This window comes from Schistocerca nitens, chromosome 11 (genome assembly GCF_023898315.1).
Source record: "Schistocerca nitens isolate TAMUIC-IGC-003100 chromosome 11, iqSchNite1.1, whole genome shotgun sequence".
NCBI lineage: Eukaryota > Metazoa > Arthropoda > Insecta > Orthoptera > Acrididae > Schistocerca > Schistocerca nitens.
In genome coordinates, this window is record NC_064624.1 from 184,853,221 (window position 1) to 184,904,627 (window position 51,407).

The 51,407-nt window shown below is 43.5% G+C and overlaps 1 non-coding gene across 1 annotated transcript; it reads left to right on the forward strand.

Annotated features, from left to right (window-relative positions):
• The first annotated feature begins 21,506 nt into the window (after positions 1 to 21,506).
• Trnat-cgu (transfer RNA threonine (anticodon CGU)) lies at positions 21,507 to 21,581 on the forward strand. The gene has a single exon. It is a non-coding gene; the product is annotated as a tRNA-Thr (tRNA).
• The last annotated feature ends 29,826 nt before the right edge of the window (positions 21,582 to 51,407 follow it).

Genomic DNA, 51,407 nt, shown 5'->3' on the forward strand with positions numbered 1-51,407 from the left:
TAAAGCGGTTGCGTGATAAAGCATGACACTGACGCGTGTCGTCATTACGATAGTTAAAAATTAGTTGCGTGTTTCATAGTGAGTGATACGACTGGGTAATTATGTACAGCGTATTGTACACTCACGGACTAAGTTTTCTTTGAAAATTAATGAATTTTTGCATTTCATAATGTACAGGGTGTTTCAAAAATGACCGGTATATTTGAAATGGCAATAAAAACTAAACGAGCAGCGATAGAAATACACCGTTTGTTGCAATATGCTTGGGACAACAGTACATTTTCAGGCGGACAAACTTTCGAAATTACAGTAGTTACAATTTTCATCAACAGATGGCGCTGCAAGTGATGTGAAAGATATAGAAGACAACGCAGTCTGTGGGTGCGCCATTCTGTACGTCGTTTTTCTGCTGTAAGCGTGTGCTGTTCACAACGTGCAAGTGTGCTTTAGACAACATGGTTTATTCCTTAGAACAGAGGATTTTTCTGGTGTTGGAATTCCACCGCCTAGAACACAGTGTTGTTGCAACAAGACGAAGTTTTCAACGGAGCTTTAATGTAACCAAAGGACCGAAAAGCGATACAATAAAGGATCTGTTTGAAAAATTTCAACGGACTGGGAACGTGACGGATGAACGTGCTGGAAAGGTAGGGCGACTGCGTACGGCAACCGCAGAGGGCAACGCGCAGCTAGTGCAGCAGGTGATCCGACAGCGGCCTCGGGTTTCCGTTCGCCGTGTTGCAGCTGCGGTCCAAATGACGCCAACGTCCACGTATCGTCTCATGCGCCAGAGTTTACACCTCTATCCGTACAAAATTCAAACGCGGCAACCCCTCAGCGCCGCTACCATTCCTGCACGAGAGACATTCGCTAACGATATTGTGCACAGGCTTGATGATGGCGATATGCATGTGGGCAGCATTTGGTTTACTGACGAAGCTTATTTTTACCTGGACGGCTTCGTCAATAAACAGAACTGGCGCATATGGGGAACTGAAAAGCCCCATGTTGCAGTCCCATCGTCCCTGCATCCTCAAAAAGTACTGGTCTGGGCCGCCATGTCTTCCAAAGGAATCATTGGCCCATTTTTCAGATCTGAAACGATTACTGCATCACGCTATCTGGACATTCTTCGTGAATTTGTGGCGGTGCAAACAGCCTTAGACGACACTGCGAACACCTCGTGGTTTATGCAAGATGGTGCCCGGCCACATCGCACGGCCGACGTCTTTAATTTCCTAAATGAATCTTTCGATGATCGTGTGATTGCTTTTGGCTATCCGAAACATACAGGAGGCGGCGTGGATTGGCCTCCCTATTCGCCAGACATGAACCCCTGTGACTTCTTTCTGTGGGGACACTTGAAAGACCAGGTGTACCGCCAGAATCCAGAAACAATTGAACAGCTGAAGCAGTACATCTCATCTGCATGTGAAGCCATTCCGCCAGACACGTTGTCAAAGGTTTCGGGTAATTTCATTCAGAGACTACGCCATATTATTGCTACGCATGGTGGATATGTGGAAAATATCGTACTATAGAGTTTCCCAGACCGCAGCGCCATCTGTTGTTGAAAATTGTAACTACTGTAATTTCGAAAGTTTGTCCGCCTGAAAATGTACTGTTGTCCCAAGCATATTGCAACAAACGGTGTATTTCTATCGCTGCTCGTTTAGTTTTTATTGCCGTTTCAAATATACCGGTCATTTTTGAAACACCCTGTATATACCCTGTATTTTAAAGTTGTATCCTACGGCTTAATAAAGTACAGTACACTATATCCCCTATGTTTTCAAAAAAGAAAATAAATCAATAAAATAAAATTCAGACACTCGATAATCCAGCTAATCCGGCACCCATATGTGCCAGGAACGGCAGGATTAGAGTGTGTCTATTGTACACTACTGGCCATTAAAATTGATGCACCAAGAAGAAATGCAGATGATAAACGGGTGTTCATTGGACAAATATATAATACTAGAAATGACATGTCGTTACATTTTCACGCAATTTGGGTGCATAGATCCTGAGAAATCAGTACTCAGAACAACCACCTCTGGCCGTAATAACGGCCTTGATACGCCTGGGCATTGAGTCAAACAGAGCTTGGATGGCCTGTACAGGTACAGCTGCCCATGCAGCTTCAACATAATACCACAGTTCATCAAGAGTAGTGATTGGCGTATTGTGACGAGCCAGTTGCTCGGCCACCATTGACCAGACGCTTTCAATTGGTGAGAGATCTGGAGAATGTGCTGGCCAGGGCAGCAGTCGAACATTTTCTGTATCCAGAAAGGCCCGTACAGGACCTGCAACATGCGGTAGTGCATTATCCTGCTGAAATGTAGGGTTTCACAGGGATCGAATGAAGGGTAGAGCCACGGGTCGTGACACATCTGAAATGTAACGTCCACTGTTCAAAGTGCCGTCAATGCGAACAAGAGGTGACCGAGACGTGTAACCAATGGCACCCCATACCACCACGCCGGGTGATACGCCAGTATAGCGATGACGAATACACGCTTCCAACGTGCGTTCACCACGATGTCGCCAAACACGGATGCGACCGTCATGATGCTGTAAACATCCGAAAAAATGACATTTTGCCATTCGTGCACCGAGGTTCGTCGTCGAGTACACCATCGCAGGCGCTCCTGTCTGTGATGCAGCGTCAAGGGTAACCGCAGCCACGGTCTCCGAGCCGATAGTCCGCGCTGTTGCAAACGTCGTCGAACTGTTCGTGCAGATGGTTGTTGTCTCGCAAACGTCCCCATCTGTTGACTCAGGGATCGAGACGTGGCTGCACGATCAGTTACAGCCGTGCGGATAAGATGTCATCTCGACTGCTAGTGATACGAGGCCGTTGGGATCCAGCACGGCGTTCCGTATTACCCTCCTGAACACACCGATTCCATATTCTGCTAACAGTCATTGGGTCTCGAGCAACGCGAGCAGCAATGTCGCGATACGATAAACCGCAATCGCGATAGGCTACAATCCGACCTTTATCAAAGTCGGAAATGTGATGGCAGGCATTTCTCCTCCTTACACGAGGCATCACAACAACTTTTCACCAGGCAACGCCGGTCAGGTGCTGTTTGTGTATGAGATATCGGTTGGAAACTTAAGAATCACTTAAGAGACAATCTGAGCATCCGTCTTAGACAGTTTTCTGACGATGGTATCATTTACAGTATTCACAAGCTGCGACATCGTCGCGAAAATACAGTGACCCGTATATGGAATAAGTTTCCTTTAATTTACGTCTGTATCACAAACTTTTTGTTATCAGATTACCGGTTTCGGTCTTTAATAACCATCGTCATATCTGCAGCAAAAATGGAATTAACATAAATACACTCGCAAATTGTATACAGCTTAAGAACAATACACAGACCATAATGGAAAGTAATACATTTGTGCGCTCTGTTATACACTCCTGGAAATGGAAAAAAGAACACATTGACACCGGTGTGTCAGACCCACCATACTTGCTCCGGACACTGCGAGAGGGCTGTACAAGCAATGATCACACGCACGGCACAGCGGACACACCAGGAACCGCGGTGTTGGCCGTCGAATGGCGCTAGCTGCGCAGCATTTGTGCACCGCCGCCGTCAGTGTCAGCCAGTTTGCCGTGGCATACGGAGCTCCATCGCAGTCTTTAAGACTGGTAGCATGCCGCGACAGCGTGGACGTGAACCGTATGTGCACTTGACGGACTTTGAGCGAGGGCGTATAGTGGGCATGCGGGAGGCCGGGTGGACGTACCGCCGAATTGCTCAACACGTGGGGCGTGAGGTCTCCACAGTACATCGATGTTGTCGCCAGTGGTCGGCGGAAGGTGCACGTGCCCGTCGACCTGGGACCGGACCGCAGCGACGCACGGATGCACGCCAAGACCGTAGGATCCTACGCAGTGCCGTAGGGGACCGCACCGCCACTTCCCAGCAAATTAGGGACACTGTTGCTCCTGGGGTATCGGCGAGGACCATTCGCAACCGTCTCCGTGAAGCTGGGCTACGGTCCCGCACACCGTTAGGCCGTCTTCCGCTCACGCCCCAACATTGTGCAGCCCGCCTCCAGTGGTGTCGCGACAGGCGTGAATGGAGGGACGAATGGAGACGTGTCGTCTTCAGCGATGAGAGTCGCTTCTGCCTCGGTGCCAATGATGGTCGTATGCGTGTTTGGTGCCGTGCAGGTGAGCGCCACAATCAGGACTGCATACGACCGAGGCACACAGGGCCAACACCCGGCATCACGGTGTGGGGAGCGATCTCCTACACTGGCCGTACACCACTGGTGATCGTCGAGGGGACACTGAATAGTGCACGGTACATCCAAACCGTCATCGAACCCATCGTTCTACCATTCCTAGACCGGCAAGGGAACTTGCTGTTCCAACAGGACAATGCACGTCCGCATGTATCCCGTGCCACCCAACGTGCTCTAGAAGGTGTAAGTCAACTACCCTGGCCAGCAAGATCTCCGGATCTGTCCCCCATTGAGCATGTTTGGGACTGGATGAAGCGTCGTCTCACGCGGTCTGCACGTCCAGCACGAACGCTGGTCCAACTGAGGCGCCAGGTGGAAATGGCATGGCAAGCCGTTCCACAGGACTACATCCAGCATCTCTACGATCGTCTCCATGGGAGAATAGCAGCCTGCATTGCTGCGAAAGGTGGATATACACTGTACTAGTGCCGACATTGTGCTTGCTCTGTTGCCTGTGTCTATGTGCCTGTGGTTCTGTCAGTGTGATCATGTGATGTATCTGACCCCAGGAATGTGTCAATAAAGTTTCCCCTTCCTGGGACAATGAATTTACGGTGTTCTTATTTCAATTTCCAGGAGTGTATTTAGTGTGTTCGTAAGTTCCACTAGTATTGAGTGCATCACATATTTACTTCGTTTTCATACGTTTTACGCATGACTCTAGTACGTTCTCGTTCCTTCTCTATTCATGTCGTAGACTGCATTAATCAGATAATGTGGATCATCCACTGTTACGGAATTCTATCGTTCTCTTCTTGCAACGGAGTGCCGCATGGTACGAGGGGCCCTCTGCCGGTCAAGTTCCTCCAGTCACTTCCCGCCTGTGCGGAATTCTGGGGTTAGCGCACAGGAGGATGATTATTTGCAGCACTATGTTTTCTTTCAAATTCTGAAGGTGGGAGGGGTAAAATACAGGGAGCGTACAGAAACCAGATGGCAGTTATAAGAGTCGAGGGGCATGAAAGGAAAGCAGTGGTTGGGAAAGGAGTGAGACAGGGTTGTAGCCTCCCCCCGATGTTATTCAATCTGTATATTGAGCAAGTAGTAAAGGAAAGAAAAGAAAAATTCGGAGTAGGTATTAAAATTCATGGAGAAGAAGTAAAAACTTTGAGGTTCGCCGATGACATTGTAATTCTGTCAGAGACAGCAAAGGACTTGGAAGAGCAGTTGAACGTAATGGACAGTGTCTTGAAAGGAGGATATAAGATGAACATCAACAAAAGCAAAACGAGGATAATGGAATGTAGTCAAATTAAATCGGGTGATGCTGAGGGAATTAGATTAGGAAATGAGACACTAAAAGTAGTAAAGGAGTTTTGCTATTTAGGGAGTAAAATAACTGACGATGGTCGGAGAGGATATAAAATGTAGACTGGCAATGGCAAGGAAATCGTTTCTGAAGAAGAGAAATTTGTTAATGTCGAGTATAGATTTAAGTGTCAGGAAGTCGTTTCTGGAAGTATTTGTATGGAGTGTAGCCATGTATGGAAGTGAAACATGGACGATAACTAGTTTGGACAAGAAGAGAATAGAACCTTTCGAAATGTGGTGCTACAGAAGAATGCTGAAGATAAGGTGGGTAGATCACGTAACTAATGAGGAGGTATTGAATAGGATTGGGGAGAAGGGGAGTTTGTGGCACAACTTGACTAGAAGAAGGGATCGGTTGGTAGGACATGTTTTGAGGCATCAAGGGATCACAAATTTAGCATTGGAGGGCAGCGTGGAGGGTAAAAATCGTAGAGGGAGACCAAGAGATGAATACACTAAGCAGATTCAGAAGGATGTAGGTTGCAGTAGGTACTGGGAGATGAAGAAGCTTGTACAGGATAGAGCAGCATGGAGAGCTGCATCAAACCAGTCACAGGACTGAAGACCACAACAACAACAACATGTTTTCTTTCATTTGTGGCTCCTTTAGCGATTTGTTTCATGGTTGTTTAATATTACCCGGTGCACTATCAACGGTGTTTAATATTTATGTCATTATCTACATTTGGCACTAGAGCACATGTCAACCACTGTTTGTTAACTCTTCCTCTTCTTAACAATATTACTTTGCCGTGTTCTTCTTTTTATTGCTTTTTATTACTGTAATGCCTTTTATACTTTATAAGCTTATTACAGACTTCAACTATTGTATTCCCCTTTATTTTCTCTGTTTCAATTAATTATTGAAAACTAGTGTATGCCGACATTAGCGACATCTGGTGAACTTACAACACAAACCTCTTGTGGCTACTGTACAGCAGCTTGTTTTAAAAAGTAGTCCTACTGACAACATGACTCGTGCACGTGATGTTATCTATATGTATTTGACGATGCTGGTGCTGATTCCGCATTTAACATTTGACGATGCCACTATGGCTCCAGTACATTAGGACTTTGTTATGCCGCTTCATATTTAAAGCGCACAAATGCAAATTTTGCCAGTACTACTTTTCATTATGGTCTGTGTATTGCTCTTCAGCTGTATACAGTTTGCGAGTGTATTTGTGTTTTCCCATTTTTGCTGCAGATCTGACAATGGTCATTAAAGACCGAAACCGGTAATCTGTTAACAAAAAGTTTGTGACCATGCACGTAAATTAAAGGAAATTTACAGTCTTGTAAAGTCATAAAAAGCTTACAACCAATAACAAACTGATTTAGGCAAGATATCTTTATGGTTCGAAAAGTGGCAGTTGATTCTATGTAATGAATAGTATAAAGTCATCCATGTGAGTCCTAAAATGGAATCCGTTAAATTTCGATCAGATGATAAATCACACAAATCTAAAGTATGTCAGTTCAACAACAGGGATTACAGTTACAAGTAACATAAATTGGAACCAACACATAGGCACCTTCAGATTGTTATCTTTTCACCTCCCTGAAGGCACACCCTAGTGGAATTAAATTTTCAACCGATGAGGAGGTGCAGAAAGAGGTCCCAAATTGGAGCAAGGAGTGTCCTCCCAGGAGGGCAGAAACAAGTTCCTGTCACAATTCACCACAAGCACCGAAGAGAGTAGCGATTATGTGGAAAAATATTCAACAAGTGAATCAACTACACTTTTTAAAAAAATATATAAAAGTCTAGTACACTTACATTGTGAGTATGCTTCATAGAAAATTAGTACATGTGATAGCCGATTGTCACAAAATTCTAACAAGATATATGCACAATAAAATGTATCCTCTGCATCGCATTTTGCAGTTATTCGCTCTGTCTACGGTTCCTTTTGCTTCGTTTCCTGTTTTTCCCTTTGTTCATTTTCCCTTTCTTTTGGTTCCCTTTCTTGTCTATCACGCTGTTTTTGTGATTTATAAGCTTCCCTTTCCAGAGTCTCCTGTTCTCTTTCTTGAGGAAAAATTCTTATCATTTCAAGCATCGAAAATTCTCCCGCTTGCTGTGACGATACGTCACGCGCACTATCGTCGTCTGCCGCTCTCCCCATTCGCGAATCGGGTCTGCCTGTTCCCGTCCGCGAACGTAGTGGGTATGACTTGACAGTTGTGTCATCACCGTCATCGACACTGCTTGTCGGCTTGCATCTGTCACCTGCCATGTTTATTTTCAAGTTTGTGACGTAACTGCTCAGAGAAATCTTTCTCTGCACGCCGATCGTCAACTGTCAGATGTGCACGCTACGACGCTTTCTGATAGTCAAATGTCACACCGCGGTGGCTGACAATTGTATAGCTATACCGGGTAGAAGACAAGATGGCACCTAGCTTTGAAAATAAGTGACAATCACCTACTAGACACTGAATCCAACTATTTTCGCATCCATCTTGTGTTCTTAACCGTAGTAACAATGGAGATGCTAATAATGGTAACAAATAAACTTTGCACGAAGAGATGATCAGAAATGAATTCTAACTACGTAGATAAGGAATTCTGCAAGGAAATTAGTTTTTATATATACACTACTGGCCATTAAAATTGTTACACCACGAAGATAACGTGCTACAGACGCGAAATTTAACCAACAGGAAGAAGATGATGTTATATGCAAATGATTAGCTTTTCAGAGCATTCGCACAAGGTTGGCGCCGGTGGCGACACCTACAACGTGCTGACACGAAGAAAGTTTCCAACCGATCTCTCATACACAAACAGCAGTTGACCGGCGTTGCCTGGTGAAACGTTGTTGTGATGCCTAGTCTAAGGAGAAAGAATGCGTACCATCACGTTTCCGATTTTGTTAGAGGTCGGATTCTAGCCTATCGCAATTGCGGTTTATCGTATCGCGACATTGCTGCTCGCATTGGTCGAGATCCAATGACTGTTAGCAGAATATGGAATCGGTGGGTTCCGGAGGGTAATACGGAACGCCGTGCTGGATCCCAACGGCCTCGTATCACTAGCAGTCGAGATGACAGGCATCTTATCCGCATGGCTGTAACGGATCGTGCAGCCACGTCTCGATCCTTGAGTCGACGGATGGGGACGTTTGCAACACAACAACCATCTGCACGAATAGTTCGACGACGTTTGCAGCAGCACGGACTATCAGCTCGGAGGCCGTCGCTGCGGTTACCCTTGACGCTGATCACAGACAGGAGCGCCTGCGATGGTGTACTGCACGACGAACCTGGGTGCACGAATGGAAAAACGTGATTTTTTCGGACGAATCCAGGTTGTGTTTACAGCATCGTGATGGTCGCATCCGTGTTTGGCGACATCGCGGTGAACGCACATTGTAAGCGTGTATTCGTCATCGCCATACTGGCGTATCACCCGGCGTGATGGTATGTGGTGCCATTGATTACACGTGTCCGTCACCTCTCGTTCGCACTGACGGCACTTTGAACAGTGGATGTTACATTTCAGATGTGTTACGACCCGTGGCTCTACCCTTAATTCGATCCTTGCGAAACCCTACATTTCAACAGGATAATGCACGACCGCATGTTGCAGGTCCTGTACGGGCCTTTCTGGATACAGAAAATGTTCGACTGCTGCCCTGGTCAGCACATTCTCCAGATCTCTCACGAATTGAAAACGTCTGGTCAATGGCGACCGAGCAACTGGCTTGTCACAATACGCCAGTCAGTACAGTCGATGAACTATGGTGTAGTGTTGAAGCTGCTTGGGCAGCTGTACCTGTACAAGCCATCCGAGCTCTGTTTGACTCAATGCCCAGGCGTATCAAGGCCGTTATTACGGCCGGAGGTGGTTGTTCTGGGTACTGGTTTCTCAGAATATATGCACCCAAATTGCATGAAAATGTAATCACATGTCAGTTCTAGTAAAATATATTTGTCAAATGAATACCCGTTTATCATCTGCATTTCTTTTTGGTGTAGCAATTTTAATGGACAGTAGTGTATATACAAGATGCGAGATTTTATGTGTAATGTAAACCGTACTTACATCCGTCATTTTGCTCACTGCTGTTATTTTTCGAAATTTTTAATACTTCCACGGTTTTGTTCAGTACTTCATTTGTGGCATTCCGATGTCCACCGGATGATGTCATGATACAGTAACAGAACAGATTAATTTTTTTTATCAAGACCGTGTTCGGGAGCCACATCTAGTATGATAAAAAAAAATGAAATTAAATATTGAAATATTTCAATTTTTTCATTTTTAATCTAATACTTACGTAGGTGTTGTGTTTCATACTAGAATGTCGCGTTCCAAGTTTGGCACAGCTTTCCCACAGGAAACACGAATGAGGTAAAAGACGTCCGTCTTCTGCTTGGCTCCTGATCGTTGTCAGAAGGAGGCTAGTCTTTGATTACGCAGAGGTTTCTATTGTTTGGAAAAGAGCAGCCCGGATTCCTTTACATAATCACTATGAATTTTATAATTACCTAATGGACCTTTAACAATGAACAATAAAAACTGCATTTGCAAATGAAATCATTAATAAATGGGGCGGCTATGAGTTGTATAGAAAGACAAAGGAACGGCCTTCTGTCTACGAAGAGGATGCCGCGGTATTCTCTGCTGTAGTAAAGGCTGATTGACATTTATTAAATTAATGTGAGATGGAGGTAAAAAAAAAGGAAAAAAATAGAATAAGAATTCTGGCAAACACTAAATATATTCAAATATTTCTCACAAGCAATTAGGGCTTATTTATAAACAGTATAAGCTATACAGGGTGAGTCACCTAACATTACCGCTGGATATATTTCGTAAACCACATCAAATACTGACGAACCGATTCCACAGGCCGAACGTGAGGAGAGGGGCTAGTGTAACTGGTTAATACAAACCATAAAAAAATATACGGAAGTATGTTTTTTTAACACAAACCTACGTTTTTTTAAATGGAACCCCGTTAGTTTTGTTAGCACATCTGAACATATAAACAAATACGTAATCAGTGCCGTTTGTTGCATTCTAAAATGTTAATTACATCCGGAGATATTGTAACCTAAAGTTGACGCTTGAGTACCACTCCTCCGCTGTTCGATCGTGTGTATCGGAGAGCACCGAATTACGTAGGGATCCAAAGGGAACGGTGATGGACCTTAGGTACAGAAGAGACTGGAACAGCACATGACGTCCACTTGCTAACACCTTTTTATTGGTCTTTTTCATTGACACACATGTAACATGTACATTACCATGAGGGGTGACGTACACGTTCGACGGGCGTTTCATAGGACGTGGAGGATGCATAAATTGGCCAGCCCGTTCTCCTGATCTTACTTCTTTCTGTGGGGTACGTTAAAGGAGAATGTGTACCGTGATGTGCCTACAACCCCAGAGGATATGAAACAACGTATTGTGGCAGCCTGCGGCGACATTACACAAGATGTACTGCGGCGTGTACGACATTCATTACGCCAGAGATTGCAATTGTGTGCAGCAAATGATGGCCACCACATTGAACATCTATTGGCCTGACATGTCGGGACACACTCTATTCCACCCCGTAACTGAAAACGGAAACCACGTGTACCTCACCCCTCATGGTAATGCACATGTGCGTCAGTGGAAAAGACCAATAAAAAGGTGTTAGCATGTGGACGTAATGTGCTGTTCCAGTCTCTTCTGTACCTAAGGTCCATCACCGTTCCCTTTGGATCCCTACGTAATTCATAAAAGCGCAACGACACTTCAGGACAAAGATCCACCAACTGCTAACTCAATTCGGCGATGGTATGCGCAGTTTAATGCTTCTGGATGCCTCTGTAAGGGAAAATCAATGGGTCGGCCTGCAGTGAGCGAAGAAACGGTTGAACGCGTGCGGGCAAGTTTCACGCGTAGCCCGCCGAAGTCGACGAATAAAGCAAGCAGGGAGCTAAACGTACCACAGCCGACGGTTTGGAAAATCTTACGGAAAAGGCTAAAGCAGAAGCCTTACCGTTTACAGTTGCTACAAGCCCTGACACCCGATGACGCTTTGAATTTTCGGCGTGGTTGCAACAGCTCACGGAAGAGAATCCGTTCAGTGCGAAACTCGTTTTCAGTGATGAAGCAACATTTTTTCTTAATGGTGAAGTGAACAGACAGAATGTGCGAATCTGGGCGGTAGAGAATCCTCACGCATTCGTGCAGCAAATTCGCAATTCACCAAAAGTTAACGTGTTTTGTGCAATCTCACGGTTTAAAGTTTACGGCCCCTTTTTCTTCTGCAAAAAAAAAAACGTTACAGGACACGTGTATCTGGACATGCTGGAAAATTGGCTCGTGCCACAACTGGAGACCGACAGCGCCGACTTCATCTTTCAACAGGATGGTGCTCCACCACACTTCCATCGTGATGTTCGGCATTTCTTAAACAGGAGATTGGAAAACCGATGGATCGGTCGTGGTGGAGATCACGATCAGCAATTCGTGTCATGGCCTCCACGCTCTCCCGACCTAACCCCATGCGATTTCTTTCTGTGGTGTTATGTGAAAGATTCAGTGTCTAAACCTCCTCTACCAAGAAACGTGCCAGAACTGCGAGCTCGCATCAACGATGCTTTCGAACTCATTGATGGGGACATGCTGTGCCGAGTTTGGGAGGAACTTGATTATCGGCTTGATGTCTGCCGAATCACTAAAGGGGCACATATGGAACATTTGTGAATGCCTAAAAAAACTTTTTGAGTTTTTGTATATGTGTGCAAAGCATTGTGAAAATATCTCAAATAATAAAGTTATTGTAGAGCTGTGAAATCGCTTCAATCATTTGTAATAACCCTGTAAAGGCGGGCTGATATCTACGAACCGCCTGCATGCTTTCATGCATAACTATCCCGGCAGCAATATCATATTTCAGCAGTATAATTGTCCTTGTCTCAGAACCGGGGTTTGAGGAACATTATAGTGCACTCAGGTTGATGTCTCAGCGACCAAATTCGCCTGATGTACACTATGTGATGAAAGGTACAGACACCCCCAAAAACATACGTTTTTAATATTAGGTGCATTGTGCTGCCACCTACTGCCAGGTACTCCATATCAGCGTCCTCAGTAATCATTAGACATCGTGAGAGAGCAGAATGGGGCGCTCCGCAGAACTCACTGTCTTTGAACGTGGTCATGTGATTGGGTGTCACTTGTATCATACGTCTGTAAGCGAGATTTCAACACTCATCCCTAGGACCACTGTTTCCGATGTGGTAGTGAAGGGGAAATGTGAAGGTGGACGTACAGGACAAAAGCGTAAAGGCCGACCTCGTCTGTTGATAGACAGAGACCGCCAATTGTTGAAGTGAGTGGTAACGTGTAATAGACCATCACACAGGATTTCCAGACTGCATCTGGATCCACTGCAATTACAGTTAGGCGGGAGGTGAGAAAACATGGATTCCACGGTCGAGCGGCTGCTTGTAAGCCACACATGACGCCAGTAAACGCCAAACGATGCCTCGCTTGGTGTAAGGAGCGTCAACATTGGACTATTGAACAGTGGAAAAACGTTGTGTGGAGTTATGAACCACGGTACACAATGTGGCGGTCCGATGGCAGGGTTTGGGTATGGCGAATGCCCGGTGAACGTCATCTGCCAGCATGTGTAGTGCCAACAGTAAAATTCGAAGGCGGTGGTGTTATGGTGTGGTCGTGTTTTTCATGGAGGGGGCTTGCACCCCTTGTTGTTTTGCGTGGCACTATCACAACATAGGCGTACATTGATATTTCAAGCATCTTCTTGCCTCCCACTGTTGAAGAGCAATTCGGGGATGGCGATTGCATCTTTGAACACAATCGAGCACCTTTTCATAACGCACAGCATGTGGCGGAGTGGTTACAAGACAACAACATCCCTGTAATGGACTGACCTGCACAGAGTCCTGACCTGAATCCTATAGAACACCTTTGCAATGTTTTGGAACGCCGACTTCGTGCCAGGCCTCAGCAAACGACATCAATACCTCTCCTCAGTGCAACAATGGTCGGCCGTTCCCCAATAAACCTTCCAGCACCTGATTGAAGGTATGCCTGCGAGAGTGGAGGCTGTCATCAAGGATAAGGATGGGCCAACAGTGTACTGAATTCCAGCATTACCGATGGGGCGCGCCACGGACATTTTCAGTCAGATGTCAGAATGCTTCTGATCACATAGTATATATCCTGTGGAACCCACCGGAGTCGGTATCGGGCGCCATGTAAAGTGGCGTGCCATTATTTACGCGATGTGTATGACCCATGCGTAGACATCTAATGTTACATACCTGGCCGGCTGTTATGGTCGAGCGGTTCTAGGCGCTTCAGTCCGGAACCACGCGGCTGCTACGGTCGCAGGTCCGAATCCTACCTCAGGCATGGATGTGTGTGAAGTCCTTAGGTTTAAGTAGTTCTAAGTCTAGGGGACTGATGACCTCAAATGTTAAGTACCATAGTTCTTAGAGCCATTTGAACCACTTGACGTACCTCCACAAATGTGCCGTCAAACTGTGCCCTGATACGCAGAATAAGTGAGGTATTTCGTTCTAGAGATGGAGATTGACAAACGAGCTGTTAAGCAGGTGGTCATAATGTTTTCGCTCATCAATGTACATGAAAGTTGTATGTAGTTAGCTGAAATAATTTGAGAAGGTGCTAACGGTGTGTGGTGCTGTCTGCAGGATGCACGTGTGCTGGTGGCAGCTGAGCGTGGCGATGATGGCGCTGCCGGTGATGGTGGGCGTGGTGATCATCCTGATGTTCTTCGCCTGGTGCCCGCTGCTGTGGGCCAATGTGCCCAATACGGAGCAGAGCGACTACTACCACACGCCGCTCCGAATGGTGGGCGTGCTGGCACTCTGGGTGCTGTTTGCCCTCGGCATCTTCTTCCTCTGGTGGCGCTGCAGGCCCAAAATGGTCGCTGACGAGCCCACCAAAGTGGTCGTCGACGAGCCCACCAAAGTGGTCGCCGACGAGCCCACCAAAGTGATCGTCGACGAGCCCACCAAAGTGATCGTCGACGAGCCCACCAAAGTGATCGTCGACGAGGCCACCACACTCCCCGCCATCGAGGCGTGACGTCCCACCCATTTGCCGGTACCTTCGAAGCGCGATGTGTGGCTGTGACATCAATGAGGCCACTTTGTCGCGTTATGGTAGACCACTGAGATGTACATCTCTCCTGGAAAGCGACCTTTATGTTGACGACCCAGCATTATACGGAATAAATCTCCGTATTACTCTGCAAGTTTTCAGCTGACACACACGTTTTTGTCGATACCTGAGGCTCCAGCCGAGATTTGTACTATATGAAGATTTTTTGTCGATGGAGAGCTTCTCTTGCTACAAATAAGAGCAAAGAGCGCAAAAAGATTACAGAGGGAAGTCTTTCCAATTCACCAACTTGTAGGTCATCACATACTCTATTCTAATATGACAAGAAGTACACTCTAAAACAGGAAAAGAGACACGCCACGAAGGAATTATCCGAATGGGAAGGAAATCGATAGAAGTGATGTATGTATGCATAGACGCTAATGATCGGATTTACCGAAGAATTGAGTGATCTATTCATGAGAAAGTGCTTGACAAACTGAGCAAGTCAAGACCTCATTAGACCACCTTTGGCCCACATGCAAGCAGTGATAGGATTTACTCCAGATGAATATCATGCCACATTCTGGCAATTGGGGCGTTTGGTCGTCAGAATCCTGAGATGGTTTGAAGACCCTGCCCATAATGCTCCATTCGTTCTCAGTTTGGGAGAGCTCCAGTGACCTTGTCAATGTAAGGTTTGGTCAGCACGAAGACAAGCACCAGAAAACAGTTTTTGATGTTGCTGAGCAACAGTAAATGAACACACCGCCATTTGACTGTTTTACTGTTTATTTAAGTAAATCCAGGATTCGGCCTTTTGTACGATTTTCAAGCTGGCCGACATGCAAGCAGTGATAAGATTTAATCCAGATGAATATCATGCCAGATTCTGTCCAATTTGGGGCGTTTGGTCGTCAACATCCTGAGATGGTTTGAGGACCCTGCCCATAATGCTCCATACGTTATCAGTTTGGGAGGGATCCGGTGACCTTGGTGGTCAATGTAGGGTGTGGCCAGGATGAAGACAAGCACTAGAGTACAGTTTTTGATGTTGCCGAGTAACAGTAAAGAATCACACCGTGAACATCAAACGGGCCGGCTTGGAGCAGGAGAGGCACCACAGGACATTCCTATTTCCACTATCTATGCTTTTACAAATAAATTCATAAAATTTTGAAACTTCCTGGCAGATTGAAACTGTGTCCGAGACTTGAACTCGGGACCGAGTTCGAGTCTCGGTCCAGCACACACTTTTAATCTGCCAGAAAGTTTCATATCAGCGTACACTCCGTTGCAGAGTGAAAATATCATTCATAAAACTTTGTCAACATGACCAGGAAGTGAAATGTGTGGTCTTATAGGACAACTATCCAAGGATTTCCACCCAATAATATCCAGACTCTGTACGCAATTTATTAAATTGCCAATACTAAACTCTTTTAAATAACAACAAATTCATATAACTTATAGAACTTAAGAAATGGACAAAAGAATGAGCTTTAAAAACAATAAGGGCGGCTTGCCACCATAAAATCAAAGAACCTTTTACAATACTGCTTTTAGAGTTTACCCAAGAGACAAAATCCAATAATAAGTTAACTTCGCAATACAACTTAACATCATTTACAAAAACCTTTAAGAATGAGAATGACACTTGGCACCATAAAATCGGAAAACATTAAGAGCAGTAATAAACCAATAATAATAATAATAATAATTGCAACTTGGCACCATAAAATAAGAGAAATTTCTTCTGCAAGAACAAATTACAATGGTGTTTCAAATGATTTTACTCCACAGACCAAAATCCAATAATAAGTTAACTTGACATTACAATTTAAAATCATTTATATAAAAAAAACTTTGAAAAATATAATGGCACTTGGTACCATAAAATCAAAGAAGCGCAACACACAACCAATAAATATAATAAGAAAATAATGCCAGAATGAGATTTTCACTCTGCAGCGGAGTGTGCGCTGGTATGAAACTTCCTGGCAGATTAAAACTGTGTGCCGGACCGAGACTCGAACTCGGGACCTTCGCCTTTCGCGGGCAAGTGTTCTGCAAGGTTCGCAGGAGAGCTTCTGTAAAGTTTGGAAGATAGGAGACGAGGTACTGGCAGAAGTAAAGCTGTGAGGACAGGGCGTGAGTCGCGCCTGGACAGCTCAGATGGTAGAGCACTTGCCTGCGAAAGGCAAAGGTCCCGAGTTCGAGTCTCGGTCCGGCACACAGTTTTAATCTGCCAGGAAGTTTCAACAAAATAATGATTTGATACAACCAAAGGGCGAGGGCAACTCCCAACGCAATGACTGACGAGCGAGCTCTCGACACATCGGAGCCTTCCCATTAGAAACAGTCCCCGATATAAACCGCTGAGAGCTCCCCGACACGCCTCCCACAACTGCCCATCACTTACGCACCTTGGTTGTGTTCTGTAACACACGACAGATAATATCAACAAAAGATGAAATTCAAAAATCAAATAACAATATAACATCCCGGCAGCACATTGTAACCATGGCGCCGTTGACTCGGGCGCTCTTAATAAGAGCCGGAAGCCACCAACAACAAATCTTAATAAACAATTCTCGCTTCTTAAAACAAAACAATAAAAGCCAAGCACACATGAATAGTGAAACGACAGTCTTAGAAGTGCCTTAACGACACCAAACGCGACTATTCCACCAAGTTAATAATAACACAGTGAGATAAAAATACAGAACATACCACTAAATCCTGTTACAGAAACCAAATTGGCGAGATCGTGTTGTTCAGGTCCCAGAAGACCACATATACCAAGCAGCAGTAATTCACTATACATTGTTGTTGTTGTGGTATTCAGTCCTGAGACTGGTTTGATGCAGCTCTCCGTGCTACTCTATCCTGTGCAAGCTTCTTCATCTCCCAGAACCTACTGCAACCTACATCCTTCTGAATCTGCTTAGTGTATTCATCTCTTGGTCTTCCTCTACGATATTTACCCTCCACGCTGCCCTCCAATACTAAATTGGTGATCCCTCGATGTCTCAGAACATGTCCTACCAACCGATCCCTTCTTCTAGTCAAGTTGTGCCACAAACTCCTCTTCTCCCCAATTCTATTCAATACCTCCTCATTAGTTATGTGATCTACCCATCTAATTTTCAGCATTCTTCTGTAGCACCACATTTCGGAAGCTTCTATTCTCTTCTTGTCTAAACTATTTATCGTCCACGTTTCACTTCCATACATGGCTACACTCAATACAGATACTTTCAGAAACGACTTCCTGACAATTAAATCTATACTCGATGTTAACAAATTTCTCTTCTTCAGAAACGGTTTCCTTGCCATTGCCACTCTACATTTTATATCATCTCTACTTCGACCATCATCAGTTATTTTGCTCCCCAAATAGCTAAACTCCTTTACTACTTTAAGTGTCACATTTCCTAATCTAATTCCCTTAGCATCACCCGACTTAATTCGACTACATTCCATTATCCTCGTTTTGCTTTTGTTGATGTTCATCTTATATCCTCCTTTGAAGACACTGTCCTTTCCGTTCAACTGCTCTTCCAAGTCCTTTGCTGTCTCTGACAGAATTACAATGTCATCGGCGAACCTCAAAGTTTTTATTTCTTCTCCATGGATTTTAATACCTACTCCGAACTTTTCTTTTGTTTCCTATGCATATACTGCTTTACGTAACAGATCAAATGCCGAATATACCACACATGAACGCAACTCTGGGCAGGTAACAGGCACCACCTACGTGAATTCCTTCAAAAAGGAACAAACAGGCACCACCAAAGGTAACGCTGAGCAGACCGGGTGGGCAACGACCCACTCAGCGGGGTAACCAAAAGATACTCCAGTTGAGCAAATAAATTAGTACCAACAAATATCGTAACCTGCCACACACACACACACACACACACACACACACACACACACACAGCAAAAACTTCCAACAATGGAGTCGCAACAACGCCCCTCATCAGTTCAGAAACCGCTGCTGGAGCTTCCAGCGGAACATCTGACGAGCCAACCGAGCCCACACCCTAACCTGGCAGGACTCCAAAATTCAGCAACTACAATGAAATGAACACCGTTAGCTGCTTACAGGCCTTGACATACGTCAACGGGGACAGATGAAAATGTGTGCCCCGACCGGGACTCGAACCCGGGATCTCCTGCTTACATGGCAGACGCTCTGCCCATCTGAGCCAAAGAGGACACAGAAGATAGCGCGACTGCAGGAATTTATCTCTGGCGCGCCTCCCGCGAAACCCACGTTCTCAACGTATTGTCCCGCACTACATTCGTAGTAGCCCCGCCCATTATACTCATTACTCGCGGCGCGTTGCCGATTCCCGTAAGAGTTCGGGCACTGTTTGTGCATTCGCACAGAAGAAGAAGATGGTCAAGTGGCCGGTGAGCCTTATATATATATATATATATATATATATATATATATATATATATGAAGATGGTATCTGTTCTTTCGGACATGTCTTAGAATGTGTATAGTTAAGGCTCACTATATATATATATATATATATATATATATATATATATAGAGAGAGAGAGAGAGAGAGATGGTATCTGTTCTTTCGGACATGTCTTAGTATATATATAGTTAAGGCTCTCTCTCTCTCTCTCTCTCTCTCTCTATATATATATATATATATATATATATATATGAAGATGGTATCTGTTCTTTCGGATATGTCTTAGTATATATATACTTAAGACTCTCTCTCTCTCTCTCTCTCTCTCTCTCTATATATATATATATATATATATATATATATATATATATATATATGAAGATGGTATCTGTTCTTTCAGATATGTCTTAGTATATATATACTTAAGACTCACTATATATATATATATATATATATATATATATATATATATATATATGAAGATGGTATCTGTTCTTTCGGATATGTCTTAGTATATATACACTTAAGACTCACTATATATATATATATATATATATATATATATATATATATATATATATATGAAGATTGTATCTGTTCTTTCGGATATGTCTTAGTATATATATATACTTAAGACTCACTATATATATATATATATATATATATATATATATATGAAGATGGTATCTGTTCTTTTGGATATGTCTTAGTATATATATATACTTAAGACTCACTATATATATATATATATATATATATATATATATATATATATGGTATCTGTTCTTTCGGATATGTCTTAGTATATATATAGTTAAGGCTCACTCTGTCTCTATCTCTCTCTCTCTCTCTCTCTCTCTCTATATATATATATATATATATATATATATATATGAAGATGGTATCTGTTCTTTCGGACATGTCTTAGTATATATATAGTTAAGGCTCATTCTCTCTCTCTATATATATACACAGATGGTATCTGTTCTTTCGGATACGTCTTAGTATATATATAGTTAAGGCTCATTCTCTCTCTCTATATATATACACAGATGGTATCTGTTCTTTCGGATACGTCTTAGTATATATATAGTTAAGGCTCATTCTCTCTCTCTATATATATACACAGATGGTATCTGTTCTTTCGGATACGTCTTAGTATATATATAGTTAAGGCTCATTCTCTCTCTCTATATATATACACAGATGGTATCTGTTCTTTCGGATACGTCTTAGTATATATATAGTTAAGGCTCATTCTCTCTCTCTATATATATACACAGATGGTATCTGTTCTTTCGGATACGTCTTAGTATATATATAGTTAAGGCTCATTCTCTCTCTCTATATATATACACAGATGGTATCTGTTCTTTCGGATACGTCTTAGTATATATATAGTTAAGGCTCATTCTCTCTCTCTATATATATACACAGATGGTATCTGTTCTTTCGGATACGTCTTAGTATATATATAGTTAAGGCTCATTCTCTCTCTCTATATATATACACAGATGGTATCTGTTCTTTCGGATACGTCTTAGTATATATATAGTTAAGGCTCATTCTCTCTCTCTATATATATACACAGATGGTATCTGTTCTTTCGGATACGTCTTAGTATATATATAGTTAAGGCTCATTCTCTCTCTCTATATATATACACAGATGGTATCTGTTCTTTCGGATACGTCTTAGTATATATATAGTTAAGGCTCATTCTCTCTCTCTATATATATACACAGATGGTATCTGTTCTTTCGGATACGTCTTAGTATATATATAGTTAAGGCTCATTCTCTCTCTCTATATATATACACAGATGGTATCTGTTCTTTCGGATACGTCTTAGTATATATATAGTTAAGGCTCATTCTCTCTCTCTATATATATACACAGATGGTATCTGTTCTTTCGGATACGTCTTAGTATATATATAGTTAAGGCTCATTCTCTCTCTCTATATATATACACAGATGGTATCTGTTCTTTCGGATACGTCTTAGTATATATATAGTTAAGGCTCATTCTCTCTCTCTATATATATACACAGATGGTATCTGTTCTTTCGGATACGTCTTAGTATATATATAGTTAAGGCTCATTCTCTCTCTCTATATATATACACAGATGGTATCTGTTCTTTCGGATACGTCTTAGTATATATATAGTTAAGGCTCACCGGCCACTAGACCATCTTCTTCTTCTGTGCGAATGCACAGTGCCCGAAGTCTTACGGGAATCGGCAACGCGCCGCGAGTAATGAGTATAATGGGCGGGGGCACTATGAATATAGTGCGGGACAATACGTTGAGAATGTGGGTTTCGCGGGAGGCGCGCCAGAGATAAATTCCTGCAGTCGCGCTATCCTCTGTGTGCTCGGTGGCTCAGATGGACAGAGCGTCTGCCACGTAAGCAGGAGATCCCGGGTTCGAGTCCCGGTCGGGGCACACATTTTCATCTGTCCCCGTTGACGTATGTCAACGCCTGTAAGCAGCTAAGGGTGTTCATTTCATCGTAATTTCATTCCGTCGAGCTGCATCGTCACCGATGGTACCTGTTCTTTCGGACATGTCCGAAAGAACAGATACCATCTTAGTATGCCAGCAACTAGTTGTCTCCGGGCCAGAGTATCACAGGATCCCACCGGACATCCACATCCGACAGGCAGGCAGAACAAGTACGCCGACTCCAATTAATCACCACCGCATGGCCAGCACAGCGGCGAGTCGCCTCCGCCCCAGACCACTCTGCTCATATTGCGAGGCACAACAACCTTAGCGCTAGTCACTACCCGGTCGGGCAGAGCGAACTTCACGTTCAGTGCAGTACACGGAAACCGACTACCCTCTCGCTTTCCGCCGGCCACCGCAAATACACGCCAGCGACGTAACAGCAAATCACCACCGGAGCGCCACCCACACCAGAACAGCGAACTATAATCGATTATAGCGCGCGCTCTGACCAAGATCACAGGACAGCGGCGCGCGCCATATCAAGACAAGCACTAGAGAACAGTTTTTGATGTTGCCGAGCAACACTAAAGGACCACACTGCGAACATCAGACGGACCGACTTGGAGCAGGAGAGGCACCACAGGACATTCCTATTTCCACTGTCTATGCTTTTACAAATAAATTCATTAAACTTTGTCAGCATGACCAGGAAATATTCAGGAGTCACACTCATATCAGTGGAAGTTCAGAATCACAACAAAATATTTTTTTTTTTAAAAATTAGAAGTTTCATCAGTTTTTCACTTACTGTTTCCTGCATTTGCTGCTATAGGTACATTACTCTTGATAAGTAAGAGAGATTCTTCAATGACTTTTTGAGCCTCCAACCAGCTTGGGATTTTGACAATGTGTCGCACCATTTGGACAGAAACTCTCCAAAGCCGAATAACTGTGTGTGTAAAGGTCAATGTGCTGTTGACTTCCTCCATTTTTTGAGCTCTTTCTCTTGAATAAATCATCCACTGTTTCTGGGTTCAAATGGTTCTGAGCACTATGCGCCTAGAACTTAGAACTAATTAAACCTAACTAACCCAAGCACATCACACACAAGCATGCCCGAGGCAGGATTCGAACCTGCGACCGTAGCGGTCGCTCGGTTCCAGCCTGTAGCGCCTGGAACCGTACGGCCACTCCGGCCGGCCGCTGTTTCTGAAATGTTAACTATCAGTTTGTTTGCCTGTACACGTACATCAATCGACGGTTTCCCCACTCATTCGGATTTTCTCTTAGAGTGTAAATTCTAAAACTGACATTTATATTTTTCTAGAACTGGAGCTTGACGGAAACCTGTGGCTTGCATGCAGTGCCATTACAGTTTTTGTTTTATAGTTTTATAAAATACAAATTGTCGCATAACTGCATAATACAGGTACAACAAGGAAATGTTTCTCAGCCCGTTGCCACTATGGTCAAAGAGAGAAAGATGGTGGCCATTGTCTTTTGAAGTGTGGTATGTGACTGAATTTCTCTCATTGACGTTCATTTTCTGATAGGCAGTGAGAAGTGGTTTTTACTTTCAGTAACACTGAAATAAAACTATTTTGTACCTCATTCTCAGTAAGTTACAAATAACATTTTCAAAAATCACTGTACACATTCCACTTCAGCGTTCAATAAAATGTTTAAAACAAGTGTAAGCTGATTTATTTAGATTCTGTAAGAGCTACCTATGAAATGTTAATTATTTGTAGATTGAGCAAGAAAGAAACACTAATGTAGAAAGCCATTGGTACATGAATTGCACAACGAAAATACCGCTTTCTACGACAAGTGAAATTTCCAAAACAAACCTCGAAAAGATGCAGGATGTAACACAATATATTTTTAGATATTAAGACTGGGAAATAAGTTAATGAACCGTGTTTAGGAGAGGTTAGAAGAAGACGAAAATTAGTGTGGTTCACCATGAGCGAGTTAGTTCTGAATTACGGTTTAGGACGATTTCATCTGTTGCAGAAAGGAGTTGCAGAGAGTTTACTGCGATCCAAGGTTCAGTGCTGATATCGCGTACACAACGCATAAAAGGTTTCCGACGTGATTATGGCCGCACCACGCGAATTGGCATACTCTGAACACGGAATGGCGTTTGTAGACAGACGCAAGTAACATTCCGGTTGGGAAATTGTTAGGGAAGTGTAACCTTCCCACAGAAATTTGAAAGACATAAATAATAAATGAGAGCCAAGTGTAACCTCCCTGCAAAAATGAAAGATAATTCAATGACAATGATAACTCAATTAGACCCAAATGTCGGTCTTTGGCCCTGTGCAAAAAATCAGAATTAATTTCTTACCTCACTTAAACTGCATGTCAAAATTCTGCTCTTATTCTTCGCCATAGCTTGGAGGAAATGCATCGCAATAATTTTTTTTTGAATTTAACAGAAAATTTTCTTTAAGGAAATGCAAGGGAATCAAATGTTTTTTTTTGTTAAAAATTGCTTTGAAATCAAAATTATTGTTGGGGCTCTTGTTGAAAATTAATTACAATAAATATACATTACATTATCTGATGTGCGCAATGCAGCTTCGTTACCTTATTAAACAATATACCTCATTCAGCATCTTGACCAGAGACCCATGTCGACGGCCGCGGACTCCTCACACACAACTGTACTAGACCACTACAGCCGACAGACTGCCGCTCGCAACTGAACTCGGCTACTACTACCGACAGACTGCTGCTCGCTACTGAACTCTCTCGTAACTCAACTGCAACTGAACTCTCGCGCGGTCAAGCGCAGACTAGGGACGACAAATAGCTCTCTGGTCAGAGACTCTGCAATGCCTCACCATCGCTGCCAAACTTTTGCCCCCCCCCCCCCCCCCCCGCCCAGTGGAGGGTTATGAAACACGTATGTTGTGTGGCGGCGATGGCGAGGCATTGCAGAGTCTCTGACCAGAGAGCTATTTGTCGTCCCTAGTCTGCGCTTGACCGCGCGAGAGTTCAGTTGCAGTTGAGTTACGAGAGAGTTCAGTAGCGAGCAGCAGTCTGTCGGTAGTAGTAGCCGAGTTCAGTTGCGAGCGGCAGTCTGTCGGTAGTAGTAGCCGAGTTCATTTGCGAGCGGCAGTCTGTCGGCTGTAGTGGTCTAGTACAGTTGTGTGTGAGGAGTCCGCGGCCGTCGACATGGGTCTCTGGTCAAGATGCTGAATGAGGTATATTGTTTAGTGAGGTAACGAAGCTGCATTGCGCACGTCAGATAATGTAATGTATATTTATTGTAATTAATTTTCAACAAGAGCCCCAATAATAATTTTGATTTCAAAGCAATTTTTAACAAAAAATAAATCATTTGATTCCCTTGCATTTCCTTAAAGAAAATTTTCAGTTAAATTAAAAAAAAATTAATGCGATGCATTTCCTCCAAGCTATGGCGAAGAATAAGAGCAGAATTTTGACATGCAGTTTAAGTGAGGTAAGAAATTAATTCTGATTTTTTGCACAGGGCCAAAGACCGACATTTGGGTCTAATTGAGTTATCATTGTCATTGAATTATCTTTCATTTTTGCAGGGAGGTTACACTTGGCTCCCATTTATTATTTATGTCTTTCAAATTTCTGTGGGAAGGTTACAGAAGTCTTAATTTTCCGAAACTCACAGTGTTAAAAGCGTGCTGAGAATATCAGATTTCAGGCGTTACCTCCCACCACAGAAAACGCAGTGACCGATAGCATTCACTTAACGACCAGGACAAGCAACTCTACATGAAATAACCAGAAAACTAAAATCTGGGACGTGCGACGCACGTATTACACTCATGCTCATAAATTAAGGATAATGCTGATTGGGTACATGGTGAAACAACGCTCTAGTGAGCAGTTTCCGGGTTTAAATCACCTCGGGGTATGACCATGGGGTGCATTTGACCTGCGGTCGTCGCACGGTGGCGCTGGCAGCAGAGGTGTGTTGGTGCATGTCAGAGTACGGTGCAGCGAGTAAGTGTGCAGGCGTTTTCACACGTGCTAATTGTGACTCACAGGACACATATTGATGACGTTATGAGGGGTAGAATACCAGGGAGACTGGAGGCTGGTCAAACACAGCAGGTCGTAGCTCGGGCCCTCCATGTGCCACAAAGTGTGATCTCGAGATTACGGCAACGATTCCAGCAGACAGGAAACGTGTCCAGGCGCTACAGTACTGGACGTCCACAGTGTACAACACCACAAGAAGACCGATATCTCACCATCAGTGCCCGCAGACGGCCACGGAGTACTGCAGGTAGCCTCGCTCGGGACCTTACCGCAGCCACTGGAACAGTTGTCTCCAGACACACAGTCTACAGACGACTGAACAGACACGGTTTATTCGCCCGGAGACATGCAAGGTGCATTCCACTGACCCCTGGTCACAGGAGTGCCCATAAAGCCTGGTGTCAAGAACACAGTACGTGGTCATTGAACAGTGGTCCCAAGTTATGTTCACGGACGAATCCAGGTATAGTCTGAACAGTGATTCTCGCCGGGTTTTTATCTGGCGTGAACCAGGAACCAGATACCAACCCCTTAATGTTCACTGAGTGGGGTGGCGCAGTGGTTAGCACACTGGACTCGCATTCGGGAGGACGACGGTTCAATCACGCGTCCGGCCATCCTTATTTAGGTTTTCCGTGATTTCCCTAAATCGCTCCAGGCAAATGCCGGGATGGTTCCTTTGAAAGGGCACGGCCGACTTCCGTACCCATCCTTCCCTAATCCGACGAGACCAATGACGTCGCTGTCTGGTCTCCTTCCCCACAAAAACAAACAACAAACCTTAATGTTCTTGAAAGGACCTGTATGGAGGTCGTGGTTTGATGGTATGGGGTGGGATTGTGATTGGTGCACGTACAGCCGAGCACGTCTTTGACAGAGGAACTGTAACAGGTCAGGTGTATCGGGACGTCATTTTGGACCAGTACGTCCGCCATTTCAGGGGTGCAGTGGGTCCCACCTTCCTCCTGATGGATCATAACGCACGGCCCCACCGAGCTGCCATCGTGGAGGAGTTCCTTGAAACAGAAGATATCAGGCGAATGGAGTGGCCTGTTCTTCTGACCCAAACCCTATCGAGCACATCTGGGATGCTCTCGGCCGACGTATCGCTGCACGTCTTCGAACCCCTACGACACTTCGGGAGCTCCGACAGGCATTGGTGCAAGAATGGGAGGCTATACCCCAGCAGCTGCTCGACCACCTGATCCAGAGTATGCCAACCCGTTGTGCGGCCTGTGTACGTGTGCACGGTGATCATATTCCATACTGATGTCGGACTACATGCGCAGGAAGGAGTGGCGTTTTGTAGCACACGTGTTTCGGGAGGTTTCCTCAACTTGTCAGCAATACCGTGGACTTCCAGGTCTGTGTCGTGTGTGTTCCCTGTGTACCTATGCTGTTAGCGCCAGTTTTGTTTACTGCCACGTTGTGTGGCACCACATTCTGCAGTTATCCTTAATTTATGAGCTTGAGTGTATTTAGGACAATGCAGCAAAATTTGGCGTAAATGGGTTTGTGGCAGCAGACAAGTGACGCGAGTGGCTTTAATAACAGCACGACATCGCCTGCAGAGCCTCTGCTGTGCTCGTGTCCGTATTGGATGGACCCTACACGACTGGATAACCGTGGCCCGGTCAGCTGACTCCCGATTTCTGTTGGTAAGAGCTGACAGCAGGGTTTGACTGCGGTGCAGATCTCACAAAGCCATGGATCCAAGTTGTTACGAAGCTACCGTGCAAGGTGGTGGTAGCTCCATAACATGGACTGGACCGTGTGCTCTGCAGGTTCGGCTACTTGGAGGCCACTCGCGGCCACTCATAGATTTCATCTACATCTACATCTACATTTATACTCCGCAAGCCACCCAGCGGTGTGTGGCGGAGGGCACTTTACGTGCCACTGTCATTACCTCCCTTTCCTGTTCCAGTCGCGTATGGTTCGCGGGAAGAACGACTGCCGCAAAGCCTCCGTGCGCGCTCTAATCTCTCTAATTTTACATTGGTGATCTGCTCGGGAGGTATAAGTAGGGGGAAGCAATATATTCGATACCTCATCCAGAAACGCACCCTCTCGAAACCTGGCGAGCAAGCTACACCGCGATGCAGAGCGCCTCTCTTGCAGAGTCTGCCACTCGAGTTTCCTAAGCATCTCCGTAACGCTATCACGCTTACCAAATAACCCTGTGACGAAACGCGCCGCTCTTCTTTGGATCTTCTCTATCTCCTCGGTCAACCCGATCTGGTACGGATCCCACACTGATGAGCAATACTCAAGTATAGGTCGAACGAGTGTTTTGTAAGCCACCTCCTCTGTTGATGGACTACATTTTCTAAGCACTCTCCCAATGAATCTCAACCTGGTACCCGCCTTACCAACAATTAATTTTATATGATCATTCCACTTCAAATCGTTCCGCACGCATACTCCCAGATATTTTACAGAAGTAACTGCTACCAGTGTTTGTTCCGCTATCATATAATCGTACAATAAAGGATCCTTCTTTCTATGTATTCGCAATACATTACATTTGTCTATGTTAAGGGACAGTTGCCACTCCCTGCACCAAGTGCCTATCCGCTGCAGATCTTCCTGCATTTCGCTACAATTTTCTAATGCTGCAACTTCTCTGTATACTACAGCATCATCCGCGAAAAGCCGCATGGAACTTCCGACACTATCTACTAGGTCATTTATATATATTGTGAAAAGCAATGGTCCCATAACACTCCCCTGTGGCACGCCAGATGTTACTTTAACGTCTGTAGACGTCTCTCCATTGATAACAACATGCTGTGTTCTGTTTGCTAAAAACTCTTCAATCCAGCCACACAGCTGGTCTGATATTCCGTAAGCTCTTACTTTGTTTATCAGGCGACAGTGCGGAACTTTATCGAACGCCTTCCGGAAGTCAAGAAAAATAGCGTCTACCTGGGAGCCGGTATCTAATATTTTCTGGGTCTCATGAACAAATAACGCGAGTTGGGTCTCACACGATCGCTGTTTCCGGAATCCATGTTGATTCCTACATAGTAGATTCTGGGTTTCCAAAAACGACATGATACTCGAGCAAAAAACATGTTCTAAAATTCTACAACAGATCGACGTCAGAGATATAGGTATATAGTTTTTCGCATCTGCTCGACGACCCTTCTTGAAGACTGGGACTACCTGTGCTCTTTTCCAATCATTTGGAACCCTCCGTTCCTCTAGAGACTTGCGGTACACGGCTGTTAGAAGGGGGGCAAGTTCTTTCGCGTACTCTGTGTAGAATCGAATTGGTATCCCGTCAGGTCCAGTGGACTTTCCTCTGTTGAGTGATTCCAGTTGCTTTTCTATTCCTTGGACCCTAGACGACTGGGTAACTGTGGCCCGGTCAGCTGACTCCCGATTTCTGTTGGTAAGAGCTGACAGCAGGGTTCGAATGTGGTGCAGATCTCACAAAGCCATGGATCCAAGTTGTTACGAAGCTACCGTGCAGGCTGGTGGTAGCTCCATAACATGGAATGGACCGTGTGCTCTGCAGGTTCATGTTCCTAAACGACGACGGAATTTTTATGGATCAGAATGTTACAGGTCACTGGCCCACAATTATTCGCAAATGGTTTGAAGAACATTGCAGATAATTCGAGCGAATGATTTGGCCATCCAGATGGCCCGATATGAATCCCGTATAACATTTATGGGACACAATCGAGAAGTGAGTATATTCACGAAATCCTTCACCGGCAACATTTCCGAAATTATACACAGCTGTAGATGCAGGATGGCTCAGTATTTCTGTAGGGATCTTCCAACGACTTGTTGAGTCCAATCAACGTCGAATTGCTGTACTACTTATAACACTGCAATAGCGTATTTACGTAGCTTATACTATGAAATACCAAATCTGGTTTATTACGTATTATGCCCCCAACAGAACAAACTAGTCCTGTCACGGAAAAGCCACGTATAACACTCCTGTCTGCTACTGCTATACCATAACCTCGAAGCTGGAGGCAGTTTGCAAAACAGAATTATTATTATTTTTTTATAGTAATTATGGTATAAAGCAACAGAGCAGTGTTACCCTCTGGGAGGAATTTTGTTAAGTTGACCGTGTTGTACCTAACAGAGGTGGCTTATCGAAAATGAAAGTCAGAATTACGTAAATATTTGAACAGTAACAAACGAAATTTTGTTTATCTGCACTGTTTAATGGATAAAGAAAACGGTCGCCAGCCTAACTAGGCAAGAGAATGACTAACATTCTCGTTGAAGAAAATAGTTATTAGTAATTTTTAACGGATAAACACAATCTATACTTGGCCACAAGTGAGTGCAATGAACTCTGACACGCTCATATGTTTACGGTAAGGGTGAAACAAACAGTTGGAGCAGCACAAACTATTTGCAAAATTATAACAGGTACAGAAAAACACTATCACCTTCAGGGCTTACACAAACTGAGTGGTCTTTATACTGTTAATATGCACACAAGAGATACAAACACTTGGTAATTATGAACATATAATTTCTTACTATGCAGTTTTCCACTTTTACTACCGTGAGACATAACATTAACATTTATGTAAGATACTGACTCACTTTCTGCGATTTACAACAGGCAGTAATGTGATCATTTACTAAGCAAAACTTTATAAGCCTGAGTCTTAAGAACTTTTAATTTGAAGTTGGCAACAACACATTAATAAGCAGTTTTACTAGGAAAATTATTTTCAGCAAGCATTATTAATTTTAACTCACTCTCTAGACACATTAACTTTAGCTTTCTCTTTACTATGTTCAAGAGGCATTAAATAGAAAACTCGGTTTTAACGTACTTTCAGTAAGGACACTCGGAAATCACTTTAGTTCAAACGGAGAGGAACCTAAGAGGTGTTATGATGAGGAGAAAAATCAATGTGTGTCATGGCGGCTGCAGTGTAACACGTGTTAAGTTCGGCTCGCGAAATTTAGTCGAATTCGAAGGTGTTCTCGCAGGTGGTGTTGTCTAGTACAAGTGGAAATCGTGTAAATAACAGTGTTCTGTGCAGTAGTGCTATTTTTCTTCTGTGCTCCGCCAATATCTTCGAGAAAATGGTAAACAGAAGAGTGAACAACAGCGCGTCCAGCAGCGGGGAAGCAGCAGGTGCGGCGGGCCCGCTCTTGGCGGAAGGTGCGGCCGCGGCTCCCGGCATAGCGGAGCTGGTCCGCTCTGAGGTAAACGCTGCGCTTCGCGATAAAAACAATCTCGATCTGATAGCAGGCACTATATCAGATACTGTAACGGCAGCAGTATTGGCCAAAATGCGTGAAACTGTTGAGGCCAATACTGCCGAAATTACAGCACTAAAAAAGTCTGTGTCTGAATACGAGAAAAAGGCACGAGAGTTGGAAGTGAAACTATCTGCCGCAACTGACGAACTAGAACAGTACCAAAGGCGAAATAGTCTACGACTGTTTGGAGTAGTAGAAAATAAAGAAGAAGACACGGACAACCTGCTTATACAGGTTGCGCGTGAAAAATTAGGCGTAGAAGTGACCAAGGCAGACATTGACAGGAGCCATCGGGTGGGACGAAAACTACCAGGTGCCACCAAACCTCGTCCAATAATAATTAAATTTATCTCGTACCGAAAAAGGGCAGAGATCTTTACCCAGAAGAAGAAGTTAGCAAGGACAGGGCTTACAATAAGGGAAGATCTGACACACGAACGGCTAAAGATTTTAAACAGTGCCATATCCCATTTCGGTCTTCAGAATGTGTGGACTCAGGATGGCAGAGTAATCATTAAGACAGCAGCTGGAAAGAAGACAGTCACAAACATGACAGAACTGAATAGTATTAAGTGAAGCTACTCGAGCCAAAAGTGCAAACTTAACACCATTTGCAAATTGTAACAGCCCTATACTCAGATATAGTCTTGTAATTTTATTAATTTTTTAATTATACCCATATTTGTACCTTCAACTAATTGTTTTTGTAACTGTATTAACTTTTCACTATTTTTTTGTGTCTGTAGCTCTAACCATTACTTAATTTTAGTTACTGCTAATACTTTTTTCATTTTCTCAGTTTATTCTCTTCCGTTCTGAATTAGTTCTATTGCAATTATTAGTCTCTCCTTTAGTTCATTAATCACCCATCTCTTCGGTTTAAATTGTTCATAACAAAAATCACTATCAGTATCACTTTAGCAAATTTCAATCTAATTGTAGCTTCCTACGATAATCACTACCAGCATCACTTTAGTAAATTTCAATTTAATTCTAGCTTCCTACGATAATCTATTAATTATTAAGCTTACTTCTCTCTGCTGGCAGCATCGGCCTCTTAAATCACTCCCTTTTCCCTTATTTCCACCCTAAGCTGTTTCAAATACGCTAATTACATTTCTCCTCGTACGACAGAGGATACACAGTGACACACAGCCGTCACTGTTTTGGTCATATTCTCCTTGCACCGAATACCACTAATCCATTTTCTATACTCCCGCAACCTCAGGAAATCTCTAGCAGTCGCCTTTCTTTCGGCACTCGCGGTGTCACACACAGGGCGCGCAAAATCTCGGACACCCCTGTGTTATGTCACTTGGCGGAAGCAGCGGCCAGTGCCCCTCGCGGCAGGTAGTGCCTAACAAAGGGACAAACCAGTCTGCCACCCTACTTCAGGCTGCTCAGCGGAACGCGTCAGAGCTTTTAGCAGCTCACTGCAACATCCAGTCTTTACCTGCACATTACGAAGAACTTAGCCTCCTCTTCAACCAACTAAACTACCACGTAATCCTCTTATCCGAAACGTGGTTGAAACCACACATATCCTCTGCATCTATTCATCTCCCAGGGTACACATTTCTTAGGGCAGACAGATCAAAAAAGCGAGGTGGCGGCGTCGGCGCGTATATACGAACAGATCTCAAAGCGAAAGTCTTATGTACGTCAAATCCTGCTGAAGAAAAAGAGGCTGAATTCATGTTCATTGAAATAAATATACAAAGTCGGAAATTCTTGACTGGCGTCGTGTACAAGCCGCCAAAAATAAGCTCAATGAGTTCCTTCCAGTCGGAATTACATTCACTTCAGTGTCAATACGAACATGTCATCGTAATGGGTGACTTGAACATAGACCTGCTAAGAGACACTCCCTCCGCAATAAACCTAAGAAGACTGTTTAGTTGCAATAGCATGAACATTCTTCCATTACAACCTACACACCATACGGCGCACAGTCATACTCTTATAGACGTAATCGCAACGAAACAGACTGACAAAGTAAGAGATGTTGGTCAAACATCGGCCCCTGGCCTCTCAGCACATGATGTAATATTCCTGGCCTACTCTGTGCAGCCCCCAAGGATCAAATCGCGTTACATAACTTGTAGGAACATGAAACGTATTGACCTAGACACTCTAACAGCCGATTGCTCAGAAATCTCATGGCATCAAATAATCAGAGAACCTACAATCGACGGCAAAATTAATGAACTTGGTGATAAACTCACTGCCCTCTATGACAAACATGCACCTGTGCGCACAATCCGTGTAAGAAAATCTCCTGCTCCATGGCTGACAGCTGAATTACGTCAAATGATGACTAATAGGGATGCTGCCCACAGGCGTTTCAAGGCAGATCCGAAACCCGAGCGTTTCGAAGAATATAGAAAGCTACGGAACAGAGTGAAACAATGCATTCGCAATGCTAAAATCAGGCACGCTCGCTCCCTTGTATGCAGCGATCTGACGCCCACGACTCTATGGAAGAATCTCCGTAGCTTGGGGGTCGGAAAGGCAAAATCGGAAACCACTTTTCATGTGTCAGCTAACGAATTAAATGAATTCTTCTCTGCACCTCTGAATACCAGCACAGCTGATAATTACCGTCCACAAGAATCCCTAAACAGGATAACTAACAACGATACCTTCCATCTAAAACATGTAACAACAAATACGGCAAGAAAAGCAATAATGAGAATCTCTTCTGATGCAATAGGCAACGACAGTATCGGTATAACTATGATTAAGAATGTTGCCGATATCTTAGTGCCTGTCTTAACTGACATATTTAATTTTTCCCTCGTGAACGGAATATATCCCACTGCATGGAAAAGAAGCCTAATTCGACCCATCCCTAAGATCGAAAACCCGCAACTGCCTAGTGATTACCGACCAGTTAGCATACTGCCTGCTGTTTCCAAAGCACTTGAATATATTGTTCATGACCAAATCACTGAACACTTGCATGAATTCAGCCTATATGACAAATTTCAATCCGGTTTCCGTAAACATCACAGCACAAACACTGCTCTAATTAAAGTAACTGATGACCTGAAATATGCCATCGACAATCGAAAGGCAACAATATTGACGCTACTGGACTTCAGCAAAGCTTTTGACACTGTTAACTTTGACATAATGCTCAGAAAAATGCAACAGCTTAATTTCTCTGAAAGTGCAATGAGATGGTTTGAAAGCTACTTAAAAGACAGACAGCAATGTGTTGTCTGCGTAAATGAAAAATCTTCCTGGAAACATGTTTCCTCGGGAGTGCCACAAGGATCAGTCTTAGGACCACTTTTGTTTTCTTTATATGTCAACGATATTTCATCGGTTCTGTCCTCCTGTAAATATCATTTCTATGCCGACGACCTCCAGCTCTACCTAAGCGTCAGACCTGAAGATGTAAACACTGCAATCGCTCAGATGAACGATGATCTGTCTTCAGTAGTGACATGGGCGAAAAACCTGGGGCTTAAACTAAATGCAAAAAAGACGCAAGTAATCTTAATAGCCCATCAGAAATTAATAAGTTCAGATTTCCGCGAACGGCTACCTCCTATTCTGCTCGACGGTACTCCAATACCATATCAGAAAACAGTGAAGAACTTGGGTGTAACTTTGGATGAGCATCTCAACTGGGCGGAGAATACAGTCGCAGTGTGCCGAAAGACGTCTGCTTGTCTCTATGCTCTCAAAAAGTTTCGGAACATATTTCCACAGGACTTGAAACGCCAGCTCGTGCAAGCACTCGTTCTACCGAACCTCCACTATTGTGATGTGATTCAACAAGGCATGAGCAGTGAAAACAAAAGACGGCTAGAGCTAACCATGAATGCCTGTGTGCGTTACACCTGCAACATTCGCCGATACGATCATGTTAGTGCTTCATACTCCCAGCTAGGGTGGCTGCGGCCGGACAAATTGCGCGCCTACCACACTCTATGTCTACTCCACCGACTCCTCGAGGCGCAAACACCCCAGTACCTTGCTTCAGAGATTAAAAACCTGTCATGTCATCACAATCGAAACACGAGGTCACTCTTATTTGGTATCCTAACTGTGCCCACTCACAAAACAAAAACTTTTGCAAACTCCTTCTCAGTTGCCGCTGTCCGCCTCTGGAACAAACTGCCCCTTACCTTGCGCAAAATTCAATCTCCTGCTGCTTTTAAGAAGAAGTTGAAGCATTTCCTACTATCATCCTCATAAAGTTCTCCACAAAATTAATGTACAAGGACAATCCCCTCATCTGTCAAATAGCAAAGCTAGCGTCTCCTATGTTGCTCCTGAGATGCCTTCCTCTTCATCTATCTCTATTAGCCACGCAATATTCTTTTCCTTTATATTTCCTTAATTATGTTTCATCATGTCTCTCTATTCTTCTCCTCCCTTCACCATGAGTCTCCCTCATACTCCCTGCTGCCAGCACTCCTATCTCAAATCTGTCTGTTCAATAATGTCTAATTATAACAGTACTTGTGATCTAAGATTATAAACTCTATATGTATGTATTTTTCCAGGTGTACCTTTCAAATTGTTTATTTCACTTTTTGTACTAGATGTAGTTTAACATGCCTACTAAAACATATGAATGTAAAATAAGTAGAATGCCTGGTTAGATGTAAGAGAGGGCCTGATGGCCCTAATCTTGCCAGGTTAAATAAATAAATAAATAAATAAATAATAAATAAATTCCGATATAAATTACCTTATATTTCAGCACATTAGCACATCCATTAAGCTGATCCTTCACTGTACATCATAATAGTATTACGTTGCAATGATTGCGCAATGTGGTGGCAACTGCATGTTGGTAGGTGGAATTGCAGGCAGAATTGCTGGACTCGGTCATTTCTTGGTGGCGATGATAGATACAAATTCCAGAATATTTCCAGCTATTTATCCATCCATCCGAGGCCTTAGAAAGAAGCAGGAACTCTCGAAATCAGCACAATATGCATCTTTTACATGGCAGTGCACGGACTGGTGGCTCGTCTCCGATTCGTAGCTCGTTCGCGACTCGTAGCTCGCCTCCGACTGACTATCAGTTCCATCTTTTCCACCTAGGCCAACCACAATTTGCGCGCGCTACACAGCTCCGTTCCCGAGGGGAACCACTACACCTTTTATACACAAAATTACTAAGATTCCTAAGTGAGGATCAGCAGTTTACATAACAGTAAACAATCATTTTAAACAAAACAGAACATTTGCACATATTGACATTTCTACCAAAAATTATTCACACAAAATTACAATCACATACAGTAAGCTTTGTTCCCTCCAAATGGGTCAAAGCATTTAAACGAGAGATGTTACACAGCATACAATCAAATCATGATATCAAAGTTCGTACAAAGAAAGGAGTATACAATTTTATGTTATCGATTCAAACAAATACATTTTCAGAAGCTCAATGACGTAACATTAAATGAAACAAAGGCAAAATAAATCAGTAAAGCATTAGAGCTATGGTGTTACATACTCCGGGAAAATTAAGGTCCGACACGATCTACATCTACACTCCTGGAAATGGAAAAAAGAACACATTGACACCGGTGTGTCAGACCCACCATACTTGCTCCGGACACTGCGAGAGGGCTGTACAAGCAATGATCACACGCACGGCACAGCGGACACACCAGGAACCGCGGTGTTGGCCGTCGAATGGCGCTAGCTGCGCAGCATTTGTGCACCGCCGCCGTCAGTGTCAGCCAGTTTGCCGTGGCATACGGAGCTCCATCGCAGTCTTTAACACTGGTAGCATGCCGCGACAGCGTGGACGTGAACCGTATGTGCAGTTGACGGACTTTGAGCGAGGGCGTATAGTGGGCATGCGGGAGGCCGGGTGGACGTACCGCCGAATTGCTCAACACGTGGGGCGTGAGGTCTCCACAGTACATCGATGTTGTCGCCAGTGGTCGGCGGAAGGTGCACGTGCCCGTCGACCTGGGACTGGACCGCAGCGACGCACGGATGCACGCCAAGACCGTAGGATCCTACGCAGTGCCGTAGGGGACCGCACCGCCACTTCCCAGCAAATTAGGGACACTGTTGCTCCTGGGGTATCGGCGAGGACCATTCGCAACCGTCTCCATGAAGCTGGGCTACGGTCCCGCACACCGTTAGGCCGTCTTCCGCTCACGCCCCAACATCGTGCAGCCCGCCTCCAGTGGTGTCGCGACAGGCGTGAATGGAGGGACGAATGGAGACGTGTCGTCTTCAGCGATGAGAGTCGCTTCTGCCTTGGTGCCAATGATGGTCGTATGCGTGTTTGGCGCCGTGCAGGTGAGCGCCACAATCAGGACTGCATACGACCGTGGCACACAGGGCCAACACCCGGCATCATGGTGTGGGGAGCGATCTCCTACACTGGCCGTACACCACTGGTGATCGTCGAGGGGACACTGAATAGTGCACGGTACATCCAAACCGTCATCGAACCCATCGTTCTACCATTCCTAGACCGGCAAGGGAACTTGCTGTTCCAACAGGACAATGCACGTCCGCATGTATCCCGTGCCACCCAACGTGCTCTAGAAGGTGTAAGTCAACTACCCTGGCCAGCAAGATCTCCGGATATGTCCCCCTTTGAGCATGTTTGGGACTGGATGAAGCGTCGTCTCACGCGGTGTGCACGTCCAGCACGAACGCTGGTCCAACTGAGGCGCCAGGTGGAAATGGCATGGCAAGCCGTTCCACAGGACTACATCCAGCATCTCTACGATCGTCTCCATGGGAGAGTAGCAGCCTGCATTGCTGCGAAAGGTGGATATACACTGTACTAGTGCCGACATTGTGCATGCTCTGTTGCCTGTGTCTATGTGCCTGTGGTTCTGTCAGTGTGATCATGTGATGTATCTGACCCCAGGAATGTGTCAATAAAGTTTCCCCTTCCTGGGACAATGAATTCACGGTGTTCTTATTTCAATTTCCAGGAGTGTACATCTACATCTACATGGATACTCTGCAAATCACATTTAAGTGCCTGGCAGAGGGTTCATCGAACTACCTTCACAATTCTCTATTATTCCAATCTCGTATAGCGCGAGGAAAGAATGAACACATACATCTTTCCGTACGTGCTCTGATTTGCCTTATTTTATCGTGGTGATCGTTCCTCCCTATGTAGGTCGGTGTCAACAAAATATTTTCGCATTCGGAGGAGAAAGTTGATGATTGGAATTTCGTGAGAAGATTCCGTCGCAACGAAAAACACCTTTGTTTTAATGATCTCCAGCCGTAATGCTGTATCATTTCTGCGACGCTCTCTCCCATATTTCGCGATAATACAAAACGTGCTGCCCTTCTTTGAACTTTTTCGATGTACTCCGTCAGTCCTATCTGGTAAGGATCCCACACCGCGCAGCAGTATTCTAAAAGAGGGCGGACAAGCGTAGTGTACGCAGTCTCCTTAGTAGATGTGTTACATTTACTAAGTGTCCTGCCAATAAAACGCAGTGTTTGGTTAGCCTTCCCCACAACATTTTCTGTGTGTTCCTTCCAGATGATGATGATGATGATTAGTGTTTTAGGGCGCACAACAGCGAGTGTGTGTTCCTTCCAATTTAAGTTGTTCGTAACTGGTAATTAGATATTAGGAGGCGTCCCAAGACTTTTGTGACCACTGTCTATGTTGCGTAATACTGGAGCCAGCACACTTCCCTCGAGAAGGTCATCCTTCTCCACTGTCCATCGACTATTTTTGTCATTTAGAGACACAAAAAATTTGCAGCAGACACTGTTATTAGTTATTACATACAGCTTGTTTCTTAGTTTTTATGATTCATGGAGTGACAAGCATCTGTAAGACCGATAAAGTCAACTCGTGTAACCTGATTTCTTTCACACCTTTCCTCAATGTGCTGGGCTAAATTATGTAGGGGACTAGTACGGAACTTTACTGGTCTGAAACCTCATTGTTCTTTATCTTCCTGTCGACAGACTCAAAAATTCTATTTTGGCTCAAATGGTTCAAATGGCTCTGAGTACTATGGGACTCAACTGCTGAGGTCATTAGTCCCCTAGAACTTAGAACTAGTTAAACCTAACTAACCTAAGGACATCACAAACATCCATGCCCGAGGCAGGATTCGAACCTGCGACCGTAGCGGTCTTGCGGTTCCAGATTGCAGAGCCTTTAACAGCACGGCCACTTCGGCCGGCTCAAAACCATTTTCTCCGGAACTTTAACCAGATGACACAGAAGTGATGCACATCTGGAAGTCTTGAGGTTATTTGTTTCTTTGCCTGATTTAAGCAATACGCCCACTTTTGCCTTGCGCCAGATCTTTGGGCATTATCGCGCTATCAACAAAAGTGTCCATCATTTTAAGGATACCGAGCCGTGGCGGGACCTGCGCCACTAAAGTGCGCGTCATTTGCGATGGCGGCCGTGTTTAGGTTCGTTCTGCGCACCTGACGTCACAAAACACAGTCAGCCAATGAACAGAGAACGACGTTGCCAGATCTCGACTGCACTGCAGAGCACGGACGAGTGTCTTCAGTTTTAGAAACATTCAGTCATAAATAAAGTAATTGAGCAAAAGCAATGTCTTGATAGCAGACTTTCTTTTATAGAAAGTTTGGAAAAAGCTTTCTTTATACCAATTGCTTCATATTCTATTAATTAATTAAACCAAACAAGCAATAAGCCTCCTAATTGAGGCGATAGCAACGAAATTCATTCTCACTAACCGATTTTTGACAATAAAGAACAGCGGTAATTGTTTATTTCCTATTGTACTTCGACGAAACGTGAGTAATTCATAGTCATACCAACACTGTGTGTCGGTATTTTGCGTGAGGCTTTAAAGTCCTCCAGGAAGATGATTGAATGATGAGCTGCGTTAGCGAAAGGGTTAAGGTGTTTGACTGCTAAGCAGAAGTTTCTGAGTTCTAACCTTATTCGGCGCTTAACATTTTCTTTATTTAAAAACAATATCGATGTGTCTTACTTCATAAATGTTATTCATTTGAATGTAATTTTTTGAATTTTCTAGTGGCAAGTAAAATCGAACATACGGAAAGTATACGCTGTGAACTTTTACCTCTGCAAACTCCTCAAAATTCCGTGCAATGGTTTACTACATTTAATGCTGCTCAATAACTGCATTGAGCATCGAAAGAAAATTAAGTCATTTATGGAGGGGGGGGGGGGGAGGTATCAGTCAAGAAGATGTGTAAAAATCAAATTTTTGGCCAAATAGTTTTTGTGAAATCGAATGCTAAGTGTGTCAAAGCAGTCGGAACTCCATGTGTCTGCACAGGCGAGCAGTGCAGTGATGACAAAATCGCGCACAGCGCGGAATGCGGGGAGCACGTCTCTGTAGCAGCGAAAGGGTTAATGGCTTTACTTCATTAACTGCGCGCTCCCCTCTAAACGTAAGTTTGCGAACTATACTGTACTGTGGCGCTGCTTCTCTTGGTGCGTGCGTCGTTTGCAAACTGGCAACGCAGCAATCTCCCGCATCTGACATGAGTACGATCGATTTGCTAAGTACAGAGGTTTGTCTTGGGGCTTGGGCCGGCTCGGCAGATAAGCGAGTGCCGACCGGGAGTAAAGAGGAACAACGCTTTCAGAACGGAAGGCGGCGGTGCGCGAGTCGACGATTGGCTGGAGGTCAGAAGCGAAGACGACGTGTCCAAGGCCGGGCGGCGGTTATCACGTGGTTATACTGGAGGCGGCTGGAGTTGGCCGGCGCTGTGCGTTCTCCGGGAACCTCGTGAGCTGTGGGTGTGCCCGCTTCTTCGCAGGGACACGCTGTTAAGGTCTTGCGAAGTGATGGTGACACCTTCGAAAAACCGCCCCAGCATCAAGACACCCAGTTCTCTAATTACTGAGAGCGCTTACAAGGGGAGGCCGCCAATTGTGAAATTCAGATTCGATTCATATTGCGCATAATAAAAGCTCATGGCCACAGGTGTAACGTGGCAAAGCACCAAGATGCACTTCTCAGCCGTTGTCGAGATAATCGACAGTCAAAAGAAACCGTTGAGGTACTATTTGTAACTTCCTACAGCGTCGTGGCGCAGCGGTAAGCGCTCGGGTTCGTATATATATATAAAATTCACGGCAATCAGTTGCAACAATTATGCATATAATAAGTTGCTGGAAGTCGTTTGTCGTGGAAAAACTGGCGACTTCGAACATGATTATGTTTTCTGCAAACAAAGTTGTATTTCACAAATGTTATTAATTGTCCTCATAATTTTTACACGTGTAGTTAACGGAAGACGTAGAAACGATATTCCGAAACGAATAGTGTAAGTCAAACGTTCGAATTAGAGACCCCATTGAATTACAAAAAACAAATACTAAAAAAAAAAATTTGCAGGGCGCGAGATTCGATCCGGCGACTTTTGACTTACGAACCCATACACTTACCGCTGCGCCACGACGCTATAGGGAGATGTACAACGTAGAGAGTATTTCACCGCAACGGTTTCTATTAACTGTCGATTTTCTCGACAACGGCTGAGAAGTGCATCTTGGTGCTTTGCCACATTACACCTCTGGCCATGAGCTTTTATTATGCGCAGTATGAATCGAATCTGAATTTCACAATTGGCGGCCTCCCCTTGTTAGTTACCTGTTATTGTGATCGATCTTTGTACAGTAAGATGTTGCCGGACGCGTGGTGTTACGTGTGTTCGATTTCATTTGACGCCTCTCACTAAGCGTTTGCTCCGATGTATTTGCAGAATGTTGGTTCATTAGCTATTATTAGCAAGTGTTTAATTTGCTTACGTTACCGGTTAACCCATGTCAATATGTCCTATGCGGGCAATCTGACTTTTTTTTTCTAAAGGTTACCGTGTTGGGCTTTGCAGGCCGACTTAGGGTTGCCAATATGTGTGTCATTAAGTTCTAGTGAGTGTCGGTTCTCGTCAGCCAGTTCATTTCCCAGTCCTAGCGTTTGTTTATCAGGTACTGTTTCACCTTAAGGGGCTCCGGAAAGGCTCAAAATCATGAAAAGTTCAATTTTTACTTTTTTGCGTTTTCTGAATCTGCAGACTATTACCTTTTAATAGATATATAATTTATTCAATTCCGAAGACTACAACTATTTTTAAATTTTTTTTTGAAATGTGTTCTACATGGGCGTGACCCACTGTGGCGCTGTTAAACTGCTGTCAAATGGTGTTATTATTAACGTCCGTGTTCATCAGGTACATTTTAGTGATGTGAGATAAAGTATGTGTTGTGGCTAACCTGTGATGGTTCAGTATATATCGCTGGTGTGATTGTCGATTGTTTCATGTTTATTTACTCTGTCGTTATCTCGAAAATATTCGTAATTAATTCTGTTTCTTGAGTCTCTGTTTTGTTGAAGTATAATAATGAGTAAAAGTAAAGTTATTAGAAATCCTCTGAAGGCTTTTAAGAAAAGGAGAAATGTTGGAAAGCCAAAGGTATGTGTTATTACTGTAAACAATAAAGACGATAACCAAGTGAGTGAACCTAACCTCTCAAGTACACCTGCCCATAGCAGTCAAAATGGGAAAGGAAATACTTCACAGAAGAAGCTTGGTTCAATGAGTGAAAACTATGAATGTTTTATGGGCGAATCGGATGTGAATGAAATATTTGATATGTCGGTTCTCAAAGGAATTTTTTCAAACTGTGCAAGATGTATTCATTGTAGTGAAGTTGGTCTGGAACTCTCCATAATAAAGCACGTAGGACTTGCTAGTGAAATACAACTGAAATATGATAAGTGTTCATACATGACCACCTTTTGGAACAGTGTTGCAGTAACTGCAACTGAAGAAAATGGAAGCAAAATCTACGAACACAACAACAAGCGATGCTTGCTTTAGACAAGGAACGCCTTCGGGCTGCAGACAGGGCTCTAAAGAGTCTAGAAATACAAGCAAGAGTAAACAGGAGGAGGAACAAGAGGAAGCTGGAGGAGGAGTTTGCAGAGGATGAAGATAATCCATCCTATGGACCTGGAATGCACTAAAAAGTTAATCCAATCTTTGTCGCTCGATTCCCAAAACTTTTATTTTCTCATACTAATTACATGTTTTCTAAGGATCTTCCAAACACATTTGTTTCAAACTTTCAGTAAATGTTACACAGTACCTTCTGCATAATTTAACACAGCCTTTTTCCAAAAAAACTGTATATTTTTGAATATATAAATAAAAAATTGCAAACAAATGTTGTGAATTTTCATTACAATTGAAAAAAATCATCTTTAATAACTGAACTAAAATTTTGTAAAATCGCTGTGTTAAGTTGTAGCCCATATTCCAATAAATAATCTGTAAAAAGTTCAACTTCCTACCTCAAATACTTTGTGAGACAAGATGTAATTTATAAGCGTTATTTTAACATTGCAAGTATAGTGCGTTCCGGAGCCCCTAAGAAAGGGCTTCCGAGCGAAATTAGTTATTGTCGAGCCATTATTTTATAGTGTTAATTTACTGGTCAATCTTGAATGTTAAAGGTAAGAAAGGTTATTTTGGGCCTCCCGTTGTCGTGTGTGATCTGTGTTTCTGTGAGCTGAGGCACCGTGTAACCGAAGCGCAGGGGTTCCCTTTAGATTACAACTCTGGCTTACGGGCGGTGGACTTCGCCTGAGCTCGTGTGTTCCTCTTCGGTGGCGTTTCCTGGGTATACCTTTCAGTGGCCGACTCGACGTGGGGCTGCAATCGAAGCCACGCCTTGGTTCGAAGTTATTACTTCCTTCAGTCGGTTCCACCGTTCGTGGTTAAACTTTGGCCGTACAAACTTGGACGTTACTTCTGTGTTACACATTTATGATTGTACAAAGTTGTAACTTTCTATGCCTAAAAGCCCATCTTACAAGCCAATGGGCATTTGATGATTTCGTGGTCCGCTCTGCAAGGTTCTCTAGTCTAAGTAATTTGCAAGGTTGCCCAAGTTACGTTTTAACAAATGTGTTCTAATTATTCGTGTTAAAATTGATGCTGTGTGTCCACTGTTATCCTACATGTAATGTTAAAGTATTGGAATTATAAAGTGTCCTAAATAACGTGTCTTAACTACAGTTTGTTTTGTTAAAGTTATAGTCAGATTAAGCCTTAGCGGCTTCTGTCAATTTTTACGTGAGATCTTCGCTAATGGTTTATTAGTTTATTAATTATTTTATGCAGTGAGAGAGTATCTTAAATATTTTTCCTGAGTGGCGTAGGTCAATGTTTATGGGAGGTCGTTCGCTAGTGGTTTATTGACTTATGATTTTATGTAATGACTGTTTCGTAAATAATCTTGCCTGAGTGGCGTCAGTCAAATTTTATGTGAGATTGCGGTTGGTAGCTAAGAAACACATGGAGAGAAGTCATCTGAAGTAAGAGTGATTTCAGGTGTGCCGGAGGGGAGTGTCGTAGGACCGCTGCTATTCACTATATACATAAATGACCTTGTGGATAACATGGGAAATTCACTGAGGCTTTTTGCGGATGATGCTGTAGTATCAGAGATTGTAACAATGGAAAATTGTACTCAAATGCAGGAGGATCTGCAACGAATTGACTAATGGTGCAGGGAATGGCTATTGAATCTCAATGTAGGCAAGTGTAATGTGCTGCGAATACATAGAAAGAAAGATCCCTTATCATGTAGCTACAGTATAGCAGGTCAGCAACTGGAAGCAGTTAATTCCATAAATTATCTGCGAGTAGGCATTAGGAGTGATTTAAAATGGAATGACCATATAAAATTAATCGTCGGTAAAGCAGATGCCAGACTGAGATTCATTGGAAGAACCCTAAGGAAATGCAGTCCGAAAACAAAGGAAGTAGGTTTACAGTACACTTGTTCGCCCACTGCTCGAATACTGCTCACCGGTGTGGCATCCGTACCAGATAGGGTTGATAGAAGAGATACAGAAGATCCAACGGAGAGCAGCGCGCTTCGTTACAGGATCATTCAGGAATCGCGAAAGCGTTACGGAGATGATAGATAAACTCCAGTGGAAGACTCTGGCTTTTGTTGAAGTTTCGAGAACATACCTTCACCGAGGAGTCAAGCTGTATATTGCTCCCTCCTACGTATATCTCGCGAAGAGACCACGAGGATAAAATCAGAGAGATTAGAGCCCACACAGAGGCATACCGACAATCATTCTTTCCACGAACAATACGAGACTGGAATAGAAGGGAGAACCGATAGAGGTACTCAAGGTACCCTCCGCCACACACCTTCAGGTGGCTTGCGGAGTATGCATGTAGATGTAGATTGGAACTGAAATGTTCGCTTTATTGGGTGAGCCCTTCCACTCCCTTTAGATTTAAAGGTTAAACAAATCAGGTGTTAAGTAAACACGTTCCAGATACAGTTGATAGTCACGGGGCTAAAGTTTTTTGGTTTTTATTTCATCAGCGCTAAAATCACAAGAGACGCAGGAGACAAGAATCCTGCAAGGATGTTGCCGTTTCCTTGATTAGGTTCAAATGGTTCAAATGGCTCTGAGCACTATGGGACTCAACTGCTGAGGTCATTAGTCCCCTAGAACTTAGAACTAGTTAAACCTAACTAAGTACATCACAAACATCCATGCCCGAGGCAGGATTCGAACCTGCGACCGTAGCGGTCTTGCGGTTCCAGACTGCAACGCCCTTAACCGCACGGCCACTTCGGCCGCCCCTTGATTAGGGACATCCTAGAATTCGTTACAAGTAATTTTCCGAAGCCAGTGGAAAATTAAATCAGGGTGTGTGGAGGTGTGTTAGGAACTTGATCTTCACATCCAAAGCAGTTTACATTCCACTAAGTCGTCAGCCACTAGGAGAGTGTTAATGAAACAATTGTTATACCCTTCACAGCCAATGGTGTTTATATAAATAGTAAATAGTAGTAAATAATATGAGGGACTTTCAATGCGTAATACAACACAGTTTTTCTGGAAGTAGGTTCGTTGTATTGAGGATTCCAGTACACCATATTATTCCTCGGTCTTTCGCCTATAATACCCTATCTTTCATCGTAATCTACGTTCCATGCGGTGGCCTTCAGCCACTTCACTTGGAGGATATGAATGCCCGCTTGGTTCCACTCCGCAGGTCTACCTGATTACTCTGTTATTCACAATAAAGTGCCTGGCAGATGGTTCAGTGAACCACCTTCAAGCTGTCTCTCTACCGTTCCACTCTCCAAAGGCGCGCGGGAAAAACGAGCACTTAAATTTTTCTGTGCGAGCCCTGATTTCTGTTATTTCATCGTGATGGTCATTTCTCCCTATGTAAATGGGTACCAGCAGAATGTTTTGGCAATCGGAGGAGAAAACTGGTGATTGAAATTTAGTGAGGAGATCCCGTCGCAACGGAAAACGCCTTTGTTTTAATGATTGCCACTCCAATTCACATATCATGTGTGTGACACTATGTCCCCTATTTCGCGATAATACAAAACGAGCTGCCCTTATTTGTACTTTTTCGATGTCATCCGCCAGTCCCACCTGATGCGAATCCCACACCGCACAGCAATACTCCAGAATAGGGCGGACAAGCGTGGTGTAAGCAGTCTCTTTAAAAGACCTGTTGCACCTTCTAAGTGTTCTGCCAATGTATCGCAGTCTTTGGTTTGCTCTACCCACAATATTATCTATGTCATCGTTCCAATTTAGGTTATTTGTAATCGTAATCCCTAAGTATTTAGCTGAATTTACAGCCTTAAGATTTGTGTAACTTATCACGTAATCGAAATTTAGCTGATTTCTTTTAGTACTCATGTGAATAACTTCACACACTTCCTTATTCGGGGTCAACTGCCGCGTTTCGCACCATACAGATATCTTATCTAAATCATTTTGCAAATCGTTTTAATCATTTGATGATTTTACCAGACGCTAAATGACAGCATCATCTGCAAACAATCTAAGGCGGCTACTCAGATTGTCTGCTATGTCGTTAACATAGGTCAGGAACAATAGAGGGTCTATAACACTTCCTTGGGGGACGTCGGATATTACGACGTCTTGTAAGTAGGCTGTTTAGGTTTTCTTATTGGTAACGCCATGTAGCGCTCTGTATGAAAATCACTGGCTGTGCTGTGTGCAGTCTGTGGCTAGTTTGCATTGTTGTTTGCCATTGTAGTGTTGGGCAGTTGGATGTGAACAGCGCGTAGCGTTGCGCAGTTGGAGGTGAGCCGCCAGCAGTGGTGGATGTGGGGAAGTGAGATGGCGGATTTTTGAGAATGGATAATCTGGAGGTGTGTCCATTAGAAACAGTACATTTGTAAGAATGGATGTCATGAACTGCTATATATATTATGACTATTAAGGTAAATACATTGTTTGTTCTCTATCAAAATCTTTCATTTGCTAACTATGCCTATCAGTAGTTAGTGCCTTCAGTAGTTTGAATCTTTTATTTAGCTGGCAGTATTGGCGCTCGCTGTATTGCAGTAGTTTCAGTTACGAAGATTTTTGTGAGGTAAGTGATTTGTGAAACGTATAGGTTAATGTTAGTCAGGGCCATTCTTTTGTAGGGATTATTGAAAGTCAGATTGCGTTGCGCTAAAAATAAAAATATTCTGTGTCAGTTTAAGCACAGTCTTCATTAATTTTTCTAAGGGGACGTTTCAGTCTCAAGCAACGTCTTGCTGCATCGCTAACCTCCCCATGATCCATACACTGCTTATCGTAGACTGCTGCGCCGGCCGCAGTGGCCGAGCGGTTCTAGGCGCTTCAGTCTGGAACCGTGCGACCGCTACGGTCACAGGTTCGAATCCTGCCTCGGGCATGGATGTGTGTGATGTCCTTAGGTTAGTTAGGTCTAAGTAGTTCCAAGTTCTAGGGGACTGATGACCTTACAAGTTAAGTCCCATAGTGCTCAGAGCCATTTCGTGGACTGCATCCTTCTTTGGGCCAAACAGATGGAAGTCGGAAGGTACGAGACCCGGCCTGTAGGGTGGATTAGGAAGAACAGTCCAATGAAGTTTTGTGAGAACGTCGTTGGCGACAAGAATAGTGTGAGGTGTTGAGTCGTCATGGAGAAGAAGTTCGTTTGCATTTTTGTGGCGAGGAAGCCGCAGAGATCCTTTCTTCAATATGCTGAGGGTAGCACTGTACACATCATAGTCGATCGTTGTCACTTTGAGGGAGGACGTCAAAGAGAACAAACCCTTCAGAGTCCCAGAAGAGCGTTGCAATGGCTGTACCAGTTGAGGCTGCGGCTTTGAACTTTTTCTTCAGACGAGACGACGTGTGGCGCCAGTCCATGGATTACCGTTTTCTTTTCGATGCGAAGCGATGGACTCATGTTTCATCGCTTGCGATGATGGTTGACAAGAAACTCTCACGGTCAGCTTCGTAACGCTCCACCCAGATAGTCTTTCGCTTCCCCTGCTTTATGATGTCCCATACCAAATTCCGCATTTCTTTTCAACGGGAACTGGCCGAGAAAACAAAATGAGTTTGTTTACTTGTTGAAAGATGTAATGTCTTTTTCTGCTATAAGTTATATGAAGATTCTATTAAGTTCTGAAGTTAAATTTCGTAAAGCTATGTTTCATAAAACCTCGTCAGAAACAATTGTTGTTGTTGTTACGGTCTTCAGTCCTGAGACTGGTTTGATGCAGCTCTCCATGCTACTCTATCCTGTGCAAGCTTCTTCATCTCCCAGTACCTACTGCAACCTACATCCTTCTGAATCTGCTTAGTGTTGCCATTTCTCGGTCTCCCTCTACGATTTTTACCCTCCACGCTGCCCTCCAATGCTAAATTGGTGATCCCTTGATGCCTCAGAACATGTCCTACCAAGCGATCCCTTCTTCTAGTCAAGTTGTGCCACAAACTTCTCTTCTCCCCAATCCTATTCACTACTTCCTCATTACTTATGTGATCTACCCATCCAATCTTCAGCATTCTTCTGTAGCACCACATTTCGAAAGCTTCTATTCTCTTCTTGTCCAAACTATTTATTGTCCCTGTTTCACTTCCATACATGGCTACACTCCATACAAATACTTTCACAAATGACTTCCTGACACTTAAATCTATACTCGATGTTAACAAATTTCTCTTCTTCAGAAACGCTTTCCTTGCCATTGCCAGTCTACATTTTATATCCTCTCTACTTCGACCATCATCAGTTATTTTGCTCCCCAAATAGCAAAACTCCTTTACTACTTTAAGTGTCTCACTTCCTAATCTAATTCCCGCAGCATCACCCGATTTAATTCGACTACATTCCATTATCCTCGTTTTGATTTTGTTGAAGTTCATCTTATATCCTCCTAACAAGACATTCCATTCCGTTCAGCTGCTCTTCCAAGTCCTTTGCTGTCTCTGACAGAATTACAATGTCATCGCCAAACCTCAAAGTTTTTATTTCTTCTCCATGGATTTTAATTCCTACTCCGAATTTATCTTTTGTTTCCTTTACTGCTTACTCAATATACAGATTGAATAACATCGGGCAGAGACTACAACCCTGTCTCACTCCCTTCCCAACCACTGCTTCCCTTTCACGTCCCTCGACTCTTATAACTGCCATCTGCTTTCTGTACAAATTGTAAATAGCCTTTCGCTCCCAGTATTTTACCCCTGCCACCTTAAGAATTTGAAAGAGAGTATTCCGGTTAATGTTGTCAAAAGCTTTCTCTAAGTCTACAAATGCTAGAAACGTAGGTTTGCCCTTCCTTAATCTAGCTTCTAAGATAAGTCGTAGGGTCAGTATTGCCTCACGTGTTCCAACATTTCTACGGAATCCAAACTGATCTTCCCCGAGGTCGGCTTCTACCAGTTTTTCCATTCGTCTGTAAAGAATTCGCGTTAGTATTTTGCAGCTGTGACTTATTAAACTGATAGTTCGGTAAACAATTGTAAATAAGCAATATTACATTTGCAGGTTGCCAAATTAAAATTTAAATTCTGATTGAAAACTAGCGCCAGGCTCCCTACAAATAATATCAGATGCGTTAGAGTAATAAAATTTATGCAAAGAGGCACCTGACCTATAATAAATTGTATCACTGAAAATAGTCACTTTATGATAAAATAAATCTTGTGATTTGATGCCAATTTTGGTAGTATTTTTAAATAAGTTCTTCCGCTCTATCTTAGTCGTATTTCCTGTGGAAATAAAAGGTTTAAATGCTCCGCGTAATGGCGGCCAACTTTCTCAGTCAAAGATGATCGCCGCTAGCTCCGCAGCAGCTGCAAAAAAATGCTACACAAATGTGGCGAGGGTTCCTTGAATAATTACTCCGCACTCCAGATTAGCTTATTATATTTTCGTAACTCTTTTACACATCAATTATGTGCTAGTAATTAAACGAGAGCAAGACAAAAGCTATCGCAATACAATCGTACCTTCTGCACTCAAACTATAGCTAAAACACAACAAAACATCAGAAGATAACTAAGTTCATTGTCCTCCAGTCCTTTTATAATATAACAAACATTATACTGTTCAGTTCTTTAGTTTCCACCATAGAGTAAATGTCTCTGGAGTGAGCATTGCGTTCTGCGCATGTTGTCAACATTAAACCAGGATTGCCACGTGATCTCGGGACTTCGCTGTGCGTGTGTGCTTTCTGCAGAGTTTGAAGTTTATAATACCAAGAGTTTTTGTTGTGTTTCACCGTTTGTTGATAGTGTAATAGCGATGGTGAATTACGTTGTTGCTACGAATGGAAAGAAAAATATGTGAAAGGAGGGATAGTAACTTTTCATGGGTACATTCCATATAGCTCTAATTATAGTTTTCATTTTAGTAAGGGACACTGTATACGTTTAAAAATTTCGAGACGCATTATAATTAAGACTTGATTCTGTAGACCTATTTTTCTACGATTTTATGGCTATATAATAGATATTACGGCTCGTACAAAAGCTTACAAACAATCGCTTCCTCTCGTAAATTTGCTAGTGGAACAGGAAAGGGAAAGGTTAGTTGTTTCAGTAAATACTATCCTCCATGCATTTATCACTGACTTGTCAATTATGTATACAGATTACTCCGTCTACTATTTATTTAATGAACTGGGAGCAAGTACTTAAAATGCGTTAAATAAATACCTCAAAGTGCCACCAGTAAGAAAAATTGTGCTTTAGGTCGCAAAAACGAGAAAATAAATACGCAGAAATACAAGAAAAAAGGACGAATTAGCAGGGATATAATCGCTAATGTGTGGTAAATTCGGTGTTTTTCGGACACTTGCGAAAGTACTAACGTACTGTCAAGTCGTTTTGCAGGACTATCACTGCAAATATGTACTTCAGGCTCTGTAATACTATAAAGTGCCGTATGATACCGAAAACTGCCAAAAATCGAATGCATCTGAACTATGACACCTATCGCGAAGAAGCTGAATGTAATATCACTTGCCCTTGAAAGTTACGTAGCTGGTTTATTCCCGGTATCAAATGGATACTGTTAAAATGTCTTCGCAACATATATAAATAATCCACGACTCGTACGAAAAGAATCCGTCTGTACTAGGCATCCTTAGATATACAGGGCGCTATACGAACAAACACACGACGTCCCGAGATCACGTGACCAGGCCGGCAATGTTTGTTGACGACACAAAATCTGTTCTGCGCATGT